General features: G+C 37.8%; 3 protein-coding genes across 3 annotated transcripts in view; 1 reads left to right on the forward strand and 2 right to left on the reverse strand.

Annotated features, from left to right (window-relative positions):
* Positions 1-13,847: 13,847 nt before the first annotated feature.
* Positions 13,848-24,533, reverse strand: LOC135155117 (zinc finger protein 236-like). Its single transcript, XM_064103820.1, has 3 exons — positions 24,441-24,533; positions 20,303-21,809; positions 13,848-18,832 (listed from the first exon to the last, which is right to left on the reverse strand). Exons 2-3 carry the CDS (start codon positions 21,657-21,659, stop codon positions 17,301-17,303), a joined length of 2,889 nt encoding a protein of 962 aa, XP_063959890.1. The 5' UTR covers positions 21,660-21,809; positions 24,441-24,533; the 3' UTR covers positions 13,848-17,300.
* Positions 24,534-31,376: 6,843 nt separating this feature from the next.
* Positions 31,377-55,830, reverse strand: LOC129266214 (solute carrier organic anion transporter family member 2A1-like). Its single transcript, XM_064103821.1, has 12 exons — positions 55,340-55,830; positions 54,892-54,929; positions 44,525-45,100; positions 43,602-43,760; positions 42,499-42,909; positions 42,021-42,185; positions 41,013-41,241; positions 40,302-40,455; positions 39,252-39,478; positions 38,370-38,434; positions 36,767-36,972; positions 31,377-35,916 (listed from the first exon to the last, which is right to left on the reverse strand). Exons 3-12 carry the CDS (start codon positions 45,090-45,092, stop codon positions 35,845-35,847), a joined length of 2,256 nt encoding a protein of 751 aa, XP_063959891.1. The 5' UTR covers positions 45,093-45,100; positions 54,892-54,929; positions 55,340-55,830; the 3' UTR covers positions 31,377-35,844.
* A 14,550-nt stretch (positions 55,831-70,380) lies between these two features.
* LOC129266707 (uncharacterized) overlaps positions 70,381-72,089 on the forward strand; it is a 15,914-nt gene continuing 14,205 nt past the window's right edge. The window contains exon 1 of the mRNA XM_064103822.1: positions 70,381-70,603. Coding sequence (XP_063959892.1) covers positions 70,529-70,603 — 75 coding nt within the window. The 5' untranslated portion in view covers positions 70,381-70,528. The remainder of the gene's footprint in view (positions 70,604-72,089) is intronic.

Raw genomic sequence — 72,089 nt, forward strand, 5'->3', positions numbered from 1 at the left:
GTTGTTTCATGCAACTGCGGTCTCTTTGATCAGTTAATTGAACAGTTCATTAGACCAAAAATTAAAATAGATCGGTCAGTAACCATTTGCATGAGCTAAGAGTTTTCATCTGTGGAGAATGATGTTTGAAATACTAAAAGAGTAGGTTCTTTAAGTTCACATTTTAATTCTTAAAGCTCATTTCATCACATGTATTGTCATGTTGGGAAATGCAGTCGCACGACCATTATGACAAACAAATCTAAAGGCTAATGACCAGCGTCCAGCGCAGATATTGTAATATATAGATTGCATTTCCCAAATTGGCATTGGCAATACATACATGTATGTCCAGGGCTGCCCAGGGTCGGGCTGTCTGGCCCCCGTCTTAGACTACGATATATAACAGCATGGACCTATGATAATAGCAAACGCGAAAACTGTAATGAAGCAACATGAATTGAATGAAAATTATAACTTGCAATGCAAAAGACCAAATAACATTTATTATTCATATTTTCACATAATAATTATAGCAGCAGAACATTGGAAACAACTGAAACTAATAATTATTCACAAAAGCGCCATTCATGTGATAATAAAATAATAAGCTCATCGAACCTAAATGACGTATAACCTTGATCATGTGAACTGAAATTTGTGCAAAATGATCCATCATACTTTAATACCCTTATATTCAAGTTTAATCATGAACTGGATCAATAAAATTAAAAAGTTATGATGACATTAAGAAAAAAATACCCCCATATATATGGCCAAAGTTCAGTGACTCTAAATGACCTTTGACCTTAATCATGTGATCTAAAACTTGTGCAAGACGATCAGTAATACCTGAATACTGTTATAAGTGTCATTAATTTTGTTTTCCTATGTACGTTCAAAGTTATAACGAAATTTCGAAAACGTAACATTGGTTAAGATTTCAAGGTTGATATGACGCTGTTATATCAAAACTACCGTCGCCTCCGCCGGAAAAGTGGCTCCTTTAGTCCTGCTCTGCTATGCATGCAGGCGAGACAAAAAATAGGTATTGCCGTGGCAACGGCCATATTTTTTTAGACTTTGATAATCCAATAATTGAAGTAAAATGTAGATTGACAGAGTAGTTTAAAAATGCTAATTCGATCGTTTTATTCATACATGTATATTTTCTATGCACTAGCGTACCTACGGGGGGGGGGGGGGCAATGGGGGCAGTCTGCTCCCCCCCCCCTGACGAGTCCCAACCCATGCAAAAGACTTATCCATGCCCCCCCCCCCCGACGAGCTTGAAGACCTTTTTTGCCCCCCCCCCCCCCCTGACGAGCTTGAAGACCTTTTTTTTTTGCTTGTCAATTTTTTTGGCCGACGGTTTTGCCCCCCCCCCCTTGTGGAAAATCCTAGGTACGCTACTGTTTCTATGATTTTGGATATAGATATTCATACAAAATTAATGTTACCATGGTAACGGCAAATTGAATATCAGACCTATTTATGAATATCGCCACAGGTAGATTTACGTTCAGCACCAATTAATTCGCGGAAATAGCAAGAAGATCGAACTCTACAAAAGTAAACATAATCTGATATAATATCATGACGAGTATCGCACTGATTAATATTAGTATGTGCAATATAGATGTAATATTGTGCGCTGTTTGTATTTTATCATAAATGCGCATCCGATAATTGTACATTGTTATCTTTCGCATATATAACATAAAATGATATATCTTGCATCCTCTTTCAACATTTTGTTTTCACTATATGTGCCATGACAACAATTATTATGTATTTATTCGGTTAGCGCTAAAATGGACGAAATTGAGATGCGGAACACAAACATTATACTATTGATAGTTTTCACAAACTACTATTTTTAGTAAATCACGATTTTATATTTCATATTTCCATATATGTGTGTGTAATATTCCAAATTGAAATGCATATTTACTAGACTTATAATTTGAAACTCTGAATAAAATTAATTCCATATCAAAGATAACCAAAAATATGATGATAATCCGTCAAAATATCAAAATGCGTGATTTTCAACAGTCTTTCAAATTTTACGCAAAAAATAATACTTTCACGCAAAAGTGCACTTGGCATCCGCCCGTACGTTATTCCTCAGGATTTCCGCAAGACTTTTAGCTGGGATGCAAAGAATTGACAAATTGTGCTATCCAATTAAAAACTCGCTTTAGAATGCACTTATACATGTAATTAAAAACTCGCTTTAGTATGTACTTATACATGTAATTATGTACATAATGTACGGTATTTTCAATTTTTCTTTCAAAACGCGCACCTGGTAGAATGCACATTGGCTCATTTCAGATAACATAAAGTGAGATATCTTCCATCTTACTTGAAAATTCTTTTAATATTTGTGACATTAGGACATTTACTATACATTTGATGGATAAACGCAGTTTAATCGAAGAATTCAAGCTGCGTAAAAAAAACTTCAAACTGTTGATAGTTTTCACAAACTTTTATTTTGAGGAAATCGCGGTTTTATGTTTCCCTGTGCCATATGTGTGTGTGCAATATTCAAATTTGAAATGCATATTTATGAGACTTATAATTTGAAACTCTGAATAAAAATGATTTCATATCAAAGATAATCAAAAATATTAAAATAATCCGTCAAAATATCAAAATGCGTGATTTTCGACATTCTTTCAGTTTTTACGCTAAAAATGACACTTTCACGCAAAATTGCACTTGGCATCCGGCCGTACGCTATTCCTGGGTATTTTTGCAAGACTTTTAGCTGGGATGCCAAGCATTAACAAATTTTGCCGTCGAATCCTTATCTAGAGCACTTTTTTACTTTTGGCCGGTCTACTATAATGTCTGACTCATTCATTATAGGGCTGGGTGTGGTGGCTCAACTTGCCCCTATGCTCAACTTACCCTGCCTTCCCCTACCAAAAATAGAATCAGTGTTAGCTGGACAATCATATTCATACACTTTGTCAATTAGCCATATAAAAAAAATGAGAGTGGGTTGGATCGAATGTTGCCTACCCGTTGTTAATAGGCCCAGGGCAGTGTCGGACGTACCATGGACCTATGAAGAGATGGACATTCATCACTTAGATAATTATGAATTCACTAACAGGTGACTGTAATAGTCATGTGAATGACATTCTCTTCATACTAGTCTTCTTTGGTCCTATGATGTCACCGTGAGAAGGGACTGAAGCAGTTCGTGCCTGGACATTTTTTATATTTAACAAATTATATGCGTAATAGATAACAAATCACTTATTGGAAAATCGATGTGCAGTTCTTGTTTACCTTTGGTAATCTTAGTTCCATGTGTTTTATTTGGGGACATGTCTGCATATTTTAAAATAGAGGCAATATTGTGATTGATCGTTTACCATTTAAAATGTCATTTTCCCAAGTTTCTCCATAATATTCCAGATATTTGTGGTACATAACATGTATGGATCGTGTATCTCTCAATGTTATTGAGGTCCTTATGTGTGAGCGGTAATTAGCGGATCGAATTATGTCATATTTCATTATCATAAAAATCGTCTGCTTCTCAAGTTTGCTGCTCCAAATATGAAGCATGTTGACTGAAAGGCACATGCTGAAACAGGGTATCAGCCAACAAAAATCAAGACCGGGAAACTGTTCCGTCTTTGGGTGATCAGATCATGGACCTGTGAAGAGATGGACGATTAACGCGAGCATTTCTTTGGTCCAATGATAGTCACCGTCGCCTGGTTATGTGCATCTTAATAGGAGTGGGCTATACATAGGTCAAAAATACTTTTTTGTCAATTTAATATGGCAACAGTTTTTATTTATTCCTCGTAATGTATCTCAACATGAAATGGCAATATTTTTTGTCTCGGGTACGAGAAAAAAGTGTGCCGCGCCAAAATCCAAAATGGCCGCCACTCCCCCCCCCCCCCCGCCCCCCAATCACAGTTTTGGCCACAACTTCTTTATTTGGTGGTCTTTTTCTCTGGTTTTTGGTGTCTATTCGTATGTTTTTTGGGAGCAGGCAATCTGTTTTACCTGAAATTAGTACTTGAAAACCATTATTTGTAGAGTTAAAGGGTGATTTTACCTAAATTTACACCATAATGGTTAGTTTCGGTCATGTTCGCTCATTTGGTTTACGTAGCAGACGATGCTAGCCAGCTAGTATATAGTATACTTACGCAGACCCTATTGCAAATCAAAATCTATTCCGGACTCGATATTTGCTTCCTCAAACTGTAGCTATATTATGAATATCAGAAGGCAAAGCTTTATAGTACAAGGACATTGTTAGTTTCAACATTAAATGCGTTACTTAAGTTTGTTTGGACTGTATTAATTGTTTCAAATGATAAGGGTCTAGGAACGGTAACTATCATACGTTAGTCACGTCACGTTGTACACAGAAATATGCCATGTTCTGCCTGCTCGATCTCAAAGTTTGGGAGAACAAGGCAAAAGCGATTTTGTGTCTCGCCCACTTATGAAAATAACCAGAAATATCGTGATTTGCGAGGGCGCGCAACAGAATTATATCGAAACTTCATTGTGAAATGACTGGGATGGAATAACATTTGTCATAAGAGCCTTGCACGCAAACTTACAATGTGAGCTCCGACTGCAGCCTAACATGCAGGTCCCCCAAGTCCATCTACCATCCAAGTTTGGTTGAAAAGCGACTTACGGTTGCGGAGTTAAGTGTCATAAGAGAGTCTTGCATGTAAACTTTAACGTTGGTCTGCATGTAATCTTTAACGTTGACCTGAAAATTACCTTTGACCTTATCATGTGAACTCCGACTGCAGCATAACATGCAGGTCCCCCAAGTCCATCTACCATCCAAGTTTGGTTGAAAAGCGACTTACGGTTGTGGAGTTATGTGTCATTAGGTTTGTGACGGACGGACGACGGACGACAGACGATGCCGGACGACGGACGACATACGACATTTGGATCCCTAAGTCTCGCCTTCACCTCTGGTGGGCGAGACAAAAATGAGATGTAACCATTATATCAGTCATAAAGTATTATACATCAAACTGTAGGTAATCTATTTTGCATTGAGATGACAATCAATCTCGACCTCTTTGACCCATATGGATATTCCAGTGGGAAAATAAAGGTGCCAGTGTCTCGAAAATATGGGTGATTTCAGACCGTTTGCCATAGCAAGAGTTGTGAACATGGACACTTTCAGAAATGGGGGATTAGATTCAAATTCCCGGGGGGGACCACTTCCATTGATGAGTGGGTACCAGGCACGACCATGCGGTTTCGAAAAGCACCCTAAACAAGGGAAGCAAGGCTTTTTCATATTATGAAAATGCATCTCTTAACAAGCATTTGGCTTGTGAAACCCAATAAGTATTGGAAATATATCACTTTTTCTAGTATTTTAAACATCGTTTTTGACACCCTTATAACTTTACAAAGGCCTATATACGTAACGTACTTGCCCACTCTGTCCCCTTTACGCGTGGTCGCGCCTGGTATCCACTCTTCAATGGAAGTAGCCCCCCCCCCCCCCCCCCCCCCCCGGGCGGCCTCTCGAGCTCTGGGAGGAATCAAATGTGGCTCTGGAAAGTCGTTCTAAATCGGATATATCGCTGTTACCATAGTAGCAACCAGAATTTTGCACACGAAACGCATATTGAATGTTTCCGTTGCAGATGCGAAACGAAAAAAAATCTCATGTCACACAATTTGCATTGCAGGACAGAGATTAACGACCATGACGACGGGCCCAAAAGTCTCTTCCAAAATCAACTACCGTCGTAAATAAGCGTTCGCGTTCTCCAACGAAAGGTCGGGAACAACGCTTCTGTGCGGCCGCCACAGGTGACTAGAGAAGCACACGAATTAACACTTTATGAAGGTGTTTGTCGTATTTCTACTTTGTTGCACAATATGCAAACTGTGAAATACCAGTCGTTCGTGGATCGACGCATTGTGGTTTATTGTGGATGTAAATGAAAAACACAATTCAAAAGAATAGATGAATAATCAAGGCACCAAAGTTGGTGCTTATCTCATTAAATTTTAAACCACCATCAGTACCAATGACCTTCCTCTGATCATGCGAAGAATCTTCTGATCTTGCGCATAGTGGAACTACGAACTGGCTTATTCAGGTGATGGGCGAAATATTCATGCACATTTGAGGCAGGAGGATGGATGTAGCTAGCTTCCCGAAGCGAAGCTGAGGAAAATAGGTCAGTGCATCTAAACTGGGTTCCAAAAGAAACTTATCAAACTTCACAAGCGCACTTCACAAATTCCAGTCAGTCAAAGTTAACAAAATTTTGACACAGGCTAGCGTCAATATTCCTTACTAAGCACATGTCAATAATTAAGAGATTTGCCGGTTTAATCACAAATAGGCAGTACTAGCCCCCCCCCCAAAAAAAAAAAAAAAAAAAAAATCAATTGGTTCCGAATCCAAATTTGGCAAAAGAAAGATGAATGGAAATGAGATGGGATCAAAAAAAATTACCACTTTATTCAAGTTCACAGTTTGACCATCGGCATGTTTAATTGATTGCCTCAATAAATAAGAAGTTACAGTCAGTTAAAATCAACATTTTAAACACACATATTGAGGTCAAAGAAGCATAATGCATGAATGGACTGTTTGTTTGTTTGTATTTATCTCCATATAAAAAATAAAATATATACATGCTCAATTTAACATAACGTACAGATCATATGGAGGATGGCCCATTTCAGCGGTATTAATAAAATACCACTGTTCTTCCATGGGGTCCTTTAAAACATAAATACATGCATATAAAACAAATATAAAAAATATACACAAAACTTAATTGAACAGCAGTCAAGCAAAGAATTACCATTTGGTTTAATCCCATCTCATTTTCATTGGTCTTTCTTTTCCCATGTTGTGACTTTGGGTTCCGGAACCGATTGAGTTGAGGGGCTACAGCCTCTTTGTTATTAAACCAATATCTTAATTTTTGACATGTGCTTAGTAAAGATTATTGAAGCTAGCCTGGGTCAAATATTTGTTCATTTTGACTGAGTGGAAGCTGTGTAGTGCGCTAGTGAAGTTTGACGAGTTTCTTTTGGAACCCGGCCACTTTATACAGCTCGCCAATGAATATTTGTCATCTCTATGTGGATCATTAACTAACTATCAAACGACACCTGAATTTCTATGCCTCCAAATCGAATTTTTAAACCCACCAGGCCCCACACGTGAATCATACAAGGATTCACCGAATTGTATACATTTTTGTTCCATTCTATCGCTGGTGTTGGCCTATAAACAGTGCAGAATTCTGAAGGGCATGGAAACTGGGCTAAAATGATTCAGTCCATTGCACATATCAAAGGGGGGGAGAGAACAGGCCTGCGTTAGCAGGCGCGGATCAATGGAATGCAATCAATTGTCCCGGATAAACAAGCTAGAAATAAATAAAATAAAAACATACCGGTCATCGTTAAAAAATGAAGGCATTTTGTTAGTAGATGTATGGACCTACGAAGAGATGGGCATTTATCGCTTAGATAATGAATTCACTAACAGGTGACTGTTATTGTCATCTGAATGACATTCTCTTCATATTTGTCTACCTTTGTCCTTTATGATCGTACCGTGAGGGCCTGAAGCAGTTCGTGAATGGGACTTTATATTTCACAGATTATATGCGCAGTCGATAACAATTCACTTAAATCATGGAAAATCGATGTGCAGTTCTTGTTTACCTTTGGTGATCTTATAGTTCCGCGTGTTTTATTTCAGAAAATGTCTGCATATATTAATAGAGAGACAAATTTGTCATTGATTGTTAACCATTTAATATTCCCATTTTCCCAAGTTTCTCCATAATATTCCAGATATACGTGGCAAATAACGTGTATAGATCGTGTATCTCTCAATGTTATCGAGGTCTTTACGCGCGTCCGGAAGTGTCCGGATCGTATTTTATACCACCACAGAAATCGTCTGCTTCTAAAGGCTGCTGCTCAAAATATGAAGCATGTTGATTGAAAGGCACATGCCGAAACTGGGTATCGGCCAACAAAACTAAGACCAGGGAAACTGATCCGTCTTTAAGTGATCAGATACGTCTTGGTATTCATCATGGTAATTGTTATTGTCACAACACCTGTATGCTCTCATTAAGATGCACATATAACCAGGTGACGGTGACTATCATTGGATCAAAGAAATGCTCGCGTTAATCGTCCATCTCTTCATAGGTCCATGGTAGATGCATAACCAGAATTATCAATGTTGTTCAAAAGTTAACTTGATAATAGTCGAATTATTTTTTTTAGATTTTTATATCAATATTCTTCATTTCACGGCGGGTTATTTTGTAAATTGCAGCGACGAGATTAACCCCAGTTTCATTTTTTTCTCATTACCAATCTGCAATCTACATTGCGTAACTTCACTTATTCCTCATAATTCTACGAGGGAAAACAAAGAAATCCTTCATTGTCTTTGATAATTTTAATCTCACAATCATAATCATCATAATTAGAATCATCTGTAATCACAACCACCATTACCATTTCTGAGAGTGTATGAAGTGTATGAGAGTGTATGAGAGTGTATGAAGTGAGGAAGGAAACATATTATATGCACTTCTATGTATCCAAGGAAGGAAAAAAACCGCTGTAACTGGTCGTTTGCCTGTGTCGGGGTATATGTGCAATCATTTGAATTTATGTAATGCCCTGGAAGTCACATGTTGTTTTCTCTCTTTTACTCCCCCCCCCCCCCCCCCTTCTCATTCCTTCTCTCACTTCTATTTTATTTCATCTTTGTATGTACCATCTCTCCCATTTTCTCAACTGCTTTAGTTCTCGTTTTTCTTCTACATACTGTACTTCTTTATAATAATTTCATGCTTGTTTTAATATTTTGATTCGGGGTAATCATAGTAATGTATTGTATATGCTATTATGTTAATATAATCTATGTTATTTATGTATACCCTGCTTGTTTTGTTACTCAGATATGTCCTGGGCGTTCTTTTCTTCTATGTTTGTATATATTTTATTCCTTTGTTTGAACGATTTGAATGTTAATAAAGATGAATTATATATATATTGCGACCACCAATAATATGAATGTGTACCGGTATTCATAAATCATTGCCATAATAAACATAACATAATCACCATCACATTTGGTACTCATAATTACATCATCATCGTTACTATTTAATTTCAAACAGGGAAGGAACCGGGGTGAAAATCGATGAGTCGTTGATGTCCTTCACTCACTATGTCTTTTGTATTTTATTGTATTTTATTTTACTTTTTTTACAGATTTGACAATAAGGACCAACTTGACTGAACTATATAGTATTAAACAATGCTAATTCCACATGTTCAGGGAAGAATTAATTGTTGTTTCACTTGACAATGAGGAGAAAATTAGAATATTTCATATTTCATATAATAAAATACCAAAAAAAAAATAGTGAGTGGATGACGTCATCAGTCTGATCGTTTGCATGCCGACCAGGATGTGCATATATAGCTGTTTTGAGAAATTAAGAAAAACTTTAAAATGTCATAAGTTTCTTGTCAAGTTTACATCCGATTTTGATGACATTTTCAGTGTTATGCTTGTTGGATTTTTCTCTTGTTATTCAAATCAACCTTTCATTGGGGTGGACTTGTCCTTTAAATGAACTGTTTGTGAACCAATTCTTTGTTTGACTTTGGGCAAAATAATAGGCAGATGACGTGGAAATTATACTAAGAAAGAATTAGACTATTGGTATTGAACCAAGTGTACAGTAGATTAAACCTGCTCGAAGATATTTTGTCAAGAACGTTATATCATGACACTTGCACAAATTATAGGGGGGGAAATGAAAGTACATGGTTAATTCTTAGGAGATATATATATATATTAAACATTTACAATAGAGCATTATAAAAGCTGTATGAAATTTACTTACATTTGAGAGATTTCACTCTGTTTTAGAAATGAAGGAGTGACAATTAAAGGACATAGTATAAGTTATCTCAAAGTTTAATCTGGGTTTTGTAACACAAAGGTTAGCGATTGATCGTACGCTTGATTTTTTTACAATTTTTACATTGTAGTCAATGCAAGCAATCGTAGAAAATTGTTCTACGATCATTGCTAAGCTTTATGTTATGGGCCCATGGACTTAACTATGAGTTGGGACTCCTTTTTTATCAGTGAGCGTACAACAATGGAATTTATACATGTAAAATTTGTTACAAGGTCTTCAAAACGTTTTTTTTTCTTATTTCTCTGTGATATAAACAGCACAAATCTCACCTCTTTCTTTTAAACATATCTTTAGTACTTGCTTTAATACTTCTGTTAAAAAGCCCAAATAATAAATAATGTAATATTTGTATAGCGCACGTATCCACCTTGCTAGGTGGTCAAGGCGCTCCTACTTTACCCCGGGAAAGCTTGTCTACCGATTCTGGGGCGCACAGCTTTTTGAGGAATTACCTCCTGCCGGTACCCATTCACCTCAACTGGGTCAAGTGCAGCACAGGGTGGTTAATTTCTTGCTGAAGTAAAACATGCAATGGCTAGGATTCGAACCCACGACCGTCTGTTTGAAAGGCGAGAGTCAGAACCGTTAGACCACGACGCGCCCAACACACTCATCACATACATCAACATCATCACCATGATTCTTCATACACTTATTCTGTTATAATTCTATATATAGTTGACATCATCACCAACATCATCATCACCACCATTACTACCTCCATCATCATCATCACTATTACTACCACCACCACCACCATCATCATCATCACCATTACTACCTCCATCATCATCATCACCATCATCACTATTACTACCACCACCACCATCATCATCATCACCATTCCTACCTCCATCCTCATCGTCATCACCATCATCACTATTACTACCACCGCCACCATCATCATCATCATTACTACCTCCATCATCACCATCATCACTATTACTACCACCGCCACCATTATCATCATCACCATTACTACATCCATCATCATCACCATCATCACTATTACTACCACCGCCATGCACCATCATCATCATCACCATTACTACCTCCATCATCATCACCATCATCACTATTACTACCACCGCCACCATCATCATCATGACCATTAATACCTCCATCATCATCATCACTATTACTACCACCACCACCATCATCATCATCATCACCATTACTACCTCCACCATCATCATCATCACCATCATCACTATTACTACCACCACCATCATCATCATCATCACCATTACTACCTCCATCATCATGCATCATCATCATCATCACTATTACTACCACCACCACCATCATCATCATCACCATTACTACCTCCATCATCATCATCATCACTATTACTACCACCACCACCATCATCATCATCACCATTACTACCTCCATCATCATCATCATCATCACTATTACTACCACCACTACCATCATCACCATTACTACCTCCATCATCATCATCACTATTACTACCACCACCACCATCACCATCATCACCATTACTACCTCCATCATCATCATCACTATTACTACCACCACCACCACCATCATCATCACCATTACTACCTCCATCATCATCATCACTATTACTACCACCACCACCATCATCATCATCACCATTACTACCTCCATCATCATCATCACTATTACTACCACCACCACCATCATCACCATTATTACCTCCATCCTCATCATCACTATTACTACCACCACCACCATCATCATCATCACCATTACTACCTCCATCATCATCATCACCATCATCACTATTACTACCACCACCACCATCATCATCATCACCATTACTACCTCCATCATCATCATCATCATCATCACTATTACTACCACCACCACCATCATCATCATCACCATTACTACCTCCATCATCATCATCACTATTACTACCACCACCACCATCATCACCATTACTACCTCCATCATCATCATCACTATTACTACCACCACCACCATCATCACCATTACTACCTCCATCATCATCATCACTATTACTACCACCACCACCATCATCATCATCACCATTACTACCTCCATCCTCATCATCGCCATCATCATCACTATTACTACCACCACTACCATCATCACCATTACTACCTCCATCATCATCATCACTATTACTACCACCACCACCATCATCATCATCACCATTACTACCTCCATCATCATCATCACTATTACTACCACCACCACCATCATCATCATCACCATTACTACCTCCATCATCATCATCACTATTACTACCACCACCACCATCATCATCATCACCATTACTACCTCCATCATCATCATCACTATTACTACCACCACCACCATCATCATCATCACCATTACTACCTCCATCCTCATCATCACTATTACTACCACCACCACCATCATCATCATCACCATTACTACCTCCATCATCATCATCACTATTACTACCACCACCACCACCATCATCATCATCACTATTACTACCACCACCACCATCATCACCATCATCACTATTACTACCACCACCACCATCATCACTATTACTACCACCACCACCATCATCATCATCACCATTACTACCTCCATCATCATCATCACCATCATCACTATTACTACCACCACCACCATCATCATCATCACCATTACTACCTCCATCATCATCATCATCATCATCACTATTACTACCACCACCACCATCATCATCATCACCATTACTACCTCCATCATCATCATCACTATTACTACCACCACCACCATCATCATCATCACCATTACTACCTCCATCATCATCATCACTATTACTACCACCACCACCATCATCACCATTACTACCTCCATCATCATCATCACTATTACTACCACCACCACCATCATCATCATCACCATTACTACCTCCATCCTCATCATCGCCATCATCATCACTATTACTACCACCACTACCATCATCACCATTACTACCTCCATCATCATCATCACTATTACTACCACCACCACCATCATCATCATCACTATTACTACCACCACCACCATCATCATCATCATCACCATTACTACCTCCATCCTCATCGTCATCACCATCATCACTATTACTACCACCACCACCATCATCATCATCACCATTACTACCTCCATCATCACCATCATCACTATTACAACCACCATCATCATCATCACCATCATCACTATTACTACCACCACCACCATCATCATCATCATCACCCTTACTACCTCCATCATCATCATCACCATCATCACTATTACTACCACCACCACCATCATCATCACCATATACCTCCATCATCATCATCATCACCATCATCACTATTACTACCACCACCACCATCATCATCATCACCATTACTACCTCCATCATCATCATCACCATCATCACTATTACTACCACCACCACCATCATCATCATCACCACTATTACTACCACCACCACCATCATCATCATCATCATCACCATTACTACCTCCATCATCATCATCATCATCACTATTACTACCACCACCACCATCATCATCATCACCATTACTACCTCCATCATCATCATCACCATCATCACTATTACTACCACCACCACCATCATCATCATCACCATTACTACCTCCATCCTCATCGTCATCACCATTATCATCATCACCATCATCATTACTATTCCTACCACCACCACCATCATCATCATCATCATTACTACGACAGCGATCATCATCATCATCAAATATAAATACTGTACTCTAATCATCCTAGATAATCATTCTTCCCCTCATCATTAGCAGCACTACCAATGCTCAGCAAATGTGCTTCTTGTAAAGAAAGACAATACAAACTGTACAGGGCTTCAATTCTAATGAACTCATCTATTCAGTTGTACAATTTATAAGCACCGAACATTATCAATGTACAAATATTGTTTACAGTCCAAAGCCTTATTGCAAGGAAGAAAAAAACTAAAAAGGTAAGAGATACATGTCACGGGTGAAGTAGAGGCCGGCATCGAGGCCAACTTTGCCAGCCTTAATCATGGGACTGAGCCATGTGTACACATTCTATTGGAGAAAGATTTCTCCTGTGGCATTGTGATTCGGAACTCCAGGCCTCACCTACAAAAACACTGACAAACGTGCATGAATAACGATTTTGATTAATACTTCCTTGGATCGATTCAGCAAAACCTATAATCAAAGCTGTAGACCGCTCATATTATACTAATAAAGAAAATGAATGAACTACATTACAATACATGAAGAATATCGCTGCTCTGTTAAGAAAATTAAATATAAAAAACTTTAAAAGAACTTCTACACTTCTGCTATGCTACTATTAGCCTGTATTTTCTTATAAATACATGTTCATTGTAAAAGCATTTACACATATACATGTATGTACACATTAGCTTTATTAGTCACGATATGCAAGTGGCAGCTAGATTAAGAGATGGCCACTGCACTGGTTCAACTGCATTGAAAGGGCAGACAAACCCAAGCAGTAATTGTTTAGTATAAAAGTGATTAAAGGTCAAGAAAACCCCAGAAAAATGTTGATTTGAATAAATAGGGAAAAATCAAACTAGCATAATGCTGAAAATTTCATCAAAATTGGATGTAAAATAAGAAAGTTATGACATCTTAAATTTTCGCTTATTTTTTTACAAAACAGTGATATGCACAACTCAGTGACAAGCAAATGAGACAGTCGATGATGTCAGTCACTATTTTGTTTGTTTTAATTTGTTTGAATTATACAATATTTCATTTTTTACAGATTTGACAATAAGGACCAACTTGACTGAACCATATAGTATTAAACAATGCTAATTCCACATGTCCAGGGAGGAATTAATCATTGTTTCACTTGACAATGAGGAGAAAATTAGAATAATCCATATTTCATGTAAAAAAATACAAAAGATATAGTGAGTGGATGACAACATCAGTCTCCTCATTTGCATACTGACCAGGATGTGCAAATAACTATTTTGTGAAATCAAGCGAAACTTTTAAATTTCAGAACTGTCTTATTTTACATTCGATTTTGATGAAATTTTCAATGTTATGCTTGTTGGACTTTTCTCTCTTTATTCCAATCAACTTTTTGTTGGGTTGGACTTGTCCTTTAATGTAGAATTTTTTAAAAGTCAGACAATACAATTTTGAAAATCTTACAAACTATTGAATATTGTCATTTCCTACATAAAATACAATGCACACATTCTGTAGGTTTTCCTGTGTTACAATACCATCACAAATAAGTGATTGTTTTGGGTGGTGAGCTGCAATACAACACAAGCATGCATGAGAAAAGGGCTTGTATCAGCACAAGGGATCCAAGGGAATAGACCTTGAGGCCTGCCCAGCTGTCCTTAAAAATTGTCGATTACCAACAGTCCTTCAATAAACTAAAAGGCTTATCTCGAAGTGTTGCTTTACAGTACAGTGCAGTGAACTAAATCAACCATTTGAGAAAAGCAAGAAAGTTAGTTGAGAGTCCCAGTACAGTGCCTAATGCATGTATATATATCAAAAGAGCTTAAATGAATGATGCATGCAATGTCTCATTTTCATGTCTAGGGATGTTTGGAATTCTTAGCATTTCATCTTGCGCTTTGTTTTCAAATATCGATACTTTTGAAAATCAAACATCTCAAATCAATAATCAACATCTTGTGAAGCATTAGATTAGTGTATGAAGTTGTATTTGGTTGTCAATTGTTGCTAAACTGTTCGAATGCATTAATTGTTCAAGTTGAACACTCAGGCCTACAATGTATGTGCATGTCAAGAGGTTAGGTGTATGGGCTGTAAACCATGAGGTCTGAGGTTCTGGGGAGCGTTTCATCAATGTTTTTGTCTGACAAGTTGTCAGATCTGATAACTTTCCTTAATTTTGATTGGCTGAGAGGCACTGTTACTATGGTAACTGTCGGATAAAACCGGACTTGTCTGATAAAACGTCCGACAAGTCCTTTCATGAAACGCTCCCCAGAACAAAATTACTGAGAACTGCCTATTAACCAGTGAATTCTGTAATTATGTTATAAGTAGGTGTTATATATAGAGACCCCACTGTTCCCGTGAGCAATGGGTGAACCTGTTGACTGGCATAATTCCATTGGCTTTGTAGAGCAAGGGGCCACCAGGTGGGTGTCTCATAAAGCGCTTTGTAAGAGCTCTAAGAATGACTTAACAAAAGATTGGAGATCTAAATCAACACCAATGAAAAGTTGGTGCAAGTAATTAACCACAAGATCATCAGTTATTCGCAAAGTCGCTTGTAATTTACGAACAGCTTGATGAAACACCCACCTGTTCTTAATGTTACGCACTGGTTTACGCACGATTGGAACCTGTTCTCAGGCGCTAAATCAGTTACATAGGAATATCATTTAGAACAAGAAATGGTCACCAGTCGTGCGTAAAGTCATTTGTACCTTACGAACAGTTTTATGAAACAGGCCCCTGGTTCCAGAAGGCAATCCATTAACTTGTTGACTACTGACGTTGATAATTCGTGTAGGCTCTTTAAAACTTCAGCCTGGCGCCAGATAATTCCAGTAGGCAGTTTGAAGAGGTAAACGTCTTTTAAAACATGAAATAAATGCGAAGTCCCCCCCCCCCCCGCCTCCTCCCCCAACATATACACAACACATGTAGTTCTTCAACATGCCAACAGGGCAGAAATATAACTTTAATAATGATAATAATAATAATTCAATATTTATATAGCGCCTATTAAAATTTCTCTAAGATGCACCTCATGATCAAATGCTAATTCACAAGTCAAGTGGTCAAATTGATGTTCATATTGGCACATTACTGAAGTTTTTTTTCTTCATATTTTTTTAGTAATACATGTAATCCTCCAATGATACAGAAAACGTTCATCAGTTGGGGATGATAACATAAATGTTTCATCTTCTACCAAACTGAACAATTATTTGAGGAGAGCTTTCAAATAATTGTTAGGGTAGGTAGAAGTTTGAACATTATTCCATAATCCTCCAATGTTTCACATTCAGATTTGATTATCATATTTGAACTCAAAACCACAAAACTTGGCAATATGTTGCCAAATTTTTTTTAGTCTTCTCTCTTTTTTTTTCTGTTACTTTTGTTATTGGCAGCATACAAAGAAGGTCCATAACTGGTTGTCAAAAGACATACAGGTGTAAAAGGAAATTAATTGATACACTTACAATTTATTTTTTAATAAATTCCAGCAGGCTTTGAGCAAGCACAACTGGCTGAAATAGGCAACGAGTACACTCTAGACATTATTTCCACATGCATGTTATTATTTTTTATGAGTTTTCATATGCCTGTGCCAGTCAGAATTTCTGGAAAACGACTTTGAGCACGTCTTACACTCGTATCCCTTCTCAAGATGTGTTTTGAAATGCGAGTGCAGGCCGTTCCGACCAGCAAACCTTGCGCCGCATTCTTTGCACGCAAACTTCCTCTCCTCGGAATGCAACTTAGCATGGTCTTTCAGCGACTGTTCTGTGTTGAAGCCCTGTTCGCAGAGAGTACATTTGAACGGTTTGAGGTCCGAGTGGGTTCGCAGGTGCCTCTGCACATCGCTCTTGCGCGTGAATTTCTTCGAACACACCTTGCAACCGTATTTCCTTTCCTCGTGCGTACGGGAATGTGAATAAAGCCCACCTGATTGGGCGAACCTCTTGCCGCATATTTTACATTCGTACGCTTTCACGTCAGAATGTAGCTTTTGATGGTCCCGAAGATGTGCGTAATCACCAAACCTTCTCCCGCAAGTGGAACAGGCGTACGGTTGCTCACCGGTGTGGGATCGAATGTGGCGATTGAGATCGCTCTTGTTAATAAACACTTTTTCACACAAATCACATTTGAAACCTCTGAAACCTCCAGATATGGAGTTTGGTCCCTTTCTTTCCTTCTTTATTTTATTTTCTATGAAAGGCTCCAAGTCCTCATTAGTGATACTCTGCCGTTTTATGATAGAAGGGTCAATGACAGATTTGTCAACAGCCTTACTGGCTGTGGCACGGGAAATTTTCGCTCGCGCCGAGTTGCCGTTTTGCGATTTCACCTCAAGGGGTGAAGAAACGGGAACTTTATACTTCGGAGGTCGGCCTCTTTTCTTTGGGTTGACGGGATCAGGAGAAGCCTTTTGAGCCACCATTTGTTTTATTTTGACTACCATCTTTGACTTCTTGTGGCCAGGTTGCGCAGAGACAGTTTTGGGAGATTCTTTAGCCTTATTTTTAGAGCCTTTAGGTCTGCCTCTTCCCCTTTTCATAGGTTTTGAATCATCACATTTTTTGAGTTTCGGGGTCTTTGGGAATTGGGATACACCATTACTTTCACCTTTTTCTTTTCCCTCTTCCCCATCAAGCGAGCAATCGTCATCGCTATCAATACCTATAATTTCTGCCCCGTGCTCAACTCTGAAATGAGATCTGAGAAACAGAGTACCCGTAAATGTTTTACCGCAGAGCTCACACGTCAGTCTCTTTCTCTTTCTTGAGACCTCAGGCAGGACACAACCACCAGCATCATTGTTACCACTCTCCCCTAGATTTGAAGGGTTAAGCAAAACAGAATTCGACCCATCGGATTCGTTTTTGGTATCATCTAGGTTAAATTGTGGAGACTGTGACATGTTACCTATTCTCTTACTATCACCAGCATTATCAGCTGAAGGTCCATGGTCAGATGGCACTTGGCAAGAACTTTGGATATGTTGGGCAGTATCTGAGTGGTCCTTCGGGCTAGATGATCGCTTCAACTCCTCCTGTAGCACAACGGATGTCAGTGTATGGGACTTGTTCTCTGTGGTAATGACACCTACATAGACACCGATAAGAAAGCATAGAAACACAAATGAATACACACTGTGTCTGAATGTTATTATTACCAGAGATTCTCTGCCAATGCTATCAGTCCTTTTTAAGGTTTCATATACTTGGTTGTACAGATATGATCAATCTTTAATATTAGGTGGGGCAAAATTTACCTATCTACACAGAAAATACATGTTCTGTGTCATTGCTTAAAATTATGGAATATCATTTATAAACCTATAATTCCAATCATGTACCTGAAATAGCAACAAAATATTTCAGCTTTAACTTCCTACATATGTATGTATATGTCATGTTCTTTAACCCTACCCACGATTCGGGCAATATATTCGCCGTGCAAAATTTTTTGACCGCGCCACTCGCTGACTTTTTATTTTCAAGTCTTGCGCAACTTTTGAGACCAGTTTCGCGTCACCCAGGTACGCGGTTCCAAAATTATGCAAACATTATGTAAGTGCATGTCAGACCAAAAATTGCTCAAAAACGGGATTTTGTGTACAAAGTCAATGCAAATTGTGTTTTCAACCAAAAATCATAAATGTATGATTATTTTTAGTTTTGCTGGTCCAAATGTATTTATTTAATGCTGTTTATGATCTCAGAAGAGTCCCCAACAAATTTCATAGAAAAAACAATGAAAAACAAAAGGTCCAAAAAACAAAAAATACATAAAAAATAGCAAAAAAATATATATTATAATACATAAGAAATTGATCTGATTTCGCAATTTTTTTTCATGTACACTTGCTAAAAACACCACAAAGAGTTTCTAAACCAAAAATAAGCACATTTGGAGCTTTAATTAGGGAGTTAGAGGGAAAAGTATGATTTCGCATACTAATTATGCATAAATTAGCATAATCACTTTGCAATTTGTATGAAAAATTACTATACAATTTTGTAGATTATGTCCCAGACAACTGCGTGCCAATTTTCGGCGCGATCGCGCGGCCAACAGGCGAGATCTCAAGGGGGGGGGCCTGGGAGGCCCCCCCCCCCCCCCCCCCGGCCATATGAACTCCTGAAATACCCCGGGCTAGATAGGGTTAATTAATTATTGGTAAATTTTGATTGTTTCCACTGGTTTACCCTTTCACATGCCATTTCCATGACAACATCTTTAATTTATGCACAACTGTGGACACTTTCTTGTACTCAATGAGATTTTCTGTGTTAAAAAAAATGGTGTGTATTTCTATTTCCTCATATAAACTTCTTTAAAAAAAACACATTCCAATGCTTGTTAACAAGAATTTTAATTTTCAAATATTTTTAAATATCAATAAGGATCTGATCTGGCATAAAGAAAGATAATTACATGGGTATAAAGGTCATAGGTAACTTCAGAACAGCTTTATGAAACACCAAACGGGGCGCTCAAATTTCTAGCCTTACATCACCTACCGGAACTCACCCCCCCCCCCCCTCCCCCTCCAAAAATGAAATATCCTACCCATTCCATCTCCAGGCACAACATTCTCTTCTGGATCCCTCTCTGCATCTTCCACCAACATAGATTCAGGAGAAAGTGCTAGAGCCATTGACTCCTCATCATCGAAGATCGTCCTCTGAGGAGTCTGTTGCTTCCGAATCTTTCTTGGAATACGTGTCTCTACTCCATCAGCTTTAGCTTTGATCAGAAAGGCTGTCTTGTCTGAGCTAGTGGGCTGTTGGTCAGAGCTAGGGGTGTCCTCAATCTTGACCTGGATAAGGACTGAGTTTTCCTGTGATGAAGAGCTTGAGGTGTCCCCAACCTTAACCTCAAAAAGGCCAGGATGTTCCTCAGATGAACAGCTAATGGTATCCTTGACTATGACCTTGACAAGGCCAGGATCTTTCTGGGATAAAGAGTTGGTGGTGTCCTTGATAATGACCTCAACAATGCCAGGATCTTCCTGGGATAAAGAACTAGTGGTGTCCTTGTCCATGACCTTCACAATGCCAGGATCTTCCTGGAATGAAGAGCTAGTGGAGTCCTTGTCCATGACCTTTACATGACCAGGATCTTCCTGGAATGAAGAGCTAGTGGTGTCTTTGGCCATGACCTTGACAACGCCAGGATCTTCCTGAGCCGAAGAACTGGACTGTGGTGGCATTTGCATGATGCATCCATCACTGGGGATATTGATAGAAGACATTGACTGGTCCGTGGTGCCAACAGGGATGTCCTCAACGAAGAACAGTGGGGCAAGGTCCATGAGATCCCCTAAAGATTCTAGAGATGATTGTTCAAGTTGATTGTTCCCATTATCGATTTGGATTACTATCTCCTCTTTAATATCACAGGGAGATTCATGACCATCATTGTTGCTTCCAGAATCAGGACTCCTGCCTTCAGAAGAAAGTTCATGCTGCGTATCATTTTCCTCTTTTGGTTGCCTTGTTCTAATCTCTGCAGCCAAGGCACCATCAGGGACCATACTACTCTCCCCTAAGGGTGGATTCCTTGTTGCAAAGTCATCAGATGTCTCCTGCTCAATACCATTACCGCTATTGAAATGCGGCGTTCCTGATACACCTCCACCAACAACCGCATCAAGAACTGTACCAGTTTGGCTTTGCAAACTCGAAGTTGAATGGACATGGACTTCTACCTGCTCCTGCGATCCACCATGGATCTGTTCAAGGTGGAATCTTAGGTACATGGCTTGTGAAAATGCTCTGTAACAGAGGGGACACTGGTGAAGCTTCTTGCCAGTGTGGATGCGTTCGTGGGTCTCCAGTCTGTGCTGGCTGCAGAAGGGGTGGAAGCAGAAACGACAGATGAATATACGACCAGTTTGTGGATAAAAGCGGCGGCTAGAGGCCATGGATGCCAAGGAGACCACGTCAGACTACCTCTAGCTTACACAAAGTAAGATGGGAGGAAACGCGGAATACACTTCATGGCTTTTAGGATCTCATCAATGTGTGAAATTTTGCATGCACCGTCTCTCATGGATCTGATCTGGAATATTGTCCTGTATATGAAGAAACAAAAATAAATATTAAAAACTATTATGAATTGGTAATAATTGAAATCAAATCAATAAAATCAGGTCAATCTTGCAAACCAAAAATGTACATATACATGTAGCCTATATGCAGTTAACACAATAGACCCCTACTCCACTTTTATGAGTAGACTTGCACAATTTTCCCAATGAAATTTGTGTTGTTGATAGTAAAACAAAGTTCTTGTTTCTTTATGTCAAAATCCAAGTGTTTTAGGGGACAGTTTTCAAGAAAATATAAAAGTAAAGGGTTGTTGGCAGTTTTTTTTTATCATTCACATGGACTACTATTTCCTTGTCAAATGGATAACGAATATTTGTCAACAGATCATTTTACATTGTTAATCATTGTTATCAAATATTGGATGCTTTCAACAAGGGAAAGAAATACCAATGCAGTTAAAGTCACAATTTGTTGTTAAAACATATCTCTTACAAAGTTCTTTTTAAGTCACTGTTGGCTCATTTCATTTTCAGTTGCAGTGCTACAAGTATAAACAGAAATTTTGCATCTGCATTTATATATTGAGTGTTTCATAAATACAATTTGTAAACTAAAAATAGTTTTAACACTACATTTAAAAACATTAAATAAGAAGCAATCAGTATCAGTTATAAGCTGTGTCAGATCGAAATAAATACTTTCTTTTGTTAGGTATACACATGAAGCTTTTGCTGCACTTTTAATCCTTTGAGAGAAAAGTATTGCTGCACTTTTAATCCTTTGAGAGAAAAGTATTGCTGCACTTTTAATCCTTTGAGAGAAAAGTATGTTTGTGCTTAGAACTTTATGTAATGTATCACACATACTTTTTTGTAAATAAACTGCTGTTTAATTGCAAAAAAAATCACAATAACTGTGCACCCTAAATTATGTCTCTTGTATATTGTTCTCCTTGTTCATATCTATCCATAGCAATGGCACTACAGAAAAAAATATGAATAAATTAAAAAAGAGGAATTTAAAAAAGAAACTCTGCAACTTTTCGGATATATTCACTTGTTTGTAAGTACAGTTATATCATTATTTTCCTTCTTTAGAGCCTTGACAGAGGGAAGAGACTCTGTATGGATGGTCAGACTGGAATTTTCATGGATTTATTTTGGCCCGCGGTAGGCCTACGTGCAGCTAGCACTAGCAGCTTCATGAGTTGGTAGCGAATCGGCTTGCAAGTTGAATTGCCAGACTCATCATCATAGACGTAATTCCCCTAATTTACCTCCATCCACGTCACTAGAGCTAGAAACTTCATCTTCAAAATCAATTTGAAAATCCAAAATCTAGATAAACTTCTGGGTTTTCTTTCATTTCGTGATCGAAGTATTCAGTGAAAGTGTGGAGAAAACGTTCCCTCGCAACAGGTTTTGCATGCAAGTGGAGCTTGACGTTGGAGAGCCAATCACGTCTCTCGTACACTCATACACGTCATCAAATTCGAGTCAATTCAGAGACCGATGGGAGGCATATTTCGGAGAGGCATTTTAGCGCTTTTTAATTGGCGATTTCCACTTTATGCATTACTTTCGTTATTTTTGAATGACCAAATCATGATAATCTCCACATCATGACCTTTCCACTGATATAATAAGGCCATATTCATAATCAATATATTTCTCCTTTAAAGATCGTGATGTTGCATGAATTTTATATTTCCGCCCCATAAAATCCCACCTTTGTCACTCAGAATATCAGATCGAGTTCACGGACTCGAAATTTGGGCAGGTGGAGCAGTAGTGAAGTGGAGTGGAGCCCGCACGAACTTCGCTCGAGGTAACTTGACATAAACTAAAAAAGGCGCTATTTAACAAAATATTTATTTTAAAAAAAAACGCCTTAAAGTTAAACACAATGCAAAAAACCTAACGATTTGGCCGCATTGTTAACAACTATCGTAAGGGGCGCTCCATTTATAAATAAAGATGAATGTGTAGCTGTCTACCGCGACACCGTTTGTCGCAAGTCTTTAAGTTTAATTTAATAAGAAATTGTCATAAAGACATAAAAATTAAAATTCAACGAGTGAACCGGTGAGTACCGATTTAAACATTATCAATTTATTTAGTAGAATACATTTAATTAGTAGAGTAAAACAATTTCGTGATATTAATGCTTAGTACTAAGCGGCACAAATGCGCGTGAATCATGTGAATCGAGTCCCAGTTTCGAGTCCTTGTTTTTACTTGCACGCTGTGACCTGTGTAGCCTAAGCAATTTTTGGCATTTTTTATCGGATAATGTACATACACTTGCACGCTGCACTTCACCAGTACGACAATTCACCAGACGGTGGACTGTACTGTTTCCAAAAGAAGAAGAAGTTTCTTAACACGGGTAATAGTATTAGCCTACTAATAAAGTAATATAGGGGTGTTGCCGAGAGTAGACTAACGAAGTCCTGTTAAAGATCTACATCAAAAAAATGAACAAGTGGGACCGAACAAAAAAAGACAAAGATTTCAATCCGTATTCCAGACAACCAATAACTGTTTCTCAGTACATTCTGACCAATATCTTCTTATATTCGAAAGGGAAAATGCGTTAGGTAACTTCTAAAATAGTTAAATGGGCAAATTTCCTCGTATTTACTTTCATTTTACCTTTCTTTGTGAGCAGTCGGTAGTTAAACGCACAAATTTCAGAGCAGTCCAATCCGGCCGTCGTCCATTTCCACGACGGAAAATTGTCGTAGTACTAATGCGCCATCTACGGCCGGTTTTCAAGCACAGTCGTCGAGAATTTTAGGAAACGCTGATCAAAGATTGTTTAAATTATTACTATCTCTAATCGGGGAATAATAAAGTACTGGAAATCATACAACTTAAGAGCAATATTACTTTGTGAACTTGATCTATAGGTACACCACCCCACCCCGGGGTCGGGACAACTCGGACCACGGGACATCTCGGACCGCGGGCCCCCACCCCCACCCTCTTTGATTATGATCAGCGTGTTGCAAGAAACTTGCAGTTGATCTCAAGACACTGAATTTTCAGGTCCCAATTGCATGGTCTGCTTTTTGCATAAGCAAAAAATGCTTACTTGATATCACTTGTAAACTTGTATCTGAAATTTGCAATAGATTACGAGCATTTCCTTGCAATACATCCTTTATTCACGTAAATATATTTATATATATCGTAGAACTATTAAGAACTTATTGATAGGTGCGTAAATACACATCCTTTGCCAAACCACAGTTTTCTCTCTTCCATAAAAATTTAATATTCCTTTTAATATATATCATTATGATTATCATTCAAAATTTTATTTTACTTTCCGTTCAAATGTATAACAAATCCATGTAAATCAAATGCAAAATAACAGATAAACGTTACCAGGGACTTCTCGATTAATTCAAGGTGTCACGCGCGTAAAACATTCCCCATAGACTTGTGTGTTAAAATGGCACTTTTGAAAAATTCATAAAAAATAAATGTGAAATTAGAGGGTGGAATGTTTACTACCAATGGATAGGATATATATCTGACATTCCATATCTGACCAGGAAAGGGTACCGTAGCCAGCTCATTTTAAAAATAAATCGCCATTTATGAAGATAACTATGAATCGATCGAATTCATCAACTGAAACAGTAAAATAGCCCTAATTATTCCGCCAGTCAAAAAATAGTTCCAAATCACTTATTTATCTTCCCAATTTGGGCGAAGTAAGTTCAGAAGTTACCATTTCTAGAATCAGTGTTAGATTTTGAATCACATTCATACATTTTTGTCAATCAGCAATATCAAATTGACAAAAATTCGAATGGGTTGGGTCGAACGAATATCTTTAGCCCTCCTGATGTAATTAGGCTCGTGGAACCTATACATGAGCAAGAATGTTGGTAGTGATAATACGGAAGCTTAAAAGTGCAACCCATCAGACAGGCCCATGTCAAGGGGTGAGGGTAAATTGCCTATTCGTCCACAGCTGCCAACACGTCCACTCACCACATGGTCTACCTTCATTTAGTCTAATGCAATTCCGTCCATCAACTTTTCGTCTAACAACCATTTGGTCCAATAACCTTTATTTGGTCTAATTATCACTTCGTCTATAATCACCGTTTCGTCTATGATCATTTCGCCTCATAACCAGTTGGTCTACTGCCCATTTTCTTGTCATTCATTCATCTACATCTCTCAAACTGGATGTAGACATGATCGAATCTGATTGGAGATTTCGTCATCTCATCACCTCTCAAACGGGATGTAGACATGGTAATTAGATCCACTATCTTGCCGTCTCATCATCTTTTCTAAGTATTGTTTCAGTTTCTATAGAAGCTTAAAGGTGCCAACCAGGTATTCAGATAATCATCTCGTCATCAGGGACCTGGGAACGATTTTTTCAGTGGGGGTGCTGAAATCTCTCTTCAAAGGTGAGGGGGGACAGACACAATTGAGTTTTCAATATTAAATTACACACACACACACATATATAAATATACATATATATGACAGTCACTTCTTAGCTTTCTTCTTATAAAAGAACATAAATGTATAATTAGATAATTTGAGCGCGAAGCGCGAGCTATTTTTTGTGGAAATTTCATGTATTTTGTCCTGAAAATTGAACATTTTGAGCAATGTTTGTGGTCCAATTAAGATACGTATGTAACAAATAATAATTGTGAGCGCGATCAGCGTGAGCAGATATTTTTTATATACGCTCTGGCCTGATCGAAAGGGACGTGTATATAAGGACTGTTCTGCAGTTACCCATGAAGACGATACATACATTAACAATCAAATAATGCGAGCGCGAGCTTAAAAATTTGACATTCCGACCTAAATACTGGACATTCTAAGCACGTTTTGTAAATATGAACAGGATAGGTATAAAAATATACAATTGATGCGAGCGCGAAGCGCGAGCGGAAATAAAAATGAGATTTCAAACCTTAAAACGAGACATCTAATGCACTTTTCTAATCATGACCAGGATAGGTATATAACTATACAATTGATGCGAGCGCAAAGCGCGAGCGGAAACAAAATTGAGATTTCAGACCTGAAAACGGGACATTCTATTCATGTTTTGTAAATCAAGAAAATGATGGGTAATTGGATATATTCTTAAATTAATGTGAGCGCGAAGCGCGAGCAGAAATTTTTTGATATTCTGATCTGAAACTCCACACTGAATGTAAAATGGTTTGAACAGATAAAGAAAACTCAGACGAACATAAGAATAAAGATTTGATCAAAATCAGACAAGAATATTACAGTTATTGCATTTTAAAGATTAGCATTATTCCAGTGAAACAGTTTTAGGCATGTCTTCATTAAAATTCAATGAGCAAACTGGTGATGTCATATCCCCACTTGTTCTTTTGTATTTTATTATATAAATTGAGGTTTATTCAATATTTTCCAAGAACCAAAACAGTTGAATTGACAACTTATTTCATTATAAGGGAGACATATCATTCACTCTGGTATGAAAAAATGAAACAATTTTGATTCCACAAGAAACAGGATAGTGGGAATGTCACAGCATCAGCCCACCTATTAAATATTCATGACGACATGCATATCACCATTTTCATAAAATATTGCTAAACTTTAGAATTGAATAATTTAACTAATCGTTATCAGATTTTGATAAAATTTATTCATTTTTGATAAAATGTATTTGATATAAATATTTTCAGCCCGGAGCACCCCCCCCTATCAAGCTGCGTGTCTGAATAAACATGCCTGCGCGTGTTTAGAGTTAGACCTAGTACCTGGGCATTCTAAATACATTTTTTTATTATAAAAATAAATAATGCGAGCGCGAAGCGCGAGCAGAAAATATTTGATATTTCGATCTGAAAGAGGGTGAATTTAAACACTATTTCAAGTAATGTGTCGGAAAATTCTGAAGGGGGTGGTTCTACAAAACGTCGTTCATTTTCATTACATTTCTGTCATTTTATCATACCTACCACTAGATTTGCAGGAGGTGCGCTGCCTATGGAAAATAACACACGCAGCTCCCCCAAATTTTGGGGGTGCTTCACCCCCAGCACCCCCGCTTCCCAGGGCCATGGGGCAGGGCGAAAAAGACTGAAATTTGATTTCTATTGTCTGACTTGTAATTTTTGTATACAATACACGGGCGGTCGGGCGCGCGCTCACTTGATTCGACATAAAACCTGGAAGTTTCAAGTCCAACCACCCCCATGTCCCTCCCTGCTATCGAAGAGTGTGTATGGTTATCACGCGTTATCACGTATTGCGCGCGACCACGTCTGTATCGGAGTGCTGCCCCGTTGGAGCTTGATTGAGTCGCGTTATAGGAGGGATTTTATTGGAATATGTGAAAGACCATGTAAATGATTTGCGATTGTCGGATGTGATAATTATGTACATTATAACATATTTTTAAAAATACAGGGGGGAACCCGATTTCGTGGGGGTGCTGCCTATGGAAAATAATACACGCAGCACCCCCGGGATAATTTCTGGGGGTGCTTCAGCACCCCCAGCACCCCCGCTTCCCAGGTCCCTGCTCGTCATGCATACTTTTGCGGAGATGATCAGATGACGAGATTTTGGATCTCGTCATGTCTACATCTTGTGAGAGCTATATTCATATGACGATCGAGATGTTTGGATCTCGTTATGTCTACATCCCGTGGGAGAGATGATCAGATAGACAAGATCTTAGATCTCGTCATGTCTACATCCCGTGGGAGAGATGATCAGATAGACAAGATCTTGGTTCTCGTCATGTCTACATCTTGTGGAAGCTATATTCATATTACGAGATGTTTGGATCTCGTTATGTCTACATCCTGTGGGAGAGATAATCAGATGACAAGATCTTGGATCCATTACCATTTTATTATCCGAGCATGCTGGTGGCTTATATAGCAGTTAAAGAACGCCCAAGCTCTCGTCATTTGATCATCTCTCAAATGGGATGTAGACATGACGAGATCCGAGATCTTGCCATCTCATCATCTTTTCAAGGATTAGATTGTAGTTCGACATGACGAGATGATTTAACATCTGGGTGGCACTTTTAGGCTTCCATACTGTAAATAATGTGCACTATATACAGTCAATAAATAAGAGGGCGTTCCAGAATTATTTTAATTAGTAATACAGTGCGTATTAAAAAAAACGGGACAGTTTTGAAAAGTCTATAAAAAATTGTTTCAAATCATTATATCTATATTTTGATGTTAATAGATGCTCTGAGATCTTATCTTTGAAATGCCATTTAAAACAATAAATTTTGTTCATGCTTGAGCGAACACGGAATGTTTTTGTCTGGGGTTAAAAAAGAGGCTTGCGCCAAAATGGCATAAAATGATAAATATGATGGTTGGACTTCTTGCTAATGAGTAGACTTCTTCTTAACCTTTTCATTATCTTTGCCATAATTTTTGAATTATGCGGTCAAAATTCATTTCTAAATCTACTTATTTGCTTGAATCGTTCTGTTGTTCCTTTTTGATATGTTTTCTTTTAGCTTTGAATATTCCTTCTTTAGGCAAGAAAATTTTTTTAAACCGAAGTATGGGAGAGCGTGTTTTTTTCTTCAAATCCTTTGATTGTGTGCTACAAAGGTTGTGGTTTCTTTGAACAATGGCATACTGATGGGTGGGGCTTGGGGTGCCCCCCCCCCCATTAAAAAAAATCATGACCAAGAAAAAAAGTGGAAAGAAAACATAGAAAGTGAAATATGATATCATTTTCTGAATATTATGTCAAAATCACACAATTTTATATTTTAATAAAGAAAGTGGAAATTTTTGCTTTGGCTTCACAACTGTTTAATACATTACCCGATCTGCCATATCTTGCTCCTTCAAAATTGACTCAATACACCATTGCCGTTAAAAGACATGAATCCTTTCCTGTTTGTCCTGTCAAGCACATAAACTTGGTGAAGGATTCAATAACACTTTGAAAATAGGATTCATGTCTTTTATAGGTACCATAACATAATTTGTTTCACATAATAAAAGGATTTGAATAATTACAAATTCTCCCAATTAATAATGCAGATCTTCTTACTTGGGTAGACAAAAAGTATTTTCTTCTTACTTGTGAAGGAAAATTCAAAGTTAAAAGAATTTTAACTGAAAAACAAAATAATTCAGGTAAATAAATAAATTTGTAAACGAAATTTGACAGCATAATTAGAAAATTATGGCAAAGACAATGAAAAGATAAAGAGGAAGTCTGCTGATTAGCCAAAAGTCTAATCATCAAATGTCTCATTTCTGCAATTTTGGCGCAAGCCTTTTTTTGAACCCCCGACAAAATTGTCCCGTGGTCGCTCAAGCATGAACAACATTAATTTTTTTAAGTGGTATTTCAAAGATAACATCTCAGAGCATCTATATTAACATCAAAATATAGATATAATAATTTGAAACAAATTTTTTATAGACTTCAAAACGGTCCCGTTTTTTTTTTATACGCACTGTATTTCAAACCGCTCATGCCATAGGGCTATCCTGTGCACTGTTTAGGGTTTTAGAGCGGTCACCAGGAACATCGGCCCGTTGCAGAAAGAGTTGCAATCAATCGCAACTCTAAAAATAATGCGCAATTTGATTTTCAACCATTCAACAGCGCGCATTTGGTACTTGAGGTTGATTTTTTAACTTGCGTTTAAACGCAACTCTTTCTGCAACGGGCCCCAGTTCTGTTGGCCTTCATAATAATTCAACGTTAATTAGATTGCCTTCGTTAATTTTAGAGGTTGAACTTAATTAATTATGCTTGCTTGGTGGTTTGCTTCTGCATGGTTGTATGACCAGGGGCCTGTAACACAAACCTTAGAAATCATCGTAGAACAGTTTTAATTGACTGATTGCCATGACTACAATGTACAATCAATTGTAAAAACCAAATATACGATCGATCGCTAGTGTTTGTGTAACTGGGCCCTAGTATTTGTGAGGGATGATATTTCCAAACTTATATTTGGTATTACTCAGCTTGGTCAAATAGACCTATATTTCAGTTTATATTGAGTGTAAGAATAATAGGATAGCGAGGCAAATTTATTGATTGGACCGGGTCGGTGCACTTCCCCTGAAAACATTTTGCGTGAGAGTATAGCGAGCCAGCCAAACTTTGAAGATCGGTTACCATAGCAGCCAGAATGATGTTGAATGCGTTTTGGTGAAAATTGGACAATGTAAGATAACAATATTTATTCTAATGAAAAAAAAAAATTCACCAGTAAACGGCACTATCTGCATAGGCGGCGGAAGCGAGGGGGACCTTTCCCCCCCTAAATTTTTAGTTGATACCTTTTTTTTTCTTTTGCTTGTCAAATTTGGTTCCTCCGTCCCCCCTAAATTCACGTGGGCCCCCCCCCTGAAATGTTTGTGGTCCCCCCCTAAAATTTAGGTTGATAACCTTTTTTTTTTTAGGCTTGTCAAATTTTTTCCCTCTGTCCATCCAAAAATTTCAGGTGCCCCCCCCCCCTAAATTTTTTGGCTTCCGCCGCCAATGACTATCTGTAACAAAGTAATGATTACTTGATAGAGGCCTGATATGAATTTCATACATTTAAAATGATCCGAAATGATTGATGGTCCTTTATTATGTTTAAACTCTAAAAACAGAGAGTAAGAAATTACCCAATATTTGGTAGAGAGGGAACATGCATGTTTGCTGAGTAATTGTTTCCCTCAATATTGGGCAAAATGCATGTTTGAAGGGTAAATTTTAACGCAACATTGCGTAAAATTTACAAAATTTTTGGAATATTTTTACCAAACAAACATGTATGTTCCCATTCACCCAATATTGGGTAAACTTTTTTTACAGTGTAACAACGGCCACATTCGCATCGACAAATTCGATTTGAAATTCATAGACATCACAAATTTGCATTATATAATAGATTTGTACTCTTACTGGCCCGTATTCTGAAGTCGGGTTTAAGTTAAACTCAGGTTTAAAGTTGTGGTTTAAGTATGGATAGCCAATTGTTACATATTAAATCACTAACAGTAGAGATATCATATTTCAGCTCATTTGGCTCTTAAATCATTCATAATTATCTAGGAAGTATAAATAGATGATTGTCTTCACCATCGGTGAATTAGGAAAGAGCACAGTAAACATAAGAAACGTACAACTTAATACAAATTTTGATACTTTTGGCTTCCCATACTTAAACCACAACTTTAAACCTGAGTTTAATTTTAATCCGACTTTAGAATACGGGCCCCTGTAATCAGGAATCCCACAGAAAATTGAAAACAGAATTCCATGACTCATCCATGACTAAATTGCTCCTTTCCGTGATTTCCCGGGAGTTATGTAGCATTTGGGATGTCACAAAATTGGGAAAATGGAAATCATGAACACCAATTATAATAGCAGAGCATGATCACAGAGTATGAAAGTTGCGAGACACGAAAAACTGGAAAGCTGCCATAGCCAAGAGGTAAATGCAATTCCATGACTTGTCCATGACTTTTAACAAATTTTCCAAATTCCCTGACTTTTCCCTGACTTTCCATGTCTACAAATTTTTCCAGGATTTTCCATGACTGTGGGAACCCTGTGTAATGTTGGATTAATTCCAATAATTCAAACTGAGAGCGGAGCAAATACATTACCTTGATTACCTTTGTAAATATCATGGAAGTCGAGAGTCGAAACAAATTACACCACAAAGTACTGTATCAGTAGTAGAGTCTACATTCTTATATTTCATGCATATAGTCAATCATTATAATTTAATACAATAAAATATATGTAATACTTGTTTAGATTATTACAAAAATAGTATTTGAATTCTTTACATATTACTAAATTCAGTATAACGATTCCAATCGTATAAAATTATTATTGTTTATAAAAATCTTTGAAAAAACCCCAATATGGTTACATTCTGTACACAATAAAAACTAAAACACTATAAGATTAAAATGGTTACGTACAATATTGCTATAGTTACCATTTGGTCCAATCATCACTTCGTCTAATCACCAGTTCGTCTATGACCATGTCGTCTCATAACTAGTTGGTCTAATGTCCATTTTATTTTAATTCATTTCGCCCTTTAACAGTCAGTCCTATTAGACCAAAATAATGATGGACTATATGGCTATTGGACCAACTGATTATTAGACGAAATGGTGAGCGGACGAAATGGCAATTAGACCATGTGGCTAGTAGACGAACTGATGATAGACCAAATGATAGTAGACGAGTTGATAAATGGACGAATTGGCATTAGAGCAATTGACAATAAACCCATAATACGATTCGTAAAGAAGAACTCAACTTAAAATATCACAACGTATTAACGTTATCATTTTACATCACATTTTGATATTTTTCTTTATCTTTGTAAAACCCCGGGTAAAACATTTTTTTTATTTCTCTCTATTATTTTGTATAAATTAGGTTTTTGAGTGTACATGGGCTTAAATCATAAGAAATGATTCCATGTATTTCTGCCCAACAGACCAAAGTCATGTAAGTCGGTTACCGGTATTATATGTGTTTCTCAAATGCTATCTACTATAGATGACGTATAGTATGCTACATAATGCTTGCAAAGTTGAATGGAGTTAAACTGTTATTGTGTACTGATTTAACCTTTTTGTGTGTAGTTACTTTAGGTAGTCTTCATGTCAAACAATGTAAAAGCATTTTAATTCAGCATTTGGCTGCAAGAAATGTTTTGATGAATCAATAAAGACCGTTATTATTATTACATACCTATACATCAATCAATTAATATCATTATTAAAATTTGAACATCAAACAAATATTAGTTGACATTAAAATGCGAGAGAGGCATTAATCATTTACAGGTGTACTAATGCACGATGTATTTACGAGTATAAACAGATAAAAAGAATAAGGTATCAAATTGGAACCTTCAACCTGGAATGGGAAGCAAGGATAAGGGTTGAGGGAACGAAATATTAAAAAAGGCAAAATATGCAGAAAGGATAATAAAATACAAAAAGCTATCTGAATCATGATTTACATATACCGAGTGAGTCAAAACAAATTTTACGCCTCACAAATCCCCAATTTAAGGAAAAATATATCATGAAGACATAATCATTATAAATGGCCTGAAAGAGTATATTCTCCCAGATGATTTGATTCCATAATGTATTAACGCTTGGATGATCAGGAGCAGTAGCGTACGCAGATGGGGGGGGGGTTACAGCTGTTCAACCCCGCCCCCTTCAATTTTTTGATACCCAACCCCCCTAAAATGTTGTAGAACTTTTCATCATCATCATCTGCTGTAATCTCCAAAGGGCTCTGCAGCCTATCTAATTGTCAACATTATTAAGCTTGAACCCCCCCCCCCTTCAAAAATCATGCGTACACAGTAAAAACGCTGTTTAAGATTTTATACAACGCTGTTTACTATATGAACCTTACAGTATTTGTTTAACCGTTTAAACAATCATGTTTAATTTATTGAAAATTAGACATTGAAAATTAAACTTTGTTGTTTAAGATTTAAACAATTGTTTAAACTGTTTAAACATTAACTGTTAGGTTCATATAGTAAACAGCGTTGTATAATTTTTTTTTTACTGTGTATGCTACGGATCAGGAGGTATTCTTTGCAGTGATGTATATTTTGATTTGAGCCAAATTAAGGCATTAATGCAATGAATGAATCCAGAGGTCAATGGTGTCAAAATCCTACAAGGGTTGCATTTAAATGCATTTCAAAACACTTTTTCAGTAATTTACATTATAATTGTTTTAGAAAAACTTGAAAAGGGATTGAAAAGGGATTTGCAAAGATGTTTACTAACTCATGTATGGTTGTGACATCATTGGCATCTGGGATTCATTCATTGCAGCCATGCCTTACTTTGCCGCAAATCAAAATCTACGTCACGGTAAAGAATATACCTCCTGATTATCCAAACGTGAAGACATACCACATAAACATGGTTTCAAATTATTTGGGAGAAGATACTCTTTTCATCTATTCATAATGATTATGCTTTAATGACATATTTTTTTAATGGGGATTTGGGAGGTGTCACGTTTTGTTTACTCACACGGTAGTTATTTAAAATAAGATATACCTGAGAGCACCATTTCTACTTTCAGCCTGTTAGTACAATAAGAAGACCAAAAATGATGTAAAATCCCACTGCTAGAAGGCACGTGACCCCATTGGGTGAAGGTTAACTATTTCCCCACTTCAACCCTATCATAAGAATGTCCCCATAAATATGCAATGAGCGAGCTGAGTATGCCATCTCCTATGATATTATATTCATTAAAATTTTGTCCCCCAACATAACCAAGGAATGTAAAGATACATGATTGACTACTGATTTAATGTCTAGTACAATCAATTATTTAACACATTTCCTTATAAGGGAGACCTGTTATATACACACATAAATAAAAATACGATATAATCATGACTTCGTGCAGTAACGTAAGAAAAGCGAAAGAGGGGATATGTCATTATCAGCTCGTTATAGAAATTGTACATTTTGTTACTTCAATATAACAAATCTCAATGACATTGAACCCTTTACGTTAACTGTGAGTTATCTGCGAATTACTTACTTAAAACAGTTTTCTGGAGCAGCCCACACTGTTAAAAATAATTTAAACAACGCTGTTTACTATGTGAATCGCACAGTAGTTGTTTAAACATTTAAAATCTTAAACAACAAGGTTTAAATTCAAATATTTCACTATCGATAATTCAAGCATGGTTGTTTAAGATTTGAAACACTTGTTTAAAATGTTTAAACAACTACCGTGCGATTCACATAGTAAACAGCGTTGTTTAAATTATTTTTAACAGCGTCAGCTCGGGTGGCTTTTCGTTAAACTTTTCGTAGGTTATATTACGCATTATTTTACACACGATTAGTGAGCAGCCATGAAATCAAATTTGAGTGAATTTGAGTGAGATCAAACTTGAGTGAACATCAAGTTTAGGAGAAAACGTCCTACTCTAATATCCGAAGAGTCTGGCTTGATGACTATGGTCAAGGTGAAATTGTGAGGTTCCATCCTAGTCCACAATAGCCATCCGTTCTTTCTTCTCCAAATTGTCGTAGCGACCGTCGTTTTTGACCTTTTTGTTCTAAAAAGGTTAAAATAAAATAAAAACGAGTGAAACAAAAATAAGAAAAGTAAATAATGTATCATTTTGTTTGTTTGTTTGTTTGTTTATGTTAACTCCTGTAGGAACTCGGGAGGACAGTTTTTTTATGCTTAACGCCAAGCTGGTATAAAACCAATTACCCATAGGAAACATTTCAGGTCTAAGTTAATAAGTCATAGTGGCTGACGTTATAGACGACAGATATTACTCTCGGTCTTTCATCAAAGTGGAGACAATAATGGCAGAATGGGGATTCGAACTCACAACCTTGCGATTATGAGTCCTACACCCTAACCACTGGACCACATGACCCGTACAGCAGGCTTTATCGACGGTGAATGAACACTCTAAAATATGGACTGTTAAATCAACATTTGAAAGGTTCGAGGAGAGACAACATTTTCCCAAAGTCATATCCAACCTTTCATGAAGCTGAATCCAAATTCTCAAGTCCCGAGCAGAACCATTTAAAGTGGTAAAACATCTTCTCTAAACCGTTCAAATGTTGATCTAGCATTTCATTTTTAGAATGAAATGTTTCTATCCGGACATGGAAGAAGGAATAAATCAATTCAGCCCTTATCCTAACCTAATTGGCCTCTTATAACACCTTCATTCACTTTATCAGACTTTTGTTAAAGACCGTATTTTAGTCTTATTTGTTTTGTATTTGAAAACAATATGACGCCAGGGTGTTCTAATAAGGCCTTAAAACATCATACCATCATCATCATCACCACCACCACCATCATCACGATCATCATCACCACCACCACCATCATCATCACCACCACTACCACCATCATCATCATCACTATCTTGTCCTTACCCGTAGTTTTTCCTTGATAGAGAAATACATGCAGATTATCGAGATCAAAGCCACTCCCTGAAGCGCCATGGCGCTACCAAAATAAGCCATTCTGTAACTTCCGTTATCGTATTCCCAACAAGAACCTCTGTCACCATCAGTTATCTGCCAGTGGATGCATACCGAATTGATAATGGCGCCAAAATAGATCGGAGCGGGAAAGAAACCTGAGAAGAAAAGGGGCGAAGGAGAATCTTAAAAGGATCGCTTTTTGCTTTTTCAGTACCATACAAGCACACATATAGGACCTTACTCACTGCATCTCCTGCTCTGTCCCTTTCTATCCCTCAAAAATGACCCACATACTCGCACCAATCCCCATTCTTTCTTTCTTTCTCGCCTCTCTTTCTCTCTCTCTTTCCCCCTCTAACACAGGCCTACAACAAACAGATACTCAATCGCCATATGCTTATACTTTCATATCATTACATCTCTCGCGTGCTCTAGTTCTCTCTCCACACACAAACACAAACAATCTAAACAAAATCCATCCGGGAGGGGGGGGGTCGTGAGAACACACACAAATCCTTTTCCCCGTCTCTTTCTAACACCCCCCCCCCGCCAACACACGAACTTTCTGCGACACCCACACCCTGTTTCTGTCATGCACACACCCCCACACACAGTTCCCCTCTCTTTTTCACCCCCCCCCCCCCCCGCTTACACACACACGCACACGCGCATATTCGGCGACTTCTACCCGTTGTTCCTGTCATGCACAGACATCCACAGACGCATAATTATTTCCCATCTCGTTCTCACAACCCCACACACGCACACACATAACGATATTCAGTAACATCTATCCTCTTGTTCCTTTAATCACACACACACACCCACTCGCGTTCTCACTATCCCCTCCCTCTCTTTCTCACACACACACCCACACCACCATCACATTTGGCGAAATCCACCCCTTGTTCTTTCACGCGCTCACACCCACACACACAACCCCCCTCTCTTTCTCACCACCCCCCCCCCCCCTTACACGCACACGCATATTCGGCGACATCCACCCTTTATTCCTGTCATGCACACACACTCACAAACGCACATTTTCCCTCTCGTTCTCACAACCCCCACACACGCACACACACAAGCACATTCGGTAACATACATCCTTTTGTTCCTTTCATTCACACACACCCTCACATACACACCACCTTGCGTTCTCACTACCCCTCTCTCTTTCACACACACCCACACCACCACCACATTCGGTGACGTATCCACCCTCTTGTTCCTTTCTTATGCCCACATTCACACACACAATCCCTCTCTCTTTCTCTCTACCCTCCCCCCGCTCTCCACACACACACACACACATTCACATCAATCTCATCCATCATCTTCTTCCGATCATGAACACACCCACATACACATCCTTCACCACATTAAAAAGAGAAATGAGGATGGATACGATGAATAAATTTAGTAAACATATATGAAATTTGTTGAAATAGTTACTGTATATTTTGCATTGTTGAGATAAGAGTGGTCAAAAGAAAGGAACTCTGAACTGAGACCGACAGAAAATAGAAATGAATAAGTTATTCATTCTTACCAAGGAAATGCGCCGATACTGATCTCAAGGCGATAGCCATCGATCGATCCTCTTCTCTTACACATCTATAAGGCAAGAAGTAAAATATTCTAGATTTATAATGTTGCAAAAACGAAATAAATAATGTACAAATATCACTAAAATAATCTGCTTTATAAAAAAAATTATGTGTTATTTGTTATAAAGCAGATTATTATGGTGCCATTTGTACATTATTTCGTTTTTGCAACAATATAAATCTATAATAATCTGCTTATATTAAACAAAAATAATAATATGTGTTACTTGTATGTTTATTATGACTGATCAATACGATGATAAGTCAAAATAGAGGGAAAGGTTTCACAACCGATCCTAAGATGTGTTTCATAAAGCTGTTCTTTGTTAACGCACAACTAAGTTCTCATGTGCAATGCAGGTACGAAAGGGTATATAATTAGCAGCAAGGGTCACAGGTCGAATGTAAATTAAGTCATTAAGAACATCTTAAATGATCCCCGTACGGGGTCACTTGTCACTTGTTGGAATTAGAAGTGGGAAAGTGTTAGTGAATTTTCTTTACGTCTCAATCATGTCAATGGTAACATTTATCAGTACATCTGCCACAATCGGAGAGTGGGTATCCCCGTCAACAACTTAGATTACTCGACTAGATGAAGAACCATCCGCTATCGGAATTGAAATATTTTCTCTTGCCCATCCCCCCCCCCCCCCCTTCTCAAAAATCTGTGCCTCTTTCATTGCGGTTTTCCGCAAATCCATATTGTTTTGTCAATATGGAAATGCGATGGGTACATCATATTATTATTAATAAAAAGCGAATTACGGTTCAATTGCGAGGAAGCCGAACGCTCTGAATATGACAAGGTCTTTGATACCTACCTTAGAGCTATATACGTCATCGGGTTGGACGAAGCCGATTGTAGAAAGAAGATAGCCGAAAGCAGAATCGAAATAGGGATGGCCCCTTGACAGGTTGGGTCGGGGCACTTTCCGGCTGAAGCATCAACAGAATGGGAAGTTGGTGACCCGAAAAGATTTGTTGCCGAGTTGTTGGTCAGACTGGAATTACTAATGCAGCTGCAGGCGCTGTAATTATATTCATTGGTCTGTGCCGAAGGATTGATCAAGAATAACAATTAAAAAAAAAAGTTTCAATGGTTCGAGAGTCAGTCAGAATTATGGCCCTGGGAAGCGGGGATGGGATGCTGAAGCACCCAACAAAAAAATCCTCGGGGATGCTGCGAGCATTATTCTCTAACACCCCCAAGTATTCTGGAAGATGTGTAAAAAAAAATATGGCCAAAATGACCTAAATTTTTTCAGTGAAAACTTTTACATCATCCCCCCCCCCCCCCCAGTCCAAAAACCGTTCCCAGGGCCCTGGACAGAGTTATGTTTTGTCCCCATATAAAATGGTAAATGTAATAATGCTGGAGCTGAAAACCTTTAACCATCCAGTATGATGATTGCGAAAGTTGATGAAACTTTACAAATTCCAAATAGTGAATATATTTCCTATTCCCGAATCAATTATACTGTCAGTGTTCAGTTTGCAGGCCTACTTAGGGTCGTGTAAAGTTTATTATAAAGTTTAATAATTTACTGATCCTTCATTTTTTGAAGGTTCAGGCCTACGTCTGTATGAACGGCAAGATCCTTTGCATTACCGTTGGGGATGGGGATACCGCTGCTTCATCCGAAGAATTCACGAAGCTATAATTTTTTTTGGTATTTTCATCTTGATTGTTTTCATTCGTTTAGTGTTATACTGAATCTATACTGCGGTTTTATCACACAATACATCAGTCTTCATGTTTAACTAGTAGCCCCCCCCCCTTCTTGAAAAAAAATAGCATTGTGAATAGATTCAAAAGGGACCCACCGCCATGACTATGAATAGTAAAAAATATATCACATGCAAGTACTTACAAAAGGATTTGGCATTGCTGTGGTCCCATTGAAGTCCAGAGTGAGTTCTTTCGTACATCCTGCATGGCAAGGTGAAATGTAAGTCAAACCATTTGAACCACACACAGGTTGAAAGACTTCATCTGAGCATGCGCAATGCATATTACATCCGTTGCTGTAATAATAATGATAGTATTTCAGTTATGTACACGGTGATTAAATCAATGACGTGTATCCTGAACTAGTCAACTTCAATGTTGACTAAATAACTGTGCCGGTATAACAATGTATCACATGTTTACTGTATCGGCGCATTGTACTTGCACTTTTATATTCAAACATTAAAGAATTTTTTAAAAGACCAAATATACATCCCACCTACAAGGAAAATGTAGTACGTTTGACCGGTTTTTATCAGCCTATAGTCGCTGATCTCATGTAGTAATCAATATGTTAGATTTGAATTGTGTTTTTTTAGTTTTACTCTAAGTCCATAGTGGTATTTTCAGGTTTAGCAATTAAGTGTCAAAATGTAATTATGGCTCCCTACATCATTTTTATGGAATATATCAGCGTATCTTTGTTTCCTTTCACACATCATTTCGGTTGGATCGACCCTATAAAAGATAATCCTCTGCTCCGCCGCCAATGACTACGATTAGATATAACAATACTGATCTATATTTATAACGCACATTCTTTGCACATTCCGAAACCAATAGGTTAACTTACCTTATAGAAGAATCGTCTGGGTGGGTTGGTACGCCGTCATAGGAGTGGGTCACCCCCGCAGTAGGAACATTGTCACACCCCAGGAGCATCCCCATAGGGTAGAGTATGAAACCAAGCGTGGCACACACCAGGACGAAAAGACCACACTGTTTGGAGTTGAATTTAAATCTTCTACAAATGTACGCGGAGAAGATATTGCTGAAAATGCTCGACGGACCTAGCACTATGGCTGCAATAAAAAAAGAAATAAAAGGATGTGAGGATACTGGGAACACTTCAGTTTGAAAAAAAAGAGTTATGGTGGCCCTATTTTGACGGGGAAAGCGGTTAATAAACCCATAGATTTGTCATATCTGCAGGTTTAACTGTAAGGAAAATGAAATTGATGATTCAGAAGAATGATCAATCCCCTCAATTCCCCCCCCCCCAAAAAAAAAAAATGAACTCTTAACATGCAGCATTCAAATAATTAAGCAACCCCGCCCTCCCCTCTCCCTCCCCACGGACATTTTCAACAGGAGACAATAATGATGAAATGATTCAATACTGCTCCTTCGAATAAATCAATAAACTGAAGAATGATGAAATTCAACTGCTTGCAAACACTAACGAATAGAGGCAGCTTGGCACCCTTCAAACAATGTCAAATGCAACATACAACAACCAAAAGTTTTTGGTACCTTTGTGCAATATAGCTATAGCTATATTCAAAAAATAGATTTGTAACATTTATGGAAGTTTAGATTTGACAGCAGGGGAAATTGTACCGTTGATGTCTCATTACTCGACAGCTTTGTTTTACCAGGAGCCATTTACAGAAAGACTTATAATCAAACGCAACTACAAAAATCAAACACAACTTGATTTTCAACCAATGAAACTCGAGTATTCGGGACTTGTGCTTGATTTTTCGAGTTGCGATTGAACGCAAATCTTTCTGCGACGGGCCCCAGGGTATTATGGCGCCACTGGACTAACAGCAGTAGATGTAGAGTGGTCCATACTCACCTGTAACGAGCGCAGCTTCTGAGGGACTAAGTGAGAATTGCGTTTCGGTGTACTTGACCCCAAAAGCTGCGAATATGGCAATGAGTGATATGAAGGCCGTTTCATCAACAACGAGACACATGTTGGTAGGATTGCAGACGAGACGTTTCATTGCGAGAAGTGGACCTAATGTTGAAAAAGCAAAAATTGTAATTTATGTAATTGAAAGATATAATAACTGTTTTTTGCAAGTCATTCGTAATTCATATTAGGCCTATTATATATTATATTATTTATCATATCATTTACCAGTACTAAATATCAATATTAATTTAATATTTTGCCTCATTCTCTACGTTATTTCCCGTGATTAAGCCATTGCAGAAGAGGGAGAGTATCGGCTTGGTTCATCTTTTTTTTCCCCCCAAAAAATGAGTCGCACTGTTATATTTTACATTCTCGGGAACAGTCCCATCCTCTACCGTTAAGTCCCTAATACCTTTTATAACCGTTTCTACTGCATTGCCTCCATCGAGATGTGCGTATATTGACCCGCTTCTCTCCCGCAGATCATTGTCCTCCTCCTCTCCTTCATCATCCACAGTAATAGACGTGCGATTTAACTGGTTTTCTTCACCAGCCTCAGCTTCTTTTTTCTCTTCCTTCCACTTTTTCACCGCAGAGGGCAGTGTTCTGGGATAGAAGAAGATAGGAATGCTGAGAATCACCAGGATTATGCTAAGGATCACAAACCCAAGCCACCAGGCTCCGATCCAGCGGGGGTCGTTTTGGCTGATCTGGGGAATCTGGTCACTCGGCACGCGATCGAAGTCGACGTACAGGCGCGTTGTGAAGGCAGCGAAAAGGAAGCCACAGCTAGGACCAAATGTGAACGCCATGAAAAGAACAGCTGAAAATGAAGGAATACATGGAAAATAATCAAGATTGAGCGATAATCGCAAAGACGTCCTCCTTGAGGATCGAAATCAGAGGATAAGACACCAAAGAAAAGAATTTCAGCCGGGATTTAAGCCCAATCTAACCTTTGAGTTAAGGCGCACTTAGAGGAATGGTATCTTCGTCTCCTCTAAAGGTTTTGATTAAGTATCTTAAATGTTCCTGCTTGGGTCTAACATAAAAAATGTTCTTAATATCCGATTACAAGAAATCTTCGTCTTAAATGCCTTCGAGACGTTGATTTTTTTAAAGCCGCTTTTCTGATTTGCCATTGTCTGCTGTGTATTAAAGAAATGGTTTGAGTAGAAGCGGCAGTATATGCACTGATAATGTTTCTGCTAAAAGGCCGCGACAAGTTGTTTGGACTGAGGCTCCGGTCACACCTATGATACATACCCGAACAGAGAGATGCTATTCGAAATTGGTCTGATCGGTCTGGGGTCGGTCCCATTGGTGTGACTGTAGCCATGGTAGCATTATGGTGGCAGTTCACCCCTACACAAAGTTCATTTTGAATTTTAAAAAAGAAAAAATTAGGGAGAAGCCCTAATGGTCTCAAGGTATTGGAGAAGAATTTATTGTGTTGACGATACCCTTAATATACGGTTAATGAAGTGCTAGTCACATAAGGGAACATTAACATACCTGTGTAAGCAGTGATATTGTGTTTCTTGACGCTATCGTCGATGTAGGTAATGACAAGAGCGACGAAAGGGGCGTTCCCGATACCACTTATGATCTGGCCGAAGATGATCCACCACACACTCCTTAGGTCACCCTTCGAAGATCTTTCCTCGGGATGGACTAAGTAACACAACGTAAGAAGGAGATTGCGACACTTAATTTCCGTTTCTAGGACATTAACTGACATTTATGATAATAATAGCAGGGCCCGCTGGGAGAATAGTTTTCAGAACTGAAGTGGCTTTCCTGGGTAAATATTCCCATATTATTATTATTTAAAATCATACTTTTGTCATTCTTATAAAATGTACAGACCAAATTATTAAGAACTTTAACGCAAGAATATGACAACTAGAAGATAACATCAAATAAATCGGTAGTTTAAAAAGGGGGAAGGGGAATAAGATAAGAAGCAGTAAGGTTAAAGGTCTTCAGAGTATTGACCTCCACTCCTCACCCTGATCTGAATCCATTCTCACCATGGCATTTACTGACTTTTCTTCTCAACTTATTTCTTCGCAGTTTTTTTTGTCCAACTCGAATTCTCATCAATTTATCTGTTTCTTATCAATAAAACATTCTTGTATTACTCAATGAAAAAAAATGTTCGTATAAGAACCCTTCTTTGTCCCATATTTTAAAGTCCTTGAAAAAGCGCAAAATTGTTCTAAACAGTTTTTTTAGAAAGGTTTTTTTTCTAGTAATGGTGGTATACAAGATAACTTTTATGTTTTTTTTCAGCATCTTTGATCAACCTTAAAATGATAAAAGTTCAAGACAAAAAAGGTTTTAATCACTACTTCTTTTCTAAGAGAAATGTCTTTTTGCGCTTCTAAACACTAAACCTGTTTTCCGAGTATCACACTTATGTTTTTTGTACGCACCTCCATAATGACCATCCGATGCATTTGACCATGACTGTGAAGCTTCGTATACGTTCAGACCTTCATCACCAGCACTGCATAAATCTTCAACTGCGTCAACAGATCCGGTCAGGATGACCTTCGGGTCGATGGGATCCGTGAGAAAATGCGGGAAGGAACATATCATGGTACCCACAGCCGTCACCAGCATCCCTGTTCCGATCCAACGGGGACGATGCCCCATCTGGCCATAGTGACTAAGGGGGATGACGAAGAGGGTGCTGACGATATCAGCAGCGATGGTGATGGCACCGGATTGGGCGCTGTCCAGCTGGAAGTTGCGCTCGATGGTAGTAAGGACGGCGCCGATGTAGACGTACGACATCATTGCGAATGAGGTGATTACCATCATGTGAAATGTGAAAACCTTCGGGTTGGCAAGTCCTTGTAGCCAGGATGGAGCGCAGGTGGGCGGACAGCAACATAGAATGTCCTCTGGAGGAATCCTGTCAGGATCTTTGAGGACATCTTGTCTCCTGGACCCTGTCTTGTTGCCTCGGTTGTTGTTGTTGGTGCTGTAATCAGTCATATCTCCACCTATGGAATGAGATTGCACAACGAAAAATTCATTTATCATATCGTGGATACTTAAAAGAACTTTTGCAGAACATTCGACAATGTTCGTATATTGGTAAAGATTTTTTTCTACAGGTGCCTTGCTCTTGGTCTACACACCTGTACACCTACGTCTTCGCGCTCACACAAGCGCATATATTACCTATCAGACATTCCAGGAGAAGTCACATCTATCTTAAAATCTTCTGAAGTGCAACGGAGACACTCGGCGCATACAAAATTTTTGCATCTGAGCACTATTATCAGTGGTTATTATAAGCATCCGAGGACAATAATTGTTCGAAATCAATCTTCTCTGTCCATTGACCTCAATCTTATCCCTATTCACTGCTTCCTAGGGAAAACAAACACCTGTCCAGCAAAGCTAAAGAACTGTAGGCCTAACCGTACACGTCCTTACAGGAATAATCACCCTTCATATACTTAGCCCTCTCAACAATTTCTGTTACGTGGTCCATGACCATACGCATTAAATAGCAAAGGTAATATTTACATGGACAAATTGGTGGGTTTTTTTTCCTCAATTGAACAATAGGAGATATTACAGACAAATATATCCCAGAATATCCTTTTTTTATGAACTTGTCATGCACCTATGAACTTGTGGTCTAGCTGTGACGGATTCTGTAGAGAATCGCTTTAATTGTCGTACACACGGATCCGCACTTTTTCAGCAAGCACGAAGGATATGCAAGCTAGTTGAGTCCAACATTGCCCTTTTCAGAAATTTAATTTTATGAAGACGGCGCTAAGATAGATCTCATATGGATGCTAAAGCACATCTAGCCCCCCCCCCCCCCTTTCGCACTCTCCATAAATGCCACAAGGAGAGCTACAGCATAATGGGGTCATAATTATGTTTCGACAATTATGTTGAAAACTCCAGATAACTGACAATGAGATGACAATTAACCACCCTGAAGGTTGAGCCTTTGTCACATCGGTTGCACATAATAACCACTTCTCAAATCAATCGGGTATTCAAGGCTGATTGATAAGCGCTTTCGAAACAAACTTCATTATTCCCCAGGACAGGCCCATGCGCATAATTATCCATATTTATTACACTTGCACGCATACATCCACGTATCTGATCAGGGTGGGCGTGGCTATTCAACTTTAGGCCTACTGCGTTAATACATGGAGTTAATGGAGTGATTTACCATGCCAATAGTAATACACATTAGATATTTTATTATTAATACAGATCCGCAGGCATATTTTGGGTTTGCTCTTTATTCATTTGTATGTAATCATTCATTATATATATGTAATTATTTCAACTCTTGTATATATGTTCTTAGGTGGCAGAGCTCTGCCGTAGTGCTTCCTATATTGTATATGCTGACCAAGATGGGTCTTGTTATTTTTGTAGACATATTTTTCATTTATATTAACTGCACATCAGCACCACAGTTACACATGAATATACACACAATCACTATCACACGCACCTTCACCACAAGCACGCTCGCAGTATATCCCTTACATAATCGCCGGTACTTTACATTATATCAATTTTGATGGATTCACTCTCTTTTATTCCTGATAATTTAATAGAAAATTCACACAACAGTAAATATTACACACCTCAAGAATTTAATAACATATTTAATAATAATCATGATGATATTTCTCTTTTACATGCAAATTTAAGAAGTCTGAATAGAAACTTCGAATATTTTGAAAATCTCTTACACACGTTAAACAATTTTAAATTTTCTGTTATTGGTATTAGCGAGACATGGTTACACGAAAATTCCCCAGATTTGTTTAATTTACCAGGATATAAGCTGATTAGGGCAGACCGCAAAGGGAAAAGAGGCGGAGGGGTAGCCTTCTATATTGCCGAAAAAAATTCCGACGTGAAACTTTTACATGCTGAATCTTTGTTTATTGAAATTGAAAACACAGAATTTAAAAATGTCGTCATAGGTTTAATTTATTGACCACCAGGTTTTAATTTTGATTAATTTTATGAGGAAACAGAGCAATATCTCCATATAATAAGTAATGAAAATAAAAACTGTTTTATTATTGGTGATTTTAATATCAATTTCTTACCCTCAATCGACAATAATAAATCAAACAATTTCATGAAACTAATGTACTCATTCGGCTTCAATTCATTCATAATAATCCCACTAGAATCAACCAAAATTCATCAACTCAAATTGACAACATTTTTTCCAACGTACATAACATGAACAACAAAATGATAGGAGGAATTCTATGCTCTGAAGTTTCAGACCACTTACCAATATTTTTAACTTGTGATTTAAAACTACCACACCTCAAAACATTTAACCAACATACATATAGAAGAGAATCTAAACGTAATATTGAATTATTGAAACAAGACTTAACAATTGAGGAATGGGAGGATGTCTATAATGAAGTTGGAGCAAACACATCTTATAATCGCTTTAATGATAAATTACAACAATATTACGATAAGAATATCCCCATAGGTAGAATGAAAAATAATCGAAAAAAGATCCCCAAACATCCCTGGATAACAAAAGGTATATTGAAATCAATATATACACGTAATCGCCTTTACGAGTCACATTTACACAAATCGTCCGAAGCTAACTTAAAAACATATAAAGTATATCGAAACAAATTGACAAAATTAATTCGTATATCACGTAAAATGTATTACGCTAATAGAATAAAGAATGCCAGTTCAAACACTAATGCAACTTGGAAAATCATTAAAGAGGTAATGGGAACAAAGACAGATTCCCCTCCTACTGGTGATATGATTCTTAACGGTTTTAAAATTGACTCTTCCCTTCAAGCAAATTCATTTAATTCATTTTTCACAAATATCGGACCCGAACTTTCAAGCAAAATTAATAAACCTAATGCGCGTTTTACCGACTATCTCCCCGAACCTAATCCACACTCTATATTGTTTAACCCTACGGACCCAACTGAAATTATCAATATTACACGGTCTCTTAACAGTTCAAAATCGCATGGACATGATAGAATTAGTATGTCTCTTTTAAAAGAAATAATTCACCCACTTGCTAATCCTCTTAGTAACATTTTTAATAAATCATTATCACAAGGAGTTTTTCCTGACTTATTCAAAATCGCCAAAGTCAATCCAATTTTCAAAAAAGACAATCCTCATGAAATTAATAATTATCGCCCCATTTCTCTTCTCCCAACTATATCAAAAATCTTAGAAAAAATAGTATATAACAGACTTTATAAATTCATCAGCAAACACAATCTGCTAAATTCTAATCAATATGGCTTTAGGAAAAATTACTCAACAAACTTGGCTTTAATCCAAATCTATGATAAAATTACAAACGCCATTGCTAATAAAGAACATGTCATTGGCATATTTTGTGACCTTAGTAAGGCATTTGATACACTTAATCACGACATTCTACTCTCAAAACTTAATTATTATGGCGTACGAGGTCAATCCCTCCTTTGGTTTAAAGATTACTTAAGAAATCGAAAACAATACGTCGCATTTAATGATTATGACTCTGACTCACTTTTAGTTCGTTGTGGTGTCCCTCAAGGCTCCATATTAGGCCCACTATTATTTTTACTATATATCAATGACATTATTAATACATCATCCATTTTATCTTTTGTATTATTCGCTGACGACACAAATATTTTTTTTTTCTCATACAAATCCTACTTCGTTATACAATATTTTAAATCATGAAATAAACAAAGTATCACAGTGGTTCAAAGCTAACAAATTATCTTTGAACACACAAAAAACTCACTACATATATTTTAAACATCACTCTCATATTTCTAACACTCAATTTCACCAACAGATTGACGGCAAGTCATTAGAACGGAAAACTCACTCTAAATTTTTAGGGGTTATCATAGATGAAGCTTTATCTTGGAATGAGCATCTGCACCATATTACAATGTGTATTTCGAGAAGCATTGGAATTATTTCTAAGTTAAAATTTATTTTGCCTCTTAAAACTTTATTCCTATTGTACAATTCCTTAGTACTCCCGTATATTACTTATTGTAACGTTGTTTGGTCTAATTGTGGCTCAACAAAGCTGACTTCTATTTTCAAATTACAAAAGAGAGTTATTCGCATTTGCACAGGATCTCATTACTTGGCTCACACTGATCCATTATTTTTCAAACAGAAAACACTAAAAGTTGCCGACTTGTATACTCTTCAAGTAGCTATCATTATGTTTAAGTATGTTAATAACCTACTCCCTTCGTCTTTTGATGATATGTTTAAGTTCAATAGTTCTGTCCATACCTACCCAACTCGTACATCTGGAAACTTTCATCCCACAAACCCCAGACTGTTAATTACCTCTAAATCAATTCGACATCATGGTCCAGACATTTGGAATAATCTTGCAGAAAATATTAAATCTTGTTCCACTTTATACTCTTTAAAATCAACTGTTAAAAGAAATATCATTCGATCTTATTCATCCCAACCTTCAAATTAATCCTAATTTACCACTATAAATTAAATAAAAATATAAATTCTACAGCTATCTTCTGCACCCGCACCTGCACCTGCATTGCACCCACTTGTTCAGTAATTATACCAATCATAGTCACGAACCCTTTTTATGAGGCCGCCATCAATTACAAGCTTAACCGCTCACGATGGCGGTCTCCTGCGTTCATTAAATTTTGTTAATGTTCCTTTTTTTATTATCAAAATGTGAAGTATATGCCCACACCATTTTTTTCCTTCAAATTTTGTATTATGTTTATATTGTATGCATTATGAATTATTTTGTATATTACAAACAATGTAAATATTTATGATAATGTATTGTGAACGCAGAAATAAAAATAAAACAAACAAAATACAAAACCCGTACTATACCCAACTACTGAACAACCTTCAGTGGTTCCCCGTAGAGCAACGCATATAATATATTACTTATACCTCGGTCACATTTGCTCTACGGCGGCCGTACGGCAAGTCGAAAACAGCCGTTTTAACATGTTCTTTGTACCGGCTACATATAGGTGGTTTGAATAAAAATGAACAAAATGCTGTTTTTGACTCGCCGTATGGCCGCCGTAGAACAAAATGTGACCGAGGTATTATCTACCTTTCACTTCATAACCTGGCCCCTTGTTATATCCCTCTCCCATTCATCCATCTACTAGTCTTCGCTCATCCGGGGAGCGTTTCATCAACATTTTTGTCTGACAAGTTGTCAGATCTGACATCTTTCCTTGATTCTGATTGGCTGAGAGGTACTGTTACTATGGTAATTGTCGGATAAAACAGAACTTGTCGGACAAAGTCCCTTCATGAAATGCTCCCCCGGTTCCATCAAACTAAAAGGACCCAGAACAAAAACAGAGCAACCTTAAAGGACAAGTCCACTCCAACAAAAAGTTGATTGGAATAAAAAGAGAAAAATCCAACAAGAATAACACTGAAAATTTCATCAAAAAAAATTTGTGGATGTAAAAAAAGAAAGTTATGACATTTTAAAGTTTGGATTAATTTCACGAAACAGTTATATGCACATGGTTCAGTCAAGTTGGTCCTTATTGTCAAATCTGTAAAAAATGAAATATTATATGATTCAAACAATAAAAAACAAAAGAAATAGTGAGTTATGGACATCATTGTCTGTCTCATTTGCATGTCACTGAGTTGTGCATATAACTGTTTTGTGAAAAGTAAGCGAAACTTTAAAATGTCATAACTTTCCTATTTCAAATCCGATTTTGGTTAAATTTTCAGCCTTATGATTTTTCTCTATTTATTCATATCAACACTTTCTGGGGTGGACTTGACCTTTAACTTGCTGCTGCATCCCCGTCTCTGGAACTCACTTCCCCATACTGTTCAAATCTCATCCTCTCTTCAGTCATTCCAATTTGTCAAACAAACTTGAAAACCTCTCATAATGTCCCCTATGGCTCACAAACCCCCTCTCCCTAAGAATTAATTGCATTGACGCCCACTGGCGACAATGCATTGTTCTTGTTCCGTATTCCTATTCCGTCGTCTTCTTCTTCTTCCACAAAATCCCATTTGTTTAACACATGGTTTTTGTTAGCTCTGCCCTGGCTCCGTCCCTCATCCAAATTCATCCAAACTTGGTAGACATGTTGTCCACCATCTCTAGTTGTGCACCTCGTCTTCCATTTTCCAAAATCACTCATGCATGACCATCCAGGCGCCATTTTGTAAATTTCAAGTCCATTTGCATACCATTACTAATCTCGTCCTAACTCCCGCATCCTGCATGCTACAGACTTCTAACAAATTGCTATAGATAGTCAAAGAGTTGCTTGATCATCTGCGACGTATAACCTGACCTTCAAAATGCCATCTTCATGCCCTAAATTCCAATCCGAAATAGCCTTCCTTAAAAAACTTCATATTTATTGAAATGTAAAGTCAAAAAATCGTAAAATGGCCATAACTTTCTTGTTTTTATTCAATTCGAGCTCATATATTCAGGAATTGATACTGGCAACATATCATACTTACGACATAGTTTTCACGCATCATTGATCATCCGGTATTGAAATAGCGCCCTCTAAAGTTTAAAAAACGCTTACCTTTGAATGCTCCTCATTGCGTCATGCATGGCCAAACCCGTACCCTTTTTGAGATTTAGGGTGTTCAAGATATGCCCTTTCATGTCATTTAGAAAAATATATACCTTACCACTGACAAAATATCTGAAAAATGCTCCCGAAAATCAGCAAAATACGCAAAAATGCACTATAATGCCAGCACAACTTCAACTTGCTCTTATTTGCTTATTATGGAAGCTTATCCTTTCTAACTTGGCAGATATGAGTATTGATATATATTTTAACAGTTCTTCAACCTTTTGTGACAGAAACTGACATAGAGCTGACGTCAGCTTAAAATTATTGTGAAAAACTATCATTTTTAATGTCTTTCTTTATATGGCATTTACTTCCGGTCTATTGCTTGCGCACACATAAAAATGGTATCAATGTCACCGCATGGGAATGCTCTATCCAGTGATACCAAATACGGCATAGATTACAACAGAAAATTTCAAGATAAGCCAATCTGAACACATGGTATACTACTCACAATGCACACTTATCAACAACAGAATTGTACACAATGTCTATGGCATAACGTATTATGCATGCACATCGTTCTGCTATGTACTTTACACTGAGTTACGTTAATGAACTGTCAGGGAAATTTGTATGCTTATTCATATCACTCTCTCTGTGTCTTTCTCTCCCTTCTCTCTCTTTGTTGAGCGGCCATATGGTCTAAAAATGGACGAAATCTGTTTGACTCGAGAATGTAACTTCCTATGGAGGGCACAATGTACCAAAATCCACTTTGATTAACATGTAATTTTTGTTAGTCCTCCCCTGCCTCCGCTCCTCATCCAAATTCATTCCTATTTGGTAGACATGTTGTCGATGATGCATTATTGTGTACCTTTTATTTCATTTTCTAAAATCATTCATGCATGACAGTGCATGCGCCATTTTGAGTGAGTGACATCATCATCTCTCTCATTTTGATATAACTGGCTCGTTCATGTAACTATTTTGTTAAAAATAAGCGAAACTTTGAAATGTCATAACTTTCTTATTTTACATCCGATTTTAAAGAAATTTTCAGCATTGTGCTTGTCTGATTTTTCCCTATTAATTCAAATCAACATTTTTCTGAGGTGGACTTGACCTTTCAATCAGACGCGTCAATGCATGCACATCGTTCGGAAACGATTGCAGTTCTAGTTCATGGTGTAATTGTTCATTGATGTATAATAAAATATTTTCTTAAATCTTCTGTTTATGGTGTTATTGTTCATTGATGTACAATAACATATTTTCTCAAATCTTCTGTTTATTATGTTGAATATAATTCACATTGAATTGTCAGGCACCTTGAGCCTTTGGAGTGGATATGTGCGCATTTGAAATATGGTTTTGCCGTTATTATAGTTATTACATAACATTTTAAAAATCAGAAACTGAAACTATAATTCTGAGCAATTTTCGAAACCACTACGCAAACACTTTTTGGAGCATAGAAAATCTATTGTCAAAAGCCCTTCATGACAAAGAAGTCTTTGTCGAAAATCGGTGAATCTAAGCAGAAATTTCATCCATGACTTTGGACAAACGACGTATTTGCATTTTTTCATCAGTTTCAAATCTTAGGACAATCTGCTTTCCCGGTTCACAAATTTTCGACAAACACCTCTTTGTTCATTGTTATTTGTTGGGCAATTTCAATGCGTTGACTATGTTCCAGAATCTGTCCCCTTTGTAATTGCAAAAATTCGCTAATGCACTTAGCCCATGTGAGCGTCCCAAGTATATGTGGGTTTAGATAATGGATAGCAAATACATGTATGGACGGTGTATTGAGCAATCATTTCCATGTCAAATATGACGTTTGGGGACTTTGAACTTCTTTCTCAATTCCTTGCCTTCGCATCGAACATACTTACTTTAATGGCTGCATCTCGGGGGGGGGGGGGGGGGGGTTAGCGAAAAACTTTGAAATAGATTAATTTAACTCCCGTATATAGGATTAGAACTCGGCAGAGCAGATTTCTGCTGCATCAACGCCATGTTGGTAAATAACCAATCTGGCATAATTTTGACATAAAATTTTCAAGGCCTGGATCTGATGGAATCATGTTCTTATAGACACAAAGTTAGATTGTCAATTTTGATTCCCATTTGCTATAAAGTTGAACAAGATCTTGGGTAAAATGAATTTGATTGGTTTAATGCAAAAGTTATCATTTTTCAAACTATGGCCATGATTATAGAAAATCAATCCTTCATTGTACACCATTGGAAATTTGACTAATAGTAACACGAGAATATTTTCCGTTCATTCAGTGTTAATGCAACATTTCAAGGAATCCTTGCCAGGTATTAAATGAAACAATTTACACGCAGATTAGCTGAAATAAATATTTCAAGTCAGTAAAACGCTTTTCATAGGTGCATATGTACATAGCAGTTATATGAATCGAATATTGAGAATATCAAACTTCATGAATTATAATGCTGGCAATCAAAAACGCTCTATAGGTGCATGCAGCTGATGTTAGAAAACTAGGGCAAGTTTGTCGCTCGCATACAGGTGAATTCAACCCGGTAAAGAATAAAATATGAAAAAAAATCACCACAATAACACTTGGATCATGTCAATGAAAGCCCATTATCTGTAAATCTCTCTTTTTGACAAAGATTATGTCGAAGGGGTAATCCATTCAGTTTGGCACGCAATGGTGAACTTATTCTGAAAGCTTTCCAATTGAATACATGCTATTGTTATGATTGTTGAGCTACTATACATGACAACATAAGTGTCCTTGCTGCCCCCTTAATCGTGTTACCGATCGAAGGTTGTGTATAACCTATATGTTTTGGATTGGGCTTGTGTATGCGTTTTTGGTTGCATGAGAATACTAAATCAAAACACTTACATAAGCTTAATGCTAGACATTTAGGACCGGTTTCAGGTTTATAGGTTTGAGAATATGGTATCTTAATGTGCAGATTTCCCAAGGGAGCAGTGTCGCAAGAGCAGATTCATGAAAAACAATATAAAATGCGCATATATCGTATTTCACTATATATCTTCTTTTTTATCAAAACTATCGGAACATATGTTCTACGTCATACATATTAGCCTAGTTATCTCTAGCTTCACACAGCCCAAAAACTAAACAACAACTAAAGGAAGGGAAACGACTTAATTCATCGCCTACTTGAACTGGGACATCTTTGCGCCAAACCTCGGGAATTCCTATAGTAGTGGTGGAAAAGAAACAGAAAATTATACAACGCTGTTTACTATATGAACCTTGCAGTAATTGTTTAAATACTTTAAACAATTAAGTGTTTAAATCTTAAGCAACAAAGTTTAATTATCAATATCTAATCTTCAATAAATTAAACATGATTGTTTAAACGGTTAAACAAATACTGTAAGGTTCATATACTAAACAGCGTTGTATAAAATCTTAAACAGCGTTTTTACTGTGTACTGACTCAACATAATTTGTTTTCTTTTCAAAATTGTCATTGTCGCATCAAGAAGGCTACGAGTTCGAACGTACCAGCGTACATTGTACAGTATAAAAAAGAGACAAGTCAATAAAATTCTATATGACAGAAGTGTAATGAAATGCATATAACTCTTGAATATACACTCACCTGAACGATACTTTGCCGGAGATGACAACCCGACGCTTCCAGTTGATAACCTCGATTGTGTCACACCGATCTTTTCCAAATTGTCCTAAATCCGGTCTCAGAACTCGCCTTCACGCGTCAAATCCATGAAATACATCAATATCAAAACTCGTATCCCACGGAGTATACAGTGTCTGTTCCAAATTGTCCTAAATCCGGTCTGAGAACTCGCCTTCACGCGTCAAATCCATGAAATACATCAATATCAAAACTCGTATCCCACGGAGTATACAGTGTCTGATGTAAATATAGACCTACTGTTTGCTAACTATACGTGAGAAGGCTTTATTTGGTGAAATAAGATTTATTCGGTAAGAGTCAACTTTTCTGCTCCATCGAATCACCAAAGACCTGTTCGATCAATAAAAGTGCATTCGCTCGGATATTTTTTTATAATGGAAAATCATATATACTACGAAACGGTGCTCGCTGATCCAGATTTTTCAATTCAGTGGAGTGGGAGCGGGGTTAGTCGACCTGTCTACAACCTAAATAGAGTAACTTTAAAAACAAAATTAAGATCTGTGTCCACGACTTGGGGGGGGGGGGGGCGGGGGATAGTGAAGTCTGCAGATAATCGGAATTTCCTATCCTCATAAATATCGATGTCAGTCACATTTTAAGGGAAACCGAATATATAGCCTACGGTAATGAAATAACGTCAAAAGGGATCAAAATGGTTCAATATTCAAATTAATCGAACAAGGAAATGGAAAGTCTCGCTGTTTCAAGTATGGTGTCATTCAGACGATTGGCAGCTCGGTTAATGTGGTAATACTTAACACGACTTTCCCATGAAATGTTGTTATAAAGACCTATATACGTAATGATATTAGGAAATTGTGTTTTTTTTTCTTCAAAAAAGCACCATTTTCCCCACAGGGCGGCAGTTGAATATCAAATAGATAACCATATTGTTAAATATCATCATAAGAAATATCATATTCAGAGGAAAACATTTGATAAAAGATTATATTTCGCTCTTTTACAGCAACTGGATGGCCAGAGTAGTTCCAATTAAAGAACCCGACATCATGCGTCATCACAATATTGATCACCCTATTCTGTTCATGTATTCAACTATACCATTTCCTCTATTTGTTTTGGGTCCCCCCCCCCCCCCTCTCTCTCCCTCTCTCTCTCTCTGTGAAAACCATGCATTTTGCCTTTCCGGATATATTTCCTTTATAATATTTAAATCATCGGACTGTGAGGTCAGAGCCGGGGGGTCGTACATGTAGGTTCGATTACTTGCAGCCTGATGGTCCAGCATTAAATCCATTTATTCATATTCATCTTTCATAATGAATCAGAATAAAATGATATTTCGCTATTCTAATCATGTCTGATAAAAAATATCCAAAATATGATAATGAGATAATTTTCCAAGTATCGGACACAATCCCGATAACGCGTTTAGGGTACAAAATGTTGCGTTTGGAGAATATCAAATATACATGTATAAAGGCGAAAACCAAACAAAGTGTAAGCAAGACTGACCCGTCTAAACGGAAGTATGGGTATGAACGTCAAGGATAGACAACAAAAGACTCTAACCTAAAATGATTTTATTAAAAAGTAAACATGGCTCAATTATATTCAAGCATGGTGATCATTCAATTGAAAGTTTGCCGTCACCTTGTCGAAAGTTCACGGCTTATATCATATCGCTCTATTGTTTACAATATACACTTACCGGGATCGAGTGTTTCCTTTGTTACGGGTAGCACGTGAACGGGACATGGACCCCCCCCCCCCCTCATTTTATTGTTGAAGATTGTGTATTCTGGTACTGGTATTCTTAAAAAAAAAGCAATAGCTCGCTTTTCAAATTTGAAGTAATTGTTAGTGTTGCACGCAATTTGACTCTCGCCCCCTCTCCCCCCCCCCCCCCTCTCTCTCTCTCTCTCGTTCATGTACGTTCACGAATTCAAATTACGAATGTTCTTTAACATGAATATAACCCGTTACCATGGTTACTTTAGTTTCAACGAAATACGGGATGACAATGTGTAATAGTTTGTATCATTTGAATCCAAGCATGCCAAGTAGATAAGTTTGTCTCCGTTGGTACATTAACCATGTAAAGCGCCGGGGGAGAAAATGCAAAATAATTTTAGAGATAAGTTTGGGGTTGCTCCTTCTTAGGCCTGCTCCTCCCCCTCTCCCTTCCGATTTGGGTCAAGGTCAAAGAAATACTAGACGTTTGGAAGAATATATCAATATTTATAATTGATGCAAAATATAAAACCCATCAGCTAGTGTTGATATACATGCTCTAAAGTCCCTTGTACACGATGACACCAAAAAGACAAAATATTTATTCATGCCTGATCAAACACAGGCAATTTTTCATCCAGACTGTCACATAGCTTTGAGCCAAAGCAAGTGGGAACGATGATCGCAAAGGTCTGAAGTATACTTTTATCATATGGGATAATGTGTGATTAATATCATGAATGAGTAACTATATAATTATATTGTATTTTGCACGGCTGTGGTTATTCATCTCTAATCACCCCCAATACCTTGCTGTCACTGGCGGATCCAAGGGGGGGGGGGGCACAGTCGGCCCTTGCCCCCCCCCCCCTTTGAGAGGCACAATTAACATTTGTAATGTAAAAATGCCGTTAAAACAGAAGCGTGCCCCCCTTGAAAGTTATGACTTTTTGCTTGTTAATTTTTTTCGTGGACGAAATCCCCTTAATTTTTGGTAAAAACTTTTTTTTTCTTGTCAAATTTTTCCTCGGGAAAATGTGCCCCACCCCCTTCGAAAAATCCTGGATCCGCCCCTGCTTGCTGTGTATATGCTACGTGAAAACGAATACAGACAATGGATAGAAATTTGACTGAATAACAATAAGACTTTTTAATGTATATAATGAGGTGTTTTTTAGTACGACTCTGACAAAGGGGCGGAGAAGAATGAATAAATATTCACTTTTTTATAAGCTTGCCTAATTGACAGAAGTTATTGGCATAGAACGTATTTAATTTGGAACTTTTCTTCTTGGCTGAATGATTTGCATGTTCATCTCGTGTATCTGAAAACTTTTTCGTCAGTGTACTTCAGCAAATTGTCTGGTCAGGTCGGCGTCACATATCTTATGAAAAATATAGTTATTACATATTTAATAATACTCATCCATGCATCCACTGAATGACAAAATTAAATCATTACTGTTGACCTGCGCATAAATTAAGTTTTAAGTATACAATACAAAAAGAGCAAGTAATTTGAATAGGAATATTTTGATGGATTGTTGCTTTCGTTGTCATGGTTTTGCCAGAAGGGTACCTTATCCATTTTAGAGTATATAGACCATTTTCGACACCCTGGGCACAGGGTATTCGCGCATCTTCTTCTTCTTCTTCTTCCTCCGCTTATATCGGAGAGCGACAGCAAGGTGCTGCATAAAGAATGTCCATCAGCAGTTAATGATTACAGAGAGGAAAGAGATGTAATACGGCTAATATGGAGTTTATAAAGGAAAGTCAATGTAAGCAACATAAGCACATCATTATGTTGGGAGGTGAGGTAAAGAGAGCATGGGAGTAACACCGCTCTTGTGAATGCATCTCCTTTGATTGTATCATATATAGAGGGAGTAGATTTCATCTGGCAGGCGTTTACTTCTAAGCTTATTGCAGAATTCTTGTCTGTGAGTGTCTAGGTGAACACATGTTGCTATAAAGTGGACAATGTCTTCTGCCTCTTTCTTGCAGAGCCTGCATTCGACTATTGTGGTCTTCTTTATTTTAACAAGTCTTGTTTGCACTGGATATGTCTGGCTTAGTAGCTGTGCTCTGACAATTACTGCTTGCCTAAGAAATCTCGAGCTGCCACAGCGGGGATACAAGTGGTAGGGGTTCCGAATGTTGATGGAGGTCCAGAATGAGAGCGTTTTCTTTGCTTGGATTGCCTCCATGGTTTCAAGTATCCGTTTTTACTGTTTTCTTCCATTGGCAGTAAGGAATTGGGTCCAGTGTTAGTGACTGAAGATCTGGTAGGTTATACTTCAAAAGGATAGTTTGCCAGGCTCTGATTGTGACCGTTTGCTTGGAGAGGGCATGAAGAAAGGTGCAATATTCGAAGCGTTCGTGAGGGAGGTCAAGTAACTGTCCTATCAACTGAAGCTTCACAACGTCCACTTGCGCACTGATAGGTATTAGTCCAGTCAAAAGGTGTACCGATTCATCAGCTGCAGACTTCGGTAGGCCAAGAATCTGCTTGAACAGTTGAAGATGTGACTGGTTGAGTCTCTTTAACATACCCTTTGTAAAGTTAATGACCGCGGCTCCAAAGAGCATGCGGAGAACACAGTACACTCTCCATAATGTTGCGCAATGTTGTGGTAGGAGGCCACCTGTATATGCACCAGCTCCATAGTGAGAGCATAAAAGGTTTTGAGACCTTTTGCAATCATGTCCTCAGTTGGATCTCTCATTGTGCTAGTTTTTATAATGCCAAGATGAGGATGCATTTGTGCAGTTTGCGCTGGGTCCTCTCCCAGCATGCCAGGCATATTGCTGTGAGGTATGTTTACTATCGTTGAATGCAATGATGCAGCTTTTGGATGGATTGATTCTGTATTTCCATTCTTTTGTATAGTTTTGTGACATCAAGCATAGATTGTAGTTCACTTGGTGAATTACTTAGAAGGGCTACATCATCAGCAAGGACTAGAAGACCAGAATATCGACCTAGTAGATTACAGCAAAAATTCCTGCTGCGTAGACGTTTGATGAGTGCATCAATGAATGCAATGTAGAGGAGTGGAGATAAAACTCCCCCTTGCCTTACTCCTTGATGGATTGGAAAGGGCTCACTTGCTACATCATTCCAAAGGACTTGACTCTGAAGATCTTTGTACAGAGACTGGATCATATTAAGATGTACAGGATGGATGTTTGTGGCCCCTAGCTTATGGAAAAGACCCTGATGCCAAACTTTGTCAAAAGCTTTCTCAGCATCTAGGAGTGCAACAAAAGTGGGGGTTTTGTTTGCAGAATTAAGTTCAATTATGAGTTCAAGACAACATGACGTCAGGATGCAGGAGTGATGTTTTTGGAAACCAAACTGGAGTTCATCTGGAATATTGTTTTCTTCAAGGGAGCGCTGGATCCTTGGTTTAAGGGCAAGTTCAATCAATTTGCACAAGGTAGAAGTCAGGGTTATTCCTTGGGTCTTTTGAATTCACATCTTTGCCTTTCCCTTTGTGTAAAGGAAGAACAAGTCCATTCTTCAGACTTTGAGGGGTAAAAGACGATACCAAGAAGGAGTTGAAGACTAGAAGTATAAGACGCCTTGCAGTTGCACCGAGATATTGGATGTGTTCTGGGCTGATATCATCAGGTCCACTAGCTTTCCCTTTCTTGAGGCTGGCGATGGTTACATCAAGCTCATGAGAGGTCATGAGGGCTGATTCCTGTACCATTGGGACAACCTCATTAGGTTCAAATTTATCATGAATTGTTCTTTGAGAGATTTCGGCATTCAGTGTATGTTGAGCCAAATATGTGAAGTAGCACTTCCAACCAGCAGCTACATCACCTTTCTCGTATGTGCAGCCTTGGTACTCAAGCACTTCTGTTTGACGTTTTGTGATGTTGGTTCGTTGCCGCTTAATGAGCTGGTAGAATAGCCTTGAGTTTCCAGTTGATGCAGATTCGATGCTGGACAGGAGCCTACGGTGTTCTACGGCACGTGCCTGTCTCAACCTTTGTCTGAATACTTTCTTCAACTGGAGGTAAACATCATGCAGAAATACTCCTATGGGCTTTCCATTGTCTTTCCAGCGTTTCCATGCATTGTTTGCTTCGGAATATGCTTCAGCAACTTCCGTTGTCCATTCTGCTTTACCGAGACGTTTTTGGCAAGGTTTAGTGTGAGGGAGATTTTTTGACTGATGAACCATTGCTTGGGAGAGAGACAACAGGATTGCTTCAGCCTCCTTACCAAGAATTTCACAGTCATCTATGTTGGTAAATAGATCCATTGCTATCTCTTCCATAGGTACTGTGTAGAGTTCCTGGAGAGTATTGTGATCAACCTGATCCTATTTTATTTTTATTCTGGCAACTTTTTCCGGTTTGTGAGGGGAAGAGCTTGGCGACTTCTTTTCCTCCTTAGGAGAGGACTGAGGAGTACAAGGATCCCATGTGATGGTGACTGGAAAGTGGTCGGATGTATTCAGAGGGTCATCCTCCTTTATAGATACAACTCCAAATCGTGATAGCGCAGATGAAGGTATCAGGAATCCATCAATGTTTGACCTCTTCTTCCCATCATCAGATTGAAAGGTAAACTGTTCAGATGTACAGTGCTCCTCTGTGGCACTCAGGAAAACAACAGAGTTCATGAAAGATATTAGATATCCTAGTGTCTTTTTATTGTTCTGATGTACTGTGTCGGCATTAAAATCTCCAGCAATCACTACAGTGGTTAGATTATTTGCCTGGTGCACATAGGTGTCTAGTAAGTGCATGATGATTGCTAGACAGGCCTGGTACTCAGTGAGATCAGCAGATGAGGTGCCACTCGGAAGGTAGCAGTTAATTAGGAGTATTCTTTCATTCGAAGATGCAAGGTAGAGATTGGCTGCTATAAGTGGCTGCTATAAGCATCATGAACCAAGATTTGTCATTCGCTGTCAACTGATAGAAAAGACTTTGGGAATTGATCAATATTTTAAAAGAAAATCACTTCTACATATATAAACAACCTCTTTCAAACATGAAGCATTTTGATCCCGGGTGATATCCCCCCTCACTTTTCAAGACAGAAATTATGTTTTTTTTTCATACTACACTGCAAAACTTTGGTGTTGATTTAACACCAGCCCGGAATCAAAATTTATATTTGTCCACACCAGAGAAGTGTTAAACAACACCAGTTTCGTTTTGGTCTAACACCAGATAGGCGTTTATACAACACCAAAGAAGTATTAAAACAGCATCGGTTTAATTTGATTCCAAATTGATGTTGTTTCAATACTACTCTGGTGTGGACTTATATAGATTCCGAGCTGGTGTTAAATTAACACCGGAGTTTTTGCAGTGTACCATGGCTACTCTTAATGCATAATCTCGTTTTTTACTGCTGTTAGAGTCATTAAATTGGCCCGAGATCGCATTAAAAAAACGCAAGATTTCTAATCCGTGTTTACAAAAGAAATTGTAGTTTTATGCATAATTATTAACAGCAATTTGACCATAGATTATTCAGTAAGATCAAAGTTCTAGATACCATCAGATATTCATATCAAGTTCCAGGAGTAAATAAATTTCAATGAAAACAAAATTCGTCTGTTTATTGTATACTTTGCTTGGACCCTACATGGGGTCCTATATGCAACAGTAACTGCAAGGTATTTAGAACTAACTTAATGCAATGAGGGTATTCTCCACACGCAAATGAATAACAGGCACCCAACCCCATAGAGTGGACCAACTTTGGCAATATTGTTTGTTTGTTTGTTTATTTGCTTGCTTATATGCAATATACAAAATAATCCATTACATAAACAATTGAATCATAATGCATAATGAATACAAAATAACGATGTGAGCATAAACTTAACTTTTTAATGATAAGGATAATAATAACAATATTTAATTAACACAAGAGACCGCCATCGTGAGCGGTTAAGCTTGAAATTGACGGCGGCCTAAAAAAGATCATTACATACACCCTAAAACAGTTTACTAAATAAAGGGTAAAAAGGAAACTTTTATGTTTAGTGGGTGTAATTATACCAAGTATTATGTAGTTTTGCTAAATTTTGCGTTGAAATTTACCCACAAAAGATGCGTTTTGCCTGGAGAGTCTTATTGCGCAAAAAAAGACGCATGTACCATTTTTACCTATATAATACCGGGTAAATTAGTACTCAATATTCTTCAGAGTGTGTTAATTCTAAAGGTCATGTTACTTTATCGGTAATTCCTTTATAGCACGGAACTACTCAGTTCCTATATATGGATGTATCAAAAACCACGTAAACGAAATTAAATAACTTAGATTCACAAATTGGTGTTATTGCCCTCCTACATATACCTCTACAGGTGAAATATAATTCATTATAAATACTTACCCTTTATTATGATTTGATATACCTTTTTAAAAAGTTGTTATCATTATTTTCATGTATATTTTTATTTCTCCCCTTTCCTATTGATGAGGCCTACATCAATTTCAAGCTGAAGGCTTAAGGTGGCGGTCTCCAACATTTCCATTATAAACCGTGTGAGTAAAAAATATCGACACCTAACAAATCCCCAAATTAAGGAAATAACATGTCATGAACACATAATATTATATATGGCCTGACGGAGTATATATGCTCTCCCAAATAATTTGATGCCATATTAATGTGGTATGTGTTATCGCTTGGATGATCAGAACTTGAGGAATTCTTTGCAGTGACGTAAATGTTGATTTGCGCCAAAGTAAGGCATTACTGCAATAAATTAATCCATATGTCAATAATGTCATAATCCTACATGGGTTGCATTAAAATCCACTTCAAGAAACCTTTTCAATAATTTACATCATAATTGTTTAATAAACAGTTTTTAGTAGCAATTGTCAAGTTATTTTGATTGAAAGGGGATTTACAAATGTAGTATTATGTAGGATTATCACAATATTGGCATCTGGATTCATTTATTGCAGTCATGCCTTACTTTGGCGCAAATCAAAATTTACAACGGTGCAAAGATTACCTTCTGATCATCCGAGCGTTAACACAAAATACATTAATATGGTATCAAATATTTGGGAGAGCATACCCTTTCAGGCCATATTATAATCTTATGTGTTCATGACATATTTTTTCCTTAACTTGGGGATTAGCGTGTCAATATTTTTTTACTCACACGGTTTATAATGGAAATATGGGAGACCGCCTATTATATATATATATATATATATATATATATATATATATATATATATAATAATAAAAAATCCAAGTATATTACTATTTGAATTAGAATAATGTTCGGTATGATAATCACTATGATGGAAATATTTGCTTTATTGTTATGTAATGTGGAAAACTGATTATACATGTATACTTTTGTTTAATAATGTTATGTGGAAATAAATGGAAGTAGAATATCAGTCTCTTAGTTCTTCGTCATGATCTTCTATTTGGTAAGCTTCGTTTATAACTCCCTCCAGTTCATTCTTGCTCTTCTGTTTATTAAGACCATCATCCTTCGTCAACGTTTTTTTCTGAAACAGAGAAGAATGTTATTAACATGGATAAAAAATAGCACCTAAATCTATTTTGAAAAACCACTTGAGAGACTTGAAACAACAATCCAGTGCCTTGTCAGGGAGGAGCGAGAGGCATATACTATATGGGCCACGAAATTTGGAAATGTGATGGGGCAAAAGAGGGGGCAGAACAACTATTGAAAAGTTAGATCTTACGAAGTTAAAACGAATCAAGAAGCCACTTGTGTCAAAAATTTGAAGGGGTTTCAGCTTGGCGTCTGCCCATGACATTGGATGACATCTTTTTCATAGAAGCCATCTCAGGACCACCACCTTAATCACCACCATTATCAACATTACCCATAAAACCTTCACAATTATCACCATTGTAAAGGCATCACCATCAACATTTTTATTTGTCATCACTACCATTACTACCATCACCATTATCAACATTACCATTATCACCATAATCTTCACCACCATCACCATGATCACATTATTATCGCCGTCAGTGATCAACATTACCACCTGTACCGTCATCACCATACCCCAAAACGTCATCACCATCACTGCCATTACCACCATATGATCATCGTCATTACCATCACCATCATGATGATCATCACACGGAATCGTCACCACTCCAATCATCACCTCCGCTATCACCACCAGTTCCATCATCGTCATTTTCATCATCCCGTCATTTTCCATAACCACCATTACCCTTACATTTCCATGGCCGTTAGTCACGCTCATCCTCAAAATTATCATTAGCGTCACCACCACCATCACCACTAGCGTCATCGCTGTGTCCTCACCCGTAGCTTTTCCTTGATAGAGAAATACATGCAGGTTACACACAGAACGGCAACACCCTGTAGAGCCATGGCGGTACCAAAGTATAGGACATCATGTATCGCTTGTTATCGTACACCCAGCAAGAACCCCTGTCGCCATCACTCATCTGCCAGTGGATGCATACCGAATTGATAAAGGCGCCAAAATAGTTCGGAGCAAGGAATAATCCTGTGTTGAACGAAGCATGCGCGTTAGAATAAAGAGTGAAGAATTTCTATCTCCTTCAGCAGTTTTACTTTAGGGTCGGCAATGCTGCTAAATAAAGTTTTGTTGGAATTCTCCTCCAACCATTCCATTTACAAAAAAAAATATAATCTGAAGAAATCCTTCCCAGGGTCTGAGGTGCGCACTCATTTTTCCTACGACCCTTTCTTCCTATTTTCTTATATTGTACACAACAAAAACTGTGGTGTTAACCGGTGTATACAGATCAGAGGACCACACCAGTTATTTTACACTGATGTTAAATTGACAGTGTTAGTTTAACACCTATGGGTGTACACCTTTGGTTGTTACATTTACACTCTTTGGTGTTATATTCAATCTCTAGGGTGTAATTTCAACACCTCAGGGTGTGGTCCTCTATTAACACCAATTGGTGTCAGTTTTAACACTACAGTTTTTACAGTGTAACACAGTTTGGGAGTTTGGACTTTCATTTCTTTAAAGTCTCCCTTCAATTTAAAACCCCAGAAGATGCAGAAGTGCAAAGTGCAATCTTGCCCATATCGGAATTAGGACCTCAAAATCTGCCTTTTTACGGAGGAGATAATGAGGCGAGATTTTAGTATAACGTTTGTTTTAACTATATAGACGCGTTGACGATGTTGAAAAAGACGCCGGATGCTCTTCATTAGAGTATAGCATTTTTATGCAACATTTTACGATAGTACCAGATGACTCTTGTCTTGTCTTGTCTTGGGTTAAGTCGGCATATGCAGACTTGCTGTACTCCGCCAACTTTATTGATGTGTGTGAAATCACCAAGTAAGCAGGTCACTCAGGGCCGTAGCCAGAAGCATTTTGTTGGGGGGGGGGTGTACCAGCTAAATTTGCCAACTAAATTTGGCGTGACAGCGCCAACGTGAGCACAGGGGGAGTCTGATGGGGGATGTGCCCCCCCCCTACAATAATCACATGCTAAAAGATTTTGAATTTTTAGAATTGAATTAGTGGCATTTGGTGAATACTTTAAGGTAAATTATACAAAGATATACAAAGATATTTGCACTTTAAAAATAAACATTTTGGATCAAAATAGAAAGGCTAGTGTGCCGTAGTTGCTAACTTGCAGTATAATGATATACCCTATGCATTAATAATATCAAAATCAAAGATTTGTTAATTTTTAATTGACCTTCTGTGCAAGATGTCTCAACTAAAATTTCAAGAGTGCTACTGCTAACAGTGGCGTACCGTGGGTCACCAGCAAAAATTTAGAGTCATTAAGTGGGCGCGCGAAGCGCGCTCAATTGCCAGGTATACTGACCTGATAGGGACATTTTAAGGACTGTGCCATTAAAAGGATATTTATCTTAGTGATCAAATAATGCGAGCGCGAAGCGCGAGCTGAAAATGTTTGATATTCAGTCCTAAAAAGGGACATAATAAGCAAAGTTTTGTAATCATGATACGTACCCGTCTTACAAAACAAACAATGCGAGCGCGAAGCGCGAGCTGAAATTTTTTGTATAACTTAACCCTAAAAAGGGACATTTTCAGGACTATCTTTTGGAATTTATGAAGTGCGTACGTATCTCATCATAGTCATCTAATGCGAGCGCCAAGCGTTTGCTGATTTTGTTAGAATTACACTGGCACATGAAGCACTTTTTGTGGTCATTGTTATCATGAACATGATACGTATTTCACTAATAAAATATTGCGGGCGAGAAGCGCGAGCTGACAATTTTTGAAATTCAGACCTGAAGAGGGGCATTCTATGGCTTGTTTGTAGGAATTTACTATTTCACTAATTAAGTGATGCGAGCGCGAAGCGCGAGCTGAAAATTTGTTATAATTAGATCAGAAAAAGGGACATTTTAAGGACTGTCTTTAGGAATTCGTGCACTGCAAAAACGCCGGTGTTGATTTAACACCAGCCCGGTATCTATATCGGTCCACACCAATGCGAACGTAAGCACAGACTAGAAATGTTTTATTAAGGCCTTAAAAGGGAGAAATCACTTAAAGTATATAGTCATGAAAAAAGCATATGTCACTACATAAAACAATGATAACTTGAAGTGCAAGGAGATAGTTTGGTGCATAATCTTTATGGGCTTAAAATACAACAGGACTATATATCTCATTAGTCAGACAATGCGAGCACCAGGAATGATGCAACCCCAACCTGCCCCATCCCCACCCTAAGCACCTTCTGACACCATAAATTAAAATAAAAGTTTAGTAAAAATAACTTAGAACATTTTTTTGTTTTTTGCCAACTGCAAACTTGTAATTTGCCAATTGCAGAGTTAACAATTTGTTTAAGTCATGTGTTCTGTTCTTTTCAGATCTGAAACGGGGCAGTACTTGTACATCACTTTGCTGACTGGTAGAGCGTATAGTGTTCTGCCACTTTAATAGGCCCACTTTATAATTTGCCAACTATACTTTGGCTTTGATTATTCAACTTAAACCTTGGAAATTCATCCCACCCAATATTTATGTAGCTAGTCTTGCCTCTAATTTTACAAAACTAATGTGTTTGTTAAATCGTCAATAATTGTGGTATAATTTGCAAACTAACAAGCTTGTTCATATTGGGGGAGGACCGGGGGCTTACTTTGTGTGTTATTATAGCTCCATCTGTTTTGTACTTAGTATTTTGCTGACTCGTAGGGCTCTAAGCCTGGCTACATGGACTTGGATTTGCCAATTGGTTGTCTTTACTCTAAAAGTCGTAACCTTCTTCGAAGTTAGTACCCCTATTTTTCTTTCCTTTTCTTTCTTTCTTTCTTTCTTTCTTTCTTTCTTTCTTTCTTTCTTTCTTTCTTTCTTTCTTTCTTTCTTTCTTTCTTTCTTTCTTTCTTTCTTTCTTTCTTTCTTTCTTTCTTTCTTTCTTTCTTTCTTTCTTTCTTTCTTTCTTTCTTTCTTTCTTTCTTTCTTTCTTTCTTTCTTTCTTTCTTTCTTTCTTTCTCTCTTTCCCCCCTCTCTCTCTCTCTATTTCTTTCTTTTTCTCCCCTATCCTCCATTTTGCCAACTGGTACATGATTTTGCCGACTGCCACGAATGTTGGGGGGGTGTCACACCCCCCCATACCCCCCCTCTAGCTACGGCCCTGAGGTCACTTGCTAGGTTTTTGATTGAGTTTGGATTTGAAAGAGTCTAATTAGTTTATCAATGATGTGTCCATGTTTAACTCGTTCCAATCTTTGGTAGTTCGAGGGAAGAAGCTGTATCTATGAGCATCCCTTTTGACTAGTAGACGCTGGAGCTTGATACTATTTCCTCTAGTCTGCCGGGTGTTTTGCTGGATGAAGTTTTTGGGGTTGATGGCAACAAGACCTTTGATTATTTGGAACATTAGGCTCAGTCTACTGTATTTCCGTCTGTCTTCCAATGAGTCCCATTCTAAGGCCAGTAACATGGTTGTGACGCTACTGGTTTGTCTGTAGTTCCCCATACAGAAACGAGCTGCCTTTCTCTGAATGGCTTCTATTTTCTGGGTATCCTTCTTGTAATGGGGATCCCATGCAGGGGAGGCGTATTCCAGGATTGGTCTCACCAACGTTTGGTAGGAAAGTTGTTTTATTTCCTTGGGAGCAGACCAAAAGTTCCTTCTCAGGAAACCGAGTACTCTGGAAGCTTTGGAGCAGACTTTGTTGATCTGGGCGTCCCAGCGCATCCTGTTATCCATTTCAACACCAAGGTAAGAGCATGTAGACACTTCTTGTAGTTTTTGGCCACAGAAGGTGTAATCTCTTTCTGTAGGAATCTGTACTGCCTTGGATGGTATTTTCATGATGACACATTTGGCTGGATTGAAGGACATGGCCCATTTATTCTGCCACTCTTCTAGTTTTGACACTCGTCTTGGAGGATTTGAAAGTCATTAGAATTTGTGCCAGAAGTGTAAATGACACAATCATCGGCGAACAGCCTTGTCGTTGACAGGAGGCCATCAGGTAGATTATTGATGTACATAAGACTCGGACTCGTCGAGATCCTAGCTAGCTCGATGACGTACCCATGTGTTTCATATCCTCATAATGAAATCACTGTTGAAGCTATATATTCTTTTAAAAAAAGAGCAGCAAAATATACTGAGAAAACGTAATAAAGTAAAGAAACTACAGCTAGGCCTAACCCTTCTACCCGATGCCCTCAAAGGGGAAGTTCAACATGAAAAACAGTTTATTGTTTCTGTTTATTTCTGTTTATGGTAACTCCCGCAGGAACTCGGCAAGTCAGCATTTTGCTGGTAAACGCCAAGCTGGTATATATAACCAGTTACCTCGGAAACATTTTACGTCTAGGTTACCTAATCAGTCATAGTGGCTGACGTTTTATAGACGACAGATATCCGCTCTCGGGCCTTTTTATCAAAGTGGCGACAATGGCAGAGTTGGGATTCGAACTCACAACCTTGCGATTATGAGTCGAATGCTCAAACCACTGGACCACACGACCCTGAAACGACTCTGAAAAATAGCACCAAAATTTTTTAAAGAATAATTGTGAAGATTTGAGAAAATACATCAAAGATTAATAAAAGTTATTTAAAAAAAAAAATTGTAACGTCCTATCTGTGCTGAAAGCTTCCCAACATGGTAAAATCAATTAAATGTTATTTTCTTTACATGGTTTTTTTTTTTGTACCTTCAGGACCAATTACAGACAAGTTCTTTCACCCCTGCTTCTGAGACTTCATGGTGAACTTCCCCTTTAATTCGAACGCCCTCATTGGTGGGGCAAGGAGAATAGATATATGTAACTAATGAAAACAACTCTCATCTTCGTCCCTTCGACGTCGTTTTTACTTTTTACATAAGCATAACGTCAAGTCATCTAATTTTTTTATCGAGAAGTTTCATCTATCCCATCGTAATCTTTCAGAAATGACCTCAAATCGGAAGAGTTCTGAGACGAAGAGTCGGGAGAATGCAGCATTTCTCAAGATGCGGGTTGAAGAGGTATAAAAAGTAGGCCTAGTTAATTCAGTCCCATACGTGAAGAATTATGCTGGCTTCTTTGTGACAGAATTGATTGCAAACGAACCGGGGCCGATTGCACGAAAGGGTCTTTCCAAGGACCGTCTTTCGTGTCGCCCATCTTTTATGATGCGCTATAAGCGGGGTGTTTCTGAAATTTATGATAAACAAATAAAATTCGTAAGCTTGCTTTTAAATCAAATTTTATACAATTTCATGAGATATCACATCATTTTATAAACAAATATTTTGTTTATTTTAACGGACAAATAAAATATATTTGCAGATAATTTATTTGAAATGCATTTCACATGGCGTATAGATGGGCGACACGAAAGACGGTCCTTAGAAAGACCTTTTCGTGCAATCGACCCCAGATTAACATTAAAATTTAAGACTCAAGTCTCAGACTCAGAGCTGTGCCTCCGGGACGGTTCTGGTTGTATGAACTATGAGTATGATATTGATGTCTTGATCATAGAATTACAGGTGCATTTGGTGAATAAGTATGATGGGGTGTCCAAACTTCGCGCACTTTTCAAAAATATTCATCAGGCTTAATTTTGTTCACAAAATATTCATAATTTATACAAAACCAATTCAAGAAATAGTTACCACATTGACGGCAAGATCGTAAACTATAAAATCATGGACGAAAATGTAAAGTAGGTGAAGGGGTTTCGCCGGTATCGCGATCTCAAAATTCTATTCCGATCGGCGAATGCGGGCTGTGCTGGCAAACCGTTCAGAAAAAGTGTGACCTAACTTCGCGCACCAAAGCTTTTGTGGAGATTTAAACAAAAACTGAAGCTCAAAAAGTGAAATATTTATATGAGATTGATGGCAAAATGCTATGGAATCGGTTAGTACCACATTTAACTCACATTTTTGATGATTTCTGCTTGCAAAATGGTGATATCGTGATGCTTGTTGAGAATATCAGATTTCTTCAAAACGGGCGCCAACGGTGACAAATTTGCCGATCTTTTGTCAATATTTTCATGATTACTGAACTCATCCTAAAGAAACTTACACCAAAGGGTAATTTTAGGTCGCTTTTCACGTTGACGATGTCAGATTTTAAGGATATTGGCTAGTTTTTTAGATAATGACCGTCCGCGAAGTATGGACATGCGCGAAGTTTGGACTCACTGCCATATAGCAGCGTAAGCTACCCAGAATTTGACATGCTGTTTTATAGCTTTTTTAAACCCTTTTTTGCAATAATTTTTGTTATGAAAATAAAATTTCTTTTCACACTGACTGTGCATCAATGTTGTTGAATGTATTCGATTTTGACTTGCAATGTTTATTTATTCCTATCTCAATATTTCATCAAGAATCTTGTAATATATCGCCATGTTTTGTGCCATGCCGTTTCCCGCCATTCACCAGACACCAGTTGTTTTGACAGACAGCCCCCGCCCTCTGTAGTCGGCCTCTGTTCGACATAGGCTAGCTAGGCATC

This window comes from Lytechinus pictus, chromosome 8 (assembly GCF_037042905.1).
Source record: "Lytechinus pictus isolate F3 Inbred chromosome 8, Lp3.0, whole genome shotgun sequence".
NCBI classification, from domain to species: domain Eukaryota; kingdom Metazoa; phylum Echinodermata; class Echinoidea; order Temnopleuroida; family Toxopneustidae; genus Lytechinus; species Lytechinus pictus.

Excerpts from the sequence above, each read along its gene's own strand:
- LOC129266214 (XM_064103821.1), bottom strand. The coding sequence starts at position 45,092 with ATGACTGATTACAGCACCAACAACAACAACCGAGGCAACAAGACAGGG. Across the intron at positions 42,910-43,601 it reads CAATATCACTGCTTACACAG|CTGTTCTTTTCATGGCGTTC; the intron begins GTATGTTAATGT and ends CTTCATTTTCAG. Across the intron at positions 41,242-42,020 it reads AGAAGCTGCGCTCGTTACAG|CCATAGTGCTAGGTCCGTCG; the intron begins GTGAGTATGGAC and ends TTTTTATTGCAG.
- LOC135155117 (XM_064103820.1), bottom strand. The coding sequence starts at position 21,659 with ATGGCCTCTAGCCGCCGCTTTTATCCACAAACTGGTCGTATATTCATC. Across the intron at positions 18,833-20,302 it reads TGTGCCTGGAGATGGAATGG|GTGTCATTACCACAGAGAAC; the intron begins GTAGGATATTTC and ends GTGTCTATGTAG.